Raw genomic sequence first — 70,578 nt, 5'->3', positions numbered from 1 at the left:
GAACACTTGAAAGACTGTTCACTCAAAGGATTTTGGATTGAAACTATGGATACTCACACATTCAGTTGGTCCACTATTGTCTGCCACACTTTTTTTCGTTGTTTTATTGCTCTGCCCGTGTTACTTTTTCTTTTATTTATAATTTTTCTTTACATGTCCTTTCATTCCACGTAAATGTACTTGCTGATGCTCATGTGCAAAGTATGTTATGTATAAATTATGAAACCTAATAACCACAAACTTCTATTTTAATGCAGGCTAATGAAAATATGCAAAACTCATACATAAGAAAATGGAATAACACGTTGGTTTCCAATCGGCGTGACCACAAACTGAATAGATAAGGGACCAGGGTTAACTAAGCCTGCCTGTTAGCCTGGTCTGGAGCAGGCTAGCTGCACAGAATAAATCGCCATGGTAATTTATGTGCTACTGCTTTCGTGAAACCGAATCAGGGCTTTATTCAGCCAGGATATCTGGAAAATCCTGGCTTAATCCGCTATCTTCGTATTGTGAAACAGCCCTCTGTTCAGGTAAGGTTAGTCATGTCATGGGGTGAGTTCAATCTCAAAACGTTTTGCACCAGTCTGCATTGTTTTCGGTTTGAACGACATATTTCCTCGCAACGTTGTGCAACAGGCTTTGAGGTATGTTTTCTTGTGTTTGGTGGGCGTGTCGCAGGTGTAACCCAATCAGCTGTGATAAGTTTGTAAACAAAGAGGTGTTAATAAGGCAGGAAAATGCAGCAAGCATACACAACAAGGTGTTCGAGGCACCACCGTATCTGTTGAAATAAACGTTTTGTCGCCACTGAACTCGCCCCTGGTGTTAGATCAAGCTCTGTCTCCTGTCGTTCCGATTGCCCATCTGTATCACCTATGCTTCACTCTAGCTGCCTGTATGTATGTAAGAGTGTGTGCGTGTGTGCTCCCGGTCTTGATTGCCTCATGTGTTGCTTGTAAAGCAGCTTCTCTTGTTAACTGATCAGTTTTTTTGAGTCCCAAGGTAGTTCTAAGAAAACCATATTTTCAAATATTTTTTAAAAAGTTGTTAGACAGGTTATATTGCCTCTTGAGCTGAGATAGTGTTTTCCTTTATTGTGTCAACAATAATAATATTCAGAGTCATAGGTATAGGTCTTATTTAAATGTGTTTCATTTGATAGTCCATAGTTTCATAGGCCGAAAACCATATTCAATGTATTAAAGCAGCATTGTCTGAGTTGTAATGGTTTTAGGAACGTTGGCACAACTTCTAACAAAATCATCCAGACTCTTATCTGAAAATTCAGATGTCATATCTGAAGCCTGCTCCTTACTTACAGTCAGCTCAGAACGAATGGATGTGTCCATGTAAACGTCCATATATGTGTGAATGAGATCATGTGTAAATTCTTTTGTATGCACACATGCATTTATGTATGATATGTTCCAGCCTGTTCTTCTGCAATGGCTCAATGGCACCTGACTGGAGATTTAGTGTCCACCAACTTTGTTTGTTTTTTAATGCCATGTTCTGTAATTGATTTTGCATCAATAGCTATATCCCATCCATGCAAATTAAACATGTCTTAACTTCCTGTATTTGTGTGTTAATAAATAGACATACTGAAGGAAGGAAGCTGGCTGACAACAAGTGACTGTTTAATGGTGAGTTAATATTAAACCTACAGGGGTGGACTGTACTATGACTTCACTGCCCACATCGGTGGGGTGATGATGTCCTGACTTCCAGTTATTACAGTAAGAAGTATAAGAGCACCCTCTATGTTTAAACATGTGTAATGGCAGCTTGATAGGCCTAATTTTAAACTCTTTCATCCAATATACAGAAATATGGTACTCTCATTCATACCAATTTCAAAAATTGTTGGTGTCCTTTCAAATCTTTGCAGTTTAAACTTTTTATAAAGACAAGAAAGATAAGGGACCTCTGAACAGAGAGCTTTTTTATTTTTATTGTTAATTAATTTGTGTGTTGCACAGTTGAAACCCTGTATATGTCTGATCACAGTTTTGATATTTTTTTCTGTCTGAATTGCAGTACAGTTTCCAACTTTTGTTCCTGTGGAGGTCAACTTATTGTAGTTTGCTTTAGACAAAACCTTTTGCCAAATAATAACTTTTATTTATATAGCACATTTTAAAACAAAGTTACAAAGTGCTTTGCAGTGATAAAATAACACATTTTAATAAAACACATAAATAAAATAAAATAACACATCAATTTTGATTCCCCCCCAAGCATTTTCCCCCCTCCCCTATGTTTTTTTTACCTACAATGTCAATAATGCGCCATCGTACTTAAATACATTTAATGAGGTAACATTTTGGCACAGTCATTAACACGTTTAAATAATCCATCACAATCTTTCAGCAGACAAAATAGTTATGTAAATGTCATCACATAATAACAGTTTTCAAGAAACAAATCAATGGTCTATGCATTGTAACACGCTGTCATTTTCAAATTTTAGAACTTAAATAGCTGGCAAAACATTCATTACATCGAGATACTACTCTCATTGTCTTTGTGTTTCCATTCTATACAATATTTTCTCCTTCTGCTTTCAGCCTAGAACAGCTGTTACCCTACATTTCTGTGGATCTGAGCAATTTTCACCTTATAGATAATCTCACTGAATCAGTTTGAATAGTTTAAAAACACTCAACAGTATCATTCACATTCATTAAACATTTTTTTTGTTCTTAACTTTCCCTGTGCAGCTAGGCAGTTAGTCTTCTCATTCTTGTTTTGCATGGCAAATTATTTGCGATCAAGTTTATGAATAGTTTAAATGCTAAGAGAAAGATCTCCTCCCTGTAAAAAACTTGATCTTTTGTTGCTCAGCTAGCTCCTCGATAATTCCATACTCATGACTTCCAGGATGTATTCCAGTTTTAAACTTTGGGTTTTTTTGAGTTTCCATTTTTGTCTGCTCCGTAACCGAACACGTGGACCTTGGAGGAAAAAAAAAAACATCTCTTAACAGAACAACATAATGTATGAAACATTGCTTTTCCCACAATGTTCAAGCTGTTAATTTTGCACATAAGCAGTACTGGCAGCTGGACTACTGAGTGGGCCACAGCATTCAAACTGAACTGTCTATCAAGCCAGTCAGGCCACGAGTCTGGGTTAGCCAATGCAGGTCTGATTAAACAGCAGAGCTCTTCGCTGAGGTGTAGGATTCAAAAGATGTTTAAAAAGAAGTTAGGTCTGGCTTAGAGAATGACTGACTGACATTAGGAATACTGACATAATGATAGGTCACAACATAATTTAACTCTAATGCTGGGCCTCCATAGGAATGTTCACCCAACTGTTTGCCAATATCACCATGTCATTACAGTTTTTCACAATTGCTGAGACACATTTCTTGAAACCTTCATCCATTTTCTCGTAACTTTAAACACAAAACCTAATCTTTAAACTACATTCACAAAACGCCTGATTCAAAAATCAAACAACTGTCTCAAATCCATGTGATCTATATGCTCAAAATAACAACAAGTAATGCTTTCAAAGCATAAACACAGCCAGTCAATAGGTAAAACACTACAGAGCGTTATTTAAACGCTACATCACAAATTAAGAACACAGCGTCCAGGGCATGTAGTTACAGAAAAATTGTTTTTTTTGCATGTAGAAAACACATTTTCCAATTTAAAAAAATGTATTGATCAGAACTTAGTACAGTAAATATATAGTATACTGTAAGTACAGTACTGAATATCTGTATATTCAGCACTTGCATAACAATACAGTACTGTAAGAAAACTTTAAATGAAAAGCCTACACATTTACACTCAAAAATGTTGTGCAGCCGCAAAATCAAAGTTTGTGCTGGGTCCGACCAGAGGATTTCATCTACATCACATGCAGCCTTACTGTAAGAACACTCCACACCTATGTCATCACAGGCCAATTCCATTGCATGCAAGAGATTTCCCTGGTAAATGAATTTCGGTCATATATCTTCCACCACCAGGCAAATAAATATTCCTTTATTGGATTGAAGTAAGGGCTGTATGGTTGAAGGTAAACATTTATGAATTACTGGTTGCTGGTTGATGTTGAGCCACTTGCTTAGCGGGACACCACCGTGAAAGCTGACATTGCCCCGAGGTTGAATGAAAGTAGAGAACCTGTCCCTTACATGTTGGTCAAAGTGTGACATTGCCACTATGCTGGCCAGGGACTGGACCACATATTGGTTTGATCACACCATTAGAAACAAGTGTGCAGTGTTGTGGAAATTATATTCCTGGTGAGGGGTTGAGCAAATAATTACAGAGTTACAACCAACCGTTGTCTTTGAAGAATTTATTCAACAAAATACATAGACAGCTGGCCCAGAGACCTGCCGCCTAGGGCAGCTTCGGGCGTTTGGCCCCGAGCAAAGGGATGCATCATCATTTACACAGTGTAGGTTTCTATGTTTTGGGGAACAGAGATCCTCTCTTTGCCTTGAATGAACATTCCAGGAGAGGAGAGGAACAACAAGAGAGGAAAACACCAGAACAATCTCACAGCTCTGACCTAAACGCTAGTAAATGTGGACGGACTAACATAAGGGGTATAGGAGTGGAAAGGTTGAGGATAAAAACACAATACATATATCTAATAAGCCATAAACAGAATAATGTTTAGCCCCATGGTGGAAGGAGGAGACATGGACTCAGGAGTTCAATTTATTTTTTCACCAGACACGTGGAAAGTGCAGTAGTGCAAGTGTGAATTATTGCAAAAATATATAGAAAATTAACAAATAACCAAACAATGAGGAAACTAAATACAAACTACTCAAATTATCATTGCAAACGGATATTAAACAACACACAAAAAAAACTGACTATTAGGCTCTAGCACATGTGCCCTCTCAGGCCAAAGCTGTTCTCCCGAGAGGAGCCTCTGCCTCCTTCTTTTATACCAGAAGCCCCTCCTACAAAACAAAGTTAATTGGAATCTGGCTACATCAATACACAATATATCAACTATGAAACCAGAAATGAAATGTTACATGGTGAACAAAGCCTCTCAAAAAAGTATATAAATTACTCCACGCTCTATCACATCCTGTTTGCCACTTCAGATCCCTGCTTGAGGATGAGAACAGGTGAATGCAACATACAAACATTTGGATGACCTTTGGATAAATCCAATAAGCTAAAATAAATGACTTGAAATGAACTGTGTTGTATTTATCTAATCTTGATTTTCAACTTCCCCTTTCACTGCCCATCCACTAAGTCATCTTCTAAACATTTTTTCTCCTAATTCTATCTCACATAGTTCATTTTTGTATAGTATTTGAGGAAATCCAAAGCAAAGCATTGGACGGAATGAATGGAAAATTGATTCTTACATTAGAACATTTATATGTGTAAATATACATAAATCATTTGATTATTTAAAACATAAGTATGACTTATCTACCCTTAGTTCTTGAGATACCTTCAACATCATCCATGTGTTGCAAGAATGTCAAACACTTAAGGGTAAGGCTCATATTCTTTTTTATTTTATGCTGTTGCTAAAGTTCCCCCCACTAGAGACAAAATATTCTGTAGCTGGACTGGTCGAGAGATGCAGTTAGTATTCTGTCCAACACTTTATATTTTAGGAGACTGTAAAGTGTTATATTGTTTCCAACTTTATCTTCAGTAAGTTTTTGATAAATGTGATCTTGAACATAAAAGATAAGCACAGGTCTACAGCATTGTAGATCAGAGTATTGCTTGGTTGATGTATTCTGGTTGCTGTCTTGGAACACTTCACATTTGGACCCACGATTTCATCTCAGTCACTACTTTGTTCCTTACAGTTAGAGTAGTAGTCCTTACAATGGTGTCCTGAACAGTTTCATGTTTCATGCTTACTTCTGTTTAAGATTCTTTCCTGTGATGTTGTCCTCCACAGCCCACTAGACAAGGCAAGGTAACTTTAATTGGATGGCACAATTCATCCACCAGGGCAGTTCAAAGTTCCTTACAGGGTTGGAAAACATATATACAGGGTATAAAAATGTACTATTTATAAGTATATACTACTATATATTTATACATTACAATACTAAAGTGTGGTCACAACCTTATTTATAATATTCAGCACACTCTCACCATTTTAATTATCTTCCAATAAATTTAGCTATGCTGACATTGCTGAGCCTCCTGGTGGAAGATACACAAATAGTTATTGGGAAGCCAGTAGGCGAGCTTACTCTGACATATCATGTTGGCTGAATGCAGTCAGTGTAACATAATAATTTAACGAGCGTGGATTTGTAGACATGCGATGGCAGGTTGTCAGGGTGCGGGAGAGTTCATGATTATGTTAAATAAACTGTTGGTTAGAGTGCATGAGTGCAGGCCACTGGGGTAAATGCCATCGTGAAGAAAGAAAGCTGTGTGATTCCAGAAGAGAACAAAGTTGTCCACAAAAGCTAAGCTGCGGGCAGCGCAGGTTAACTGCAGCCAGGTGTTAAGTGCGGCTAAAGCACCCATGCCACGGACCAGGGGACCAGAAACAAAAGATCTGTTTACTGTGGCCTAATAGAGAGTCAAGGAGTTTGGTGAAGTCATGTTTTAGCATTTAAGAGGAATGACTGGTATGACTGTCTAAGAGTTGGAGTTGTCACCCCATATACAGTATGTAGGGTTGGATAGGGACAAGCTATTCCATACATTAACTAAAGAATCTTTAGATGAAGTTGCAGGAGGTCAAATCAAAACACAGTTTACCCCACCATTATTTATTGTTAATAACACGATCAATACATCAACATTTGCATCTTTCTGCATGCTTTTTTCTTACAGTTATCAGACATCTGGCTTTGTGATTCTGCCATGTGATTCATATGTTTAATGTAACAGGAGTGGGTAGCTGGAGCATTAATCATTTGTTATGATAAAAGCACGATTACAGAGAAGTTTTTACTGATAAGGAATCAAAACCATTGAGATCAATCTGGTTACTATATAATAATGAACCATAAGAACTCCCCAAAGATCAAACTTGTGGGGTGTAGAAATGTTTATCCCATGTAAATTTCTGCATTTTCAGAAGATTTGTAAGCTCTTTCAAGACACTCTCTTGAGCCTTTTTCCTGTTCTCATCTGTGGCTGTTTTAGATTTTGGCTGTGCTTGCTCTCTCACTTCTGCCTCATATTTAAGCAAGTTGTTCACACTTTCAGCTTCGGCACAGTGGCCATAGGGCCACTCCCTATTTTCACTTGTTGTCAAACCAAACAAATTCCCACATGATCTGCAAGGAGGCATTTCTCTTAGATCACTTAAGCTAAACGCCTGACACCTGACCTGCTCTGGAAGTTTAATGGTTCCATCAAAATATGGCTTTTGTGTCTTCTTTGGATAGTAGGTCATCACTGCACCAGCTACGTAACTGTCCCAGGCACTAAGGCAGGACGCAGCAATCATGATTCGCCCAGGATCCCTGCCAGAAGTGGACATGGAGACTCCATAGTACCTGTCTGAATTTGGGTCCTTGTTTTTCTGGGAGACACAGATGGTGGAGGAGACCAGATCTTTTGCTTCATCCTCCTTCAGTTGACGGATGAGCTTCTGCAGCTCTTCTATTATTGTGTCTTCATTCTCTTGTCCCATCAGATTGACAATCTGCAAGCAATCACAAATATTAAGCTGCTGTTATCCCCACATGTGCAGTATCATTTACAGAATCATGCTTTGTATTGAGGTGAAGTAGTAATTCTACACTTAATATGTTTAATAAGGAAGAATTGGATAATCTTTTGACTAACTATAATCTCACCATGTCGAGCACACATGAAATTGGACTCCGCTTGGGTAGTTCAGAGGAAAAAAGTTTAAAAGGCTGAGGGTAGCGGCCCTTCAACAAATTTAGCACGTTGTCATCACTCACAATATCTTTTGGGGAATATTGAGGAGTCTTGATGTGTCCCAAAAAGAAAATGCTGTGAAGAATCTGTTAAGTCAAAACACAAGTATTCTTTATAGAAAATACACGATGACACACACCCATGCATTATGTCCAGAACCAGAAATTTTCAGTCCTCATCAGACAAACCTCATCCACTAACACTGAAGGATGCTTTGGACTCATTTTCACCATTTCACTGATAATCAAGAAAGCATTCCTTCTGAAATGGTCTTCCTGTATCAGAAACTCTTCTTCTCTAAAAGAATAAACAAATTGTGGGAATTGAAAAGCAGAAAGCAACAGTAACAACTTGTGGTTCAGTAAACCAGCTGACTCACCTCATCATCCTCCGTTCAGCCTCCAGATGCAAATGGAAATGATACAAGGTACAAGGTAGGTTTAACGGTCACATTAGAACAGGGTTGTAAAATAAAATGTGGTTTGTAACTCCCTTCTGCTACATAGCAGACAATATACAATATAGAAATACAATTATAGAAAGGAAAACTCTAAACTATATTCCATGGAGGATTCATTTGATTTGAAAGTCTCATAGCTTGGTGGGAAAACACTGCTCTGCAGTTTGGTGGTGCGGAAGTTATAGTAAAACACATTACAACAATTACACATTTCACTGACACCAGACATTAAATTAGCAATGTAGAATGAACCATAATTTAAAATATTTACAAAGGAAACCACATAAAAGCAGCTATTCAACATTGTAAGTAAGGAATAAGTGAAACCGAGAGAAAAGAAATGAAGCCCTTCCCTCTGAACTACCCCTCCTTAGATTTCTCCGATGATGTCACGTAGAATCAAACAGTGAAGCTGCTGCCTTCGAAAGAGTTATTCTGTTCTACTGGAAAATCACAGGTTAACTCACTACTGAACAGAGAAGAGTAGTAAATAAAGGCCAGCTTTGCGCGCTCCTGCTCCTTATGTTCCTCACAAACATTAAGGAGCCTATGAAATTCATGATATTATCTATATACAAATAAATTAATTAAAGTATAGCGTATTATAATCCTTGGCCTTATATACTTGAAAGCAGATTGTGCAGAGAGTCTTGCTTTCTTGGTGGTGAGTTGTTATTTGTGTGAGAGGTCAAGTGTTTTCTGGGGTAGAGGTATGTTGTTGATTATGCGTGACTTGTGTTGTTTTCTGGGGTTTATCTTTTCACATCGCCCGCCATTGCGGCCACAGCAGTGCAATCACATGTCTAGTTCTACGAAACACCTTAAGCATTATTAGTTGCTCAAAAGTTTCATGCGCCCAGTGCTATTTTCTAGGGTTTTTTATTTAACAAAGCCCACCATAGGGGCTACAGTACTACAACAACAAATCTGAGCCGACGTCACATCTCTATATCGACAGATTTATCTGAGTTTCCGAGAGTTTGTCCGCAGCGTATTCCCTAGTGTGACATGCCAAGCAGGCCTGTTTTTGTTTTGTTTTCCTCCACCACTAATTTCTCCTCAGGTGTTGAGTGGGTGACTGGGAGAAAGGATGACAAAGGAGGTTGGAGCTGGCCAACCAGGATGGAACATGCGAAATAAAAGGAGCACCCTAGAAGAGTTTGGTCTCTCACCCCATGCAATCAGCCTTGTTTGTAGCAGCAGTGTACCACAGCCCTTTGTTACACATTGTAGTTTGTTGAATAAACTTTCATCTGCTGAGTTCTTCGTATCGGCACTTCTTTTATGTTGCACACCTCGAGCCGGGGTCGTAACATATTGGGGGCTCGTCCGGGATCTATTTTCAACTGGATGATTTTGTTCTTTTTTTTCTGGATTTTGTAGCTAATCTTTAGTTGGTTTAAATTGTGGACTGCTGTGTTCCTTTTGTTCTTGGTGAGTAAACTGCAACTATAGTTTCTGAGTGCTGTTGACCTGAAGTTTCAGTGATAACCCTGGTGAGTTAGGGAGTGTTCCAGCTGGACAGAGTTGTCTGTCCTTCCACCGGTTGACTCATTTATTATTTTGCCTTTTTAATTTTCGAGATGACTCTGGGTGGAGACATGTTTCTCTGGTGGGGGTAAGCATTTCAGGTCCTCGGCTGCAAGGCTAAGGATCACTGAAGTTCAGCTTTTAAAGACGCCTCGGGCCCGGTATGTCTCAGAAGATACATAGGTTTTAGTTAAAGCTAGGCAGGTACCAGGGGGTTTGCTTTTGATTATCAGCGCACTCAGGTGCTTTCTTGCTGTACACAGCAGTGGGTGATTTGTCAAATTAGGTGACGGTGCACTGTTGTATTAAACTGTGGTAACGTGTCTGACACCTTGTAGTTGAAATGAGTTTTGATTTAGAAGACTTTACAAAAAATCCCACTCTTGACAAAATTGATTCTTGTCGGAAGGACAAGGCTGAAGTTTCGCCTAGCCCGCCTTCAGATGGAGGCGCAGGAAAAGGAGATTGTTCGTAAAGCAGATTATGAGCTTCGATTACAGCTGCGCAAGCTGAAGGTTGACAAAGAAATCCGATTACGGGAGCTTGATGTGGAAGCCATGAAAATTTCTGCTGGTCATACATTACCACATACATTTGAGAAATCAGTACCTTTGCAGACAGTGCCTGGAAAACAAAGTTTCAATGTCAGTAAAAACATTGTGTTAGTACCAACCTTTAGAGAGTCCGAAGTTGACTCTTATTTAACTGCCTTTGAAAGGATTGCTACTGCACTAAACTGGCCCAAAGACATGTGGCCTATTTTGCTTCAATGCAAGCTGGTGGATAAAGCGCAAGAGGTTGTCTCCTCTCTGTCAATAGCTGACAGCATGCAGTACGATGTGCTTAAAGAGTCAATTTTGCGTGCTTATGAACTTGTACCTGAAGCGTATCGTCAAAAATTCAGGAATCACAAAAAATCCAGTGGCCAAACATTTGTTGAGTTTGCATGTGAAAAGGGGGTTCTCTGGTGTGCTGCTAATGAAGTCAAGGATAATTTTGAGTCCCTTCGACAGTTAATGTTGTTGGAAGATTTTAAGAATGCTTTACCGGAGAAAATGGTGGTGTTCTTAAATGAGCAAAAGGTGACTTCTTTGTCTAAGGCAGCAGTCTTGGCTGATGAGTTTGTGTTAACTCACAAGAATGTGTTTGTGTCTTCCTTTCGTCCAGACAGAGGTTCAGGCCCGCGACATGAGAAGCTTAACCCTGGCCATCCTCCTTTTGAAAAGGCGAGGGGGCCACAGTCACCTCCACGTGGTGACCGAGAATGCTTCTACTGTTACAAGAAGGGTCATGTGATTGCTGATTGTTTATCTTTAAAGCATAAACGTACTCAGCCCAGCATTTCACAGTCAAAAGGCATGGGTTTAATTAATACTAAGCCACTGTCAGAAAAAGAGTCACCGGATGATATTGATCCCTGTTTTAAACCCTTCATTCTAGAAGGCTTTGTGTCACTAACTGGAGACCCAAAAGATTGTCTGCCGGTAACTATTCTTGGGACACAGGTGGGTCACAGTCCATTATTAGGGAGGGGATCTTACCTTTGTCATCTGAATCATCATGTCAGTCAGGTGCAGTTGTCCAGGGTGTGGGAATGAGATTTATCCCTGCTCCGTTGCATCATGTACATGTTGAGTCTCCTCTAGTTAGTGGACTGTTTAATGTTGCTGTCCTTCCTGCCTTGCCCATCAAAGGTGTTGACCTCATTCTGAGCAATGACCTCGCTGGGGGCAAGGTTATGCCAGTGCCTGAGGTACTAGATAACCCAGAAACAAACCTAGAGATGCCCTGACCTCTTCACAGGTGAGAATGAAGCGGCAGTATGACCGGAAAGCGGTCGTCCGCTTGTTCAATCCGGGTGATAAAGTTATGCTTCTTTCACCTATACCTGGTTCTGCTCTCTCCACTAAATTTTCTGGTCCATATGTTGTAGTGAAGAGACTCAGTAACACAAACTACCTCATTCAAACCCCTGACCGCAGGCGGCAGACCCGGTTGTGTCATGCCAATATGTTGAAGCTGTACCACGCCAAGGATGACCAGAACATGTCATCCACATCCAATGTTGTGAAGTCGGTCTCACCAGTGGCATCGTTCACAAAGGTGGGCTCTTCTGATAATGAGGATGGGCTAGTGATGGGTAATGCTAAGCCACAGGGGGTGAGGCTAGGTAACAAGGAGATCTTGTCTAATTTGCCCCACTACTTGTCTCATCTTTCTGATACCCAACATGGTGAGGTTGAAAAACTCATACAGGAGTTCCCATGTTTGTTTAATGATGTCCCCTCTCAGACCTCGGTCATAGTTCATGACATAGTTCTGACTAACCCGAAACCGATCAAGCAGCATGCGTATCGGGTCAGTCCAGCCAAGAGGGAAGTCATGAAGAAGGAGGCTGACTACCTTGTGAGAAATGGATTTGCAGTACTAAGCTCTGGTCCATGTGTAATGCCCCTACTACTTTTCAGAGACTGGTGACAAAGTACTGGGCGGTATTTCAAACTGCAGAGCATACTTAGATGACATCGTTGTATATTCTGATGACTGGGTCAGTCACGTGACAACCCTGAGGGAAGTTTTTGAACGCCTGTCCGCCGCATCCCTAACGCTTAACCTTGCCAAATGTGAGTTTGGGAAGGGTACTGTTCTCTATCTTGGTCAGCAGGTTGGTCGAGGACAGGTGTTTCCTGTTGATGCAAAGATCAAGGCCATTGCTGTATTTCCTGTACCATCTACCAGGAGAGAGCTGCGTCGTTTCCTTGGGATGGCTGGGTACTATCGCCGGTTCTGTAAAAACTTCTCCTCTGTGGCAGCCATATTGACTGCCTTAACCAGTCCTTCAAAACCCTTCATTTGGTCTGGTGAGTGCCAACGGTCTTTTGAAAATCTGAAAAGCATCCTGTGTTGTGCTCCTGTCCTGTCTGCCCCAGACTTCTCTGTGCCCTTCAGTCTGTGGTGCTGCTCAGGTGTTATGAGAGCCCAGGTTGCTCTGATCTTCTGCATTGTTGGGTCTGGCGTATCACATCTGGCTTTGCACATGTCATTGGTTGACGCCGCATGCCCTGCGATGTGACTACTGCGTAATTGTCTTTTTATATGCAGTATATGGTAATTGCACATCGCGATGACAATGCTGAATCAATCTATTTTGCATGCATTTTTTTTTGCATGCACTAGGGCATTCTCCCACACATCTCAAACATCAGCGTGTTCGATAATACGGGGTCATTCTGTACTCACACGATATTTATTGATCAGTTTACTGAACTAAACATAATCACCTTCATGATGGTAGGATTTATTTCAGGGCTCTTTGTTTTAGACTGCATTAGTTTAAACTAGTTTCTGATAAACTGGAAACTATTGTCATGCAGATATCTTCTCTGGTCTAAATTCTCTCTACACATTTAGAATTTAGACCAACCTCAAGAAAAAGTAGTTTGTTAGAGAATGAGTGGGTAAGGGACAATACTGTAAATGCACCCTCATATATGAGTGTGATGGTGATGTGGGTTAATTATCTGAGCATCTGTTTCACTTACAAACATGCTTTAATGCTTTACAGGGTGATTCAACAAAGCCTACATTAGATCAGAGATGAGCTGTCAAATAAGCATGACTCAGATTTTCCAGACATGAAACACCAAGGGCAACTTCAGTGAAAATATTACTAATGTCTAACTGCAACCATCTGTGTGTGTGCAAGCGAGTGTGACGCAGCATTCATCATCTGTGTACATACTGTACGTGTGTGTGCTCCCATAGCAAAGAATGTTTGAGAATCCTACCAAGGCTAGGTCCTTTCATCTCTGCAAGGCAGGAGGATTGCCTGTTTAAACAAAGATTAGAGCTGTGAATTACATAAGGTTTAAAGAAAAATTAACATTCTGTCTCCTGGACGTCACAAAGTGCCAGTGTTTTCATCGGGACAGGCTGAGAGTTCAGACAGGATTTCCCTCACTGGCAGCAGTTGGCTACACAAATATAGACCTGAAAACAAACATGTTATTGGAGAGAGGTCCACGGGAAAAGCTAGACAAAGCCTCTGTGACGTAGCAGCTGAAAATAAATCGCATTTCCCATCACTCACCAGACGTTTCCTGAAGAATGGCATTTTGTTTGGTTCTCAAGACTTCTGATTCTGAAATGACCTCCATGGCAACACACAAATCAACACACAAGTACAAACTGGCTACGTAATAATAAATTAGTTTAACAACATTTGGCTTTAATGTGGTGGAATTTGTCTTGATTAAGTTTCTTCCCCGAAACATAACAATCTGAACAAACCTGCAATGATATTTTGTTTTGTTTGCACAATTTTTCATCAGTGTTTTGGATTTATTTGAAGCCAGAAAGTGTATTTCTCCAAGAGCTGAATATGCCTAGATTAATAACTGATGACAGGTGAATGTGAATTATTTGCTCTTCTTGTTGCACTTTGATTCCTGTCTTTCCTTTAAAACACGGGAAGTTATTTTGTAAACCACCGCATGCTTCCTGTATTTGGTGTGAAAAAAGTGGTCTGGTCCATCAGATGTGAAGGATTCTGCTAGGAAGTGGATCACAACAAAACATCCAGGACAGTGTAGTGATAACTTACACTCCATTTCATAAAATCCAGTCCAGAGTAATGAGAAAATTGGATCTTGCTTGTACTGGCTTAAAGTCTATGTAATCAAGTGTCAACTGAACATGGTTGAGCTGCCACCTAGTGGTGCATCTTTGCCACTGAGACAAGCCCACCGGAGGAAAAAAAACATGAAATCACCTGTCAAAATCTCTCAAGGTTATGTTCAATTTATATAAGATGTGTAAACAGTTTGATATGTTCTAAACTGCTTTCTAGTTACAAAATATACTATACTCAAACTTGACTCCACCACAAATACACATAGTAAATATGACAGATTTCTGTGTGTCCTGTAGAAGCATGATATTCTCCCACAATGCCATGTACAAAGGAAGTGTCAGCACACAATTCATTAGCTCTCACACATCTTCACAGAAGAACAGTCCACGTAATCGAGACGAATTGTGTTCTGAAAATCAATTATTTGTTTTATTCTCTCCCATCAGAAATCCCCTTCAGGTATTTCAAGAGATCTGATAAGGGCTGAGAAAGCAGAAAAAATTCCTTTTGGGAATGGAAAACACGGGAGATTTAGAGCTTCCAAAATGTTTATTTTATTATTACGTGTATAGTTTGAGGAACATTGTTCATGGTCCCCCTGAGAGAGTCTCTCTCAGCTCCTCTCCCCGTCACATCCATTAAGTCATCTAAACATTTTTTCTCCTAATTCTATCTCACATTGAGAGTACACAGAGGAGAACTGTAAGGTTGTTCATTTTTGTATTGTATTTGAGGAAATCCAAAGCAAAGCATTGGAAGGAATGAATGGAAAATTGATTCTTACATTAGAACAATTATATGTGTAAATATACATAAATCATTTGATTATTTAAAACAAAAATATGACTTATCTACCCTTAGTTCTTGAGATACCTTCAACATCATCCATATGTTGCAAGAATGTCAAACACTTAAGGGTAAGGCTCATATTCTTTTTTATTTTACGCTGTTGCTAAAGTTCCCCCACTAGGTTATAGAGACTCAGTTCAAAATATTCTGTAGCTGGACTGGTCGAGAGATGCAGTTAGTATTCTGTCCAACACTTTATATTTTAGGAGACTGTAAAGTGTTATATTGTTTCCAACTTTATCTTCAGTAAGTTTTTGATAAATGTGATCTTGAACATAAAAGATAAGCACAGGTCTACAGCATTGTAGATCAGAGTATTGCTTGGTTGATGTATTCCGGTTGCTGTCTTGGAACACTTCACATTTGGACCCACGATTTCATCTCAGTCACTACTTTGTTCCTTACAGTTAGAGTAGTAGTCCTTACAATGGTGTCCTGAACAGTTTCATGTTTCATGCTTACTTCTGTTTAAGATTCTTTCCTGTGATGTTACTGATCTTCTCTCTCTGATGTCAATATCTGTAGCTGCTCAGGCTTGTCCTCCACAGCCCACTAGACAAGGCAAGGTAACTTTAATTGGATGGCACAATTCATCCACCAGGGCAGTTCAAAGTTCCTTACAGGGTAGGAAAACATATATACAGGGTATAAAAATGTACTATTTATAAGTATATACTACTATATATATATACATTACAATACTAAAGTGTGGCAACAAACTCATTTATAATATTCAGCCCACTCTCACCATTTTAATTATCTTTCAATAAATTTAGCTATGCTGACATTGCTGAGCCTCCTGGTGGAAGATACACAAATAGTTATTGAGAAGCCAGTAGGCGAGCTTACTCTGACATATCATGTTGGCTGAATGCAGTCAGTGTAACATAATAATTTAACGAGCTTGGATTTGTAGACATGCGATGGCAGGTTGTCAGGGTGCGGGAGAGTTCATGATTATGTTAAATAAACTGTTGGTTAGAGTGCATGAGTGCAGGCCACTGGGGTAAATGCCATCGTGAAGAAAGAAAGCTGTGTGATTCCAGAAGAGAACAAAGTTGTCCACAAAAGCTAAGCTGCGGGCAGCGCAGGTTAACTGCAGCCAGGTGTTAAGTGCGGGTAAAGCATCCATGCCACGGACCAGGGGACCAGAAACAAAAGATCTATTTACTGTGGCCTAATAGAGAGTCAAGGAGTTTGGTGAAGTCATGTTTTAGCATTTAAGAGGAATGACTAGTATGACTGTCTAAGAGTTGGAGTTGTCACCCCATATACAGTATGTAGGGTTGGATAGGGGCAAGCTATTCCATACATTAACTAAAGAATCTTTAGATGAAGTTGCAGGAGGTCAAATCAAAACACAGTTTACCCCACCATTATTTATTGTTAATAACACGATCAATACATCAACATTTGCATCTTTCTGCATGCTTTTTTCTTACAGTTATCAGACATCTGGCTTTGTGATTCTGCCATGTGATTCATATGTTTAATGTAACAGGAGTGGGTAGCTGGAGCATTAATCATTTGTTATGATAAAAGCACGATTTATTGACAGCTCTGGTCGTCACATCAATTTCACAATCACAAAAAACTTTGATTTAATTAGAGGGTTACAGAGAAGTTTTTACTGATAAGGAATCAAAACCATTGAGATCAATCTGGTTACTATATAATAATGAACCATAAGAACTCCCCAAAGATCAAACTTGTGGGGTGTAGAAATGTTTATCCCATGTAAATTTCTGCATTTTCAGAAGATTTGTAAGCTCTTTCAAGACACTCTCTTGAGCCTTTTTCCTGTTCTCATCTGTGGCTGTTTTAGATTTTGGCTGTGCTTGCTCTCTCACTTCTTTCTCATATTTAAGCAAGTTGCTCACACTTTCAGCTTCGGCACAGTGGCCATAGGGCCACTCCCTATTTTCACTTGTTGTCAAACCAAACAAATTCCCACATGATCTGCAAGGAGGCATTTCTCTTAGATCACTTAAGCTAAACGCCTGACACCTGACCTGCTCTGGAAGTTTAATGGTTCCATCAAAATATGGCTTTTGTGTCTTCTTTGGATAGTAGGTCATCACTGCACCAGCTACGTAACTGTCCCAGGCACTAAGGCAGGACGCAGCAATCATGATTCGCCCAGGATCCCTGCCAGAAGTGGACATGGAGACTCCATAGTACCTGTCTGAATTTGGGTCCTTGTTTTTCTGGGAGACACAGATGGTGGAGGAGACCAGATCTTTTGCTTCATCCTCCTTCAGTTGACGGATGAGCTTCTGCAGCTCTTCTATTATTGTGTCTTCATTCTCTTGTCCCATCAGATGGACAATCTGCAAGCAATCACAAATATTAAGCTGCTGTTATCCCCACATGTGCAGTATCATTTACAGAGTCATGCTTTGTATTGAGGTGAAGTAGTAATTCTACACTTAATATGTTTAATAAGGAAGAATTGGATAATCTTTTGACTAACTATAATCTCACCATGTCGAGCACACATGAAATTGGACTCCGCTTGGGTAGTTCAGAGGAAAAAAGTTTAAAAGGCTGAGGGTAGCGGCCCTTCAACAAATTTAGCATGTTGTCATCACTCACAATATCTTTTGGGGAATATTGAGGAGTCTTGATGTGTCCCAAAAAGAAAATGCTGTGAAGAATCTGTTAAGTCAAAACACAAGTATTCTTTATAGAAAATACACGATGACACACACCCATGCATTATGTCCAGAACCAGAAATTTTCAGTCCTCATCAGACAAACCTCATCCACTAACACTGAAGGATGCTTTGGACTCATTTTCACCATTTCACTGATAATCAAGAAAGCATTCCTTCTGAAATGGTCTTCCTGTATCAGAAACTCTTCTTCTCTAAAAGAATAAACAAATTGTTTTTAGGGAATTGAAAAGCAGAAAGCAACAGTAACAACTTGTGGTTCAGTAAACCAGCTGACTCACCTCATCATCCTCCGTTCAGCCTCCAGATGCAAATGGAAATGATACAAGGTACAAGGTAGGTTTAACGGTCACATTAGAACAGGGTTGTAAAATAAAATGTGGTTTGTAACTCCCTTCTGCTACATAGCAGATAATATACAATATAGAAATACAATTATAGAAAGGAAAACTCTAAACTATATTCCATGGAGGATTCATTTGATTTAAAAGTCTCATAGCTTGGTGGGAAAACACTGCGACAGTTATAGTAAAACACATTTCACATTACACATTTCACTGACACCAGACATTAAATTAGCAATGTAGAATGAACCATAATGTAATATTGGCAAAGGAAACCACATAAAAGCAGCTACTCACCATTGTCAGTAAGGAGTGAAACCGAAAGAAAAGAAATGAAGCCCTTCCCTCTGAACTACCCCTCCTTAGATTTCTCCGATGATGTCATGTAGAATCAATCAGTGAAGCTGCTGCCTTCGAAAGAGTTATTCTGTTCTACTGGAAAATCACAGGTTAACTCACTACTGAACAGAGAAGGAAAGCTTTGTAAATATGTTAATGACCAAGGAGTGCCATTGAAAAAATAATTGTCAGATGGCTAGATAAGGATATTTCTCTTCTGTACGTGACAGGATGTGGTGCTAAAAGTGCTGCCAATAAACAGCAGCATCCACTGAACTGAAAGCAGCAATGCTCACACAGTAACAACTGTTTTATTTATGCTTTACTGTACATGTTCATGATTGCAACTCAGCGTGGTGGCTGATGTTAAAGCTCCATTGAAAACCATGTTTTCTGCACGATTATGAATTAAATATGTAGATGTGACAAATTATGTTCCACATTTCTTCCTCACATTTCTTCAAGTTAGTGGATCCAAATATGTATTTTTATTTGTGGTGTCTGTGTATCTTTTCCACATGAACTCCTCTCAGTTATTCAAGCTAGTCACTGAAGTCAGTCTAAAACCAGCTTCCTCATTTGTCAGTGTTTATTTAAGCCTCCCTGAACACAACAGAAACCTTTTTTTTTAACAATTCAATGTACTACCCACAAAAAACTGTTACAGAGGAATAATATAATAATAATGTTCACACAGTGTTTTTTAAACACTAAAATTCACAAAAAGAGATCGCAAACAGATATATAGTATTACTATTTTAATAAGCAGTGAGTCTTTTTTTATTTTATTAATCATACATATCAATCAACAGATATATTACATCCCTTTATTGATAACAGAACACCATGCATTTTCTGTGTGGTTTAATAAAGTGTGCATTTCTATATTGACATGGACATAATCAACAACCAACAACATCACAAGAACAAAACCCAAAAGCATTAACTGCTGGATCCTGGAGAGAGAGAGAGAGAGAGAGAGGGAGAGAGAGAGAGAGAGAGAGAGAGAGAGAGAGAGAGAGGAAACCAATCAGTACAGAATAAATGAGTGCGACACAGAAACAAAGCAGGCAAAGTATGACCTTAATCCTTACCCTGCAGCAAAGATAAAATACTCACATTTGATTTTGAGATTCTGCAGGAATCTGGACTTTTGTGCTGTCACCAGTTTATGATGAGCTTGGTCCAAACTCTTCCCCACAGCACCCTCCCTCACTTTGACCCAGTCCTTCTCGGTCTACACACAACAAACAACATCAAACAAACATTGTCAGTGCCCACAGGTGATCAATAATCAAAGCTTGTACCCAGCAACTTCACTGTAACTTTTTACCATATCTTTGAAGGCCTCCCCGTTGTAATAGCTCGTGGATGCTGGATACTCTATTCTCTTTTCACCTAGCTGCTTTAGGCTTGAAGCCACCTCGTGCAGTTCCTCTCCATCGTAGGCATACAGCTTTCTGTCCTCACAGGTCATCAGGACGAGCTGGTCACACGGGCACGAGGTCTCCTCCACTACACCTACAACCTGCATGCTTACTTCTTTAGGAAGGTAGAATTTACCCCACCCATTGACTTCATTACGTTTGTCTCTGTAAATGGTGTCACTCAGGTCTCCTATTGTCAGTGTGGCACCAGCTGGACTCTCTAAGACCAAAGACTTGCCTTTATGTTTGGACACAAAGCCTGACACGGATCCAAGGTAATCTCGACCTGTAACACATGCCAGAGTTTGACTGAATATGGAAAATACTTTTCATAGCAAGGCTTTATGATGTGTGAGGCAAACATGTGTGTCGTCTACCTCTGTCTCTGTTGAACTGCAGGAGATGAAGTAGATCCCCTGGTGCCCTGAAAGGTACAAAAACAGAGCTAAAAGAAGAGCTGATAGGTTCATGACTCCACTCTGTTCTCATACACACATCTCTGATTCAGGTCTTCATCCTCAAGGAACAGTCAGTGTTTGCTCCGTCTTTGTAACTGATCTTACATCGTATGTTTTATCTACATTTACCTGCTTCATCCTGCTTCTTCTTGTCTCTACTTCCTCCCACCAAACCCTTTGACGCAACGTCTTGTTTCAGTTAAGTCAATGCAAGTCAATTTATCTTCAACATTTCCTCTGGATAATTTTGTCGTTGTTATTTGTGACACATTTGCTATTATTTGTGATGTTGGGAGCATCTACTTATTGCTTCACATTTAAACTCCTTTCAAGAATTCAAACTAAATGCACTCTAACAAGATACATGGGAATAAAGGTGTACTACTTGTACACTTCTCTTCTCTGGTACTTTGTTATATGTCATTGCTCATTTAAACCTCATTGAACAGAAAACGGGTTCTTACAAGCAGACGTTCACTGGACCGCCCGCCATTCGGGCTCTCTGTCACCTAGAAAACAAAATTTGTATTGTTAAAAGTAGTGATAGTAAAAACCTTTACTCAAGTACTGAAAGTACTATTACTACAATAGAATAATATTATAATGTTACCAGAGACCAACTGAGCTTTTAAAAAAACTAATCAATATACTGTATCAATAAAGAGCAACTGGTAATCTGTCAGATACATTTTAATAGAAATAAAACGAAATACAAAGGGGGGACCTGTTGGCCTATAGATAAAATGTGGGCCTTATAGTCCTTCAGAGGTCCCATAGGGACCTTTTTTGCATGTCACACCCTTTCTTATTTGGGTTTAAACTTACATACATTTTATCTCCAGGTTATTGATAAAAAATTAACACTAATAACCTTTGCTAATATAGTTGTGGCTAGCGGGCATACAAGATTTTATCATGGCTGCAACATCGGGGGCAGTTTTAACACTGTGTTACAATTACCCCCAAGTCACATGGCCCAATGTAAGCAGCTTGTTTGTCTGTGTTGACATACGTTTGTTAGAAAAATAACATTTCACAAAATTTTAATTTAAACCTACAAGCATAGTCTATATATTTTCACTTTCATTACCTCTAAATCCAGAATCGAAAGCTCCGGACCTTGTTCTAATTCTTTATAATTTTATCAAATGTCAAAATTGTAATAACATCCAAATTTGAAAACAATGGTAAGAGGAACAGAAACAGCGCATGCCTTCCATAATCACCATTAATATTAGAGAAAGCCTCCTCAAATCCTTCCTCACACGTTATTTAAACAAACTCAAATAATAAGTTACCACAGCTGAAGAACGGACTCCTTCCTGTCCTCGGTTAAAATATGACACTCCTGGAGCGTTTACGCCCTTGCTGCGGTGCGGTTGGGTTGGTAAACAGCCGCTCTCTGGTCCGCCTCGAAGGTGTGGTCTCGGATCGCTGCCAAGTGATCTCTGCAGCAGACCTTTTTTTAAGGTTTGAAACTGTGTGACAGCAGGAAGCCTAGGCTACCACTGTAGGCTTTGTGTCATTTTATTAGTTAAAAATCGTTTAGCGCTTTGCTACCAACATGTCGACAAGCAGGGGACAAACTGGAGTCACGACGAAGCCTCCTGAATATTTGGCTATGGCGGGATAACCTACGGAAGGAGACTGTTGTGTGACATCTATGTGTGGATAGGCTACTCCTTTGCCAATGTAGGCTACATCTTCATCAATAAGTTGCCACCTAGTCGCCACAAGTCGTCCGACGCCCCCCCCCCAAACTATATTGAGTAAATGTATTCAATACATGGCATAATAATAATAGCTTGGTGGGAAAACACTGCTCTGCAGTTTGGTGGTGCAGCAGTTATAGTAAAACACATTACAATAATTACACATTTCATTGACACCACACCAGTAGAATGAACCATAATTTAAAATATTGGCAAAGGAAACCACATAAAAGCAGCTACTCACCATTGTAAGTAAGGAGTAAGTGAAACCGAGAGAAAAGAAATGAAGCCCTTCCCTCTGAACTACCACTCATTAGATTTCTCCGATGATGTTGTAAAATCAGACAGTGAAGCTGCTGCCTTCGAAAGAGTTACTCTATTCTACTGGAAAATCACAGGTTAACTCACTACTGAACAGAGAAGGAAAGCTTTGTAAATATGTTAATGACCAAGGAGTGCCATTGAAAAGATAATTGTCAGATGGCTAGATAAGGATATTTCTCTTCTGTACGTGACAGGATGTGGTGCTAAAAGTGCTGCCAATAAACAGCAGCATCCACTGAACGGAAAGCAGCAATGCTCACACAGTAACAACTGTTTTATTTATGCTTTACTGTACATGTTTAATTTAGCTTTTATTTGTGGTGTCTGTGTATCTTTTCCACGTGAACTCCTCTCAGTTATTCAAGCTAGTCACTGAAGTCAGTCTAAACAATTCAATGTACTACCCACAAAAAACTGTTATTGTTAACAGAGGTAGAAGAAGAGCTAATCATATTCATACATTAAATGTTCAATACCACAGAGGAATAATATAATAATAATGTTCACACAGTGTTTTTTAAACACTAAAATTCACAAAAAGAGATCGCAAACAGATATATAGTATTACTATTTTAATAAGCAGTGAGTCTTTTTTTATTTTATTAATCATACATATCAATCAACAGATATATTACATCCCTTTATTGATAACAGAACACCATGCATTTTCTGTGTGGTTTAATAAAGTGTGCATTTCTATATTGACATGGACATAATCAACAACCAACAACATCACAAGAACAAAACCCAAAAGCATTAACTGCTGGATCCTGGAGAGAGAGAGAGAGAGAGAGGGAGAGAGAGAGAGAGAGAGAGAGAGAGAGAGAGCGAGAGAGAGGAAACCAATCAGTACAGAATAAATGAGTGCGACACAGAAACAAAGCAGGCAAAGTATGACCTTAATCCTTACCCTGCAGCAAAGATAAAATACTCACATTTGATTTTGAGATTCTGCAGGAATCTGGACTTTTGTGCTGTCACCAGTTTATGATGAGCTTGGTCCAAACTCTTCCCCACAGCACCCTCCCTCACTTTGACCCAGTCCTTCTCGGTCTACACACAACAAACAACATCAAACAAACATTGTCAGTGCCCACAGGTGATCAATAATCAAAGCTTGTACCCAGCAACTTCACTGTAACTTTTTACCATATCTTTGAAGGCCTCCCCGTTGTAATAGCTCGTGGATGCTGGATACTCTATTCTCTTTTCACCTAGCTGCTTTAGGCTTGAAGCCACCTCGTGCAGTTCCTCTCCATCGTAGGCATACAGCTTTCTGTCCTCACAGGTCATCAGGACGAGCTGGTCACACGGGCACGAGGTCTCCTCCACTACACCTACAACCTGCATGCTTACTTCTTTAGGAAGGTAGAATTTACCCCACCCATTGACTTCATTACGTTTGTCTCTGTAAATGGTGTCACTCAGGTCTCCTATTGTCAGTGTGGCACCAGCTGGACTCTCTAAGACCAAAGACTTGCCTTTATGTTTGGACACAAAGCCTGACACGGATCCAAGGTAATCTCGACCTGTAACACATGCCAGAGTTTGACTGAATATGGAAAATACTTTTCATAGCAAGGCTTTATGATGTGTGAGGCAAACATGTGTGTCGTCTACCTCTGTCTCTGTTGAACTGCAGGAGATGAAGTAGATCCCCTGGTGCCCTGAAAGGTACAAAAACAGAGCTAAAAGAAGAGCTGATAGGTTCATGACTCCACTCTGTTCTCATACACACATCTCTGATTCAGGTCTTCATCCTCAAGGAACAGTCAGTGTTTGCTCCGTCTTTGTAACTGATCTTACATCGTATGTTTTATCTACATTTACCTGCTTCATCCTGCTTCTTCTTGTCTCTACTTCCTCCCACCAAACCCTTTGACGCAACGTCTTGTTTCAGTTAAGTCAATGCAAGTCAATTTATCTTCAACATTTCCTCTGGATAATTTTGTCGTTGTTATTTGTGACACATTTGCTATTATTTGTGATGTTGGGAGCATCTACTTATTGCTTCACATTTAAACTCCTTTCAAGAATTCAAACTAAATGCACTCTAACAAGATACATGGGAATAAAGGTGTACTACTTGTACACTTCTCTTCTCTGGTACTTTGTTATATGTCATTGCTCATTTAAACCTCATTGAACAGAAAACGGGTTCTTACAAGCAGACGTTCACTGGACCGCCCGCCATTCGGGCTCTCTGTCACCTAGAAAACAAAATTTGTATTGTTAAAAGTAGTGATAGTAAAAACCTTTACTCAAGTACTGAAAGTACTATTACTACAATAGAATAATATTATAATGTTACCAGAGACCAACTGAGCTTTTAAAAAAACTAATCAATATACTGTATCAATAAAGAGCAACTGGTAATCTGTCAGATACATTTTAATAGAAATAAAACGAAATACAAAGGGGGGACCTGTTGGCCTATAGATAAAATGTGGGCCTTATAGTCCTTCAGAGGTCCCATAGGGACCTTTTTTGCATGTCACACCCTTTCTTATTTGGGTTTAAACTTACATACATTTTATCTCCAGGTTATTGATAAAAAATTAACACTAATAACCTTTGCTAATATAGTTGTGGCTAGCGGGCATACAAGATTTTATCATGGCTGCAACATCGGGGGCAGTTTTAACACTGTGTTACAATTACCCCCAAGTCACATGGCCCAATGTAAGCAGCTTGTTTGTCTGTGTTGACATACGTTTGTTAGAAAAATAACATTTCACACATCTCTGATTCAGGTCTTCATCCTCAAGGAACAGTCAGTGTTTGCTCCGTCTTTGTAACTGATCTTACATCGTATGTTTTATCTACATTTACCTGCTTCATCCTGCTTCTTCTTGTCTCTACTTCCTCCCACCAAACCCTTTGACGCAACGTCTTGTTTCAGTTAAGTCAATGCAAGTCAATTTATCTTCAACATTTCCTCTGGATCAATAAAGAGCAACTGGTAATCTGTCAGATACATTTTAATAGAAATAAAACGAAATACAAAGGGGGGACCTGTTGGCCTATAGATAAAATGTGGGCCTTATAGTCCTTCAGAGGTCCCATAGGGACCTTTTTTGCATGTCACACCCTTTCTCATGTGGGTCTGTCTCTACTGTGTCAATAAAAACAAATAACGACATTTCACAAAACAAAAGTTGAAGGCAATTGTAAAACATTCAGTTTCTCCAATCAGAAACAAGCAAGGGGGATGACACTTAATCTGCACATGCTCAGTAGGATTCTCTCTCTGCCTGTGGAAAAGGAGCAGGATCATTTCATCTCAGCAGAAGTTTTTAACAAAATACTGATTTTGAGATATGAAAGTTACTTTTGGGATTTTTCTTCTGGTGTCTAAAGTTTAGATGACTGCAAATTTAAACTTCCATACATTTTATCTCCAGGTTATTGATAAAAAATTAACACTAATAACCTTTGCTAATATAGTTGTGGCTAGCGGGCATACAAGATTTTACAATTACCCCCAAGTCACATGGCCCAATGTAAGCAGCTTGTTTGTCTGTGTTGACATACGTTTGTTAGAAAAATAACATTTCACACATCTCTGATTCAGGTCTTCATCCTCAAGGAACAGTCAGTGTTTGCTCCGTCTTTGTAACTGATCTTACATCGTATGTTTTATCTACATTTACCTGCTTCATCCTGCTTCTTCTTGTCTCTACTTCCTCCCACCAAACCCTTTGACGCAACGTCTTGTTTCAGTTAAGTCAATGCAAGTCAATTTATCTTCAACATTTCCTCATATATTTGCTAATATAGTTGTGGCTAGCGGGCATACAAGATGTTACAATTACCCCCAAGTCACATGGCCCAATGTAAGCAGCTTGTTTGTCTGTGTTGACATACGTTTGTTAGAAAAATAACATTTCACACATCTCTGATTCAGGTCTTCATCCTCAAGGAACAGTCAGTGTTTGCTCCGTCTTTGTAACTGATCTTACATCGTATGTTTTATCTACATTTACCTGCTTCATCCTGCTTCTTCTTGTCTCTACTTCCTCCCACCAAACCCTTTGACGCAACGTCTTGTTTCAGTTAAGTCAATGCAAGTCAATTTATCTTCAACATTTCCTCTGGATCAATAAAGAGCAACTGGTAATCTGTCAGATACATTTTAATAGAAATAAAACGAAATACAAAGGGGGGACCTGTTGGCCTATAGATAAAATGTGGGCCTTATAGTCCTTCAGAGGTCCCATAGGGACCTTTTTTGCATGTCACACCCTTTCTCATGTGGGTCTGTCTCTACTGTGTCAATAAAAACAAATAACGACATTTCACAAAACAAAAGTTGAAGGCAATTGTAAAACATTCAGTTTCTCCAATCAGAAACAAGCAAGGGGGATGACACTTAATCTGCACATGCTCAGTAGGATTCTCTCTCTGCCTGTGGAAAAGGAGCAGGATCATTTCATCTCAGCAGAAGTTTTTAACAAAATACTGATTTTGAGATATGAAAGTTACTTTTGGGATTTTTCTTCTGGTGTCTAAAGTTTAGATGACTGCAAATTTAAACTTCCATACATTTTATCTCCAGGTTATTGATAAAAAATTAACACTAATAACCTTTGCTAATATAGTTGTGGCTAGCGGGCATACAAGATTTTATCATGGCTGCAACATCGGGGGCAGTTTTAACACTGTGTTACAATTACCCCCAAGTCACATGGCCCAATGTAAGCAGCTTGTTTGTCTGTGTTGACATACGTTTGTTAGAAAAATAACATTTCTAAAAATTTAAATTTAAACCTACATTTAAAAAGGGTGTATTATAATAAAATTATTTGTTCTAGTATAAACAAATCATCAATTAACATAGTCCAACATTCGTTGTATTATATAATGTGTTTGACAGAAAGTGTGAATATTATATAGGCCTAAATCTGCAAAAGCAACGTTCCTTTCATTGTCAGTTTGTCTGTATAGTGAATTTAAAGCAGTTGATTGCATAAGACCCCGCAAAACCAAACAGAACAAGTTCACTTGTAAAAAGCAATTTTATGAAATCAGAACAGAAAACTTAGCAGAAGATGCCTGACATCTAAAATAATTTGAATCATATGAAAAAAAAAACTCTTAAGGAAAATTATTAGCAGTAAAGTCATTACTTTGAGGTAGGCTTTAACTTGAGATACAATGGGTCAATATGACTTATTTTTCAGTGTTACAATTGTTCCTGCAAAGTGGGCAATTGTAACTCTGATTTGTTGCATTTAATTAAATATTATAGTGTTGTCCTTATTAGTGAAAATATATCAACTGTATTATTAATAAGTGGACATTTATATGTTTATTGTATCAACAGATGACTAATGTATTTCAAGTAGTCTGTGAGTTATTAAGGAAAATGTAAAAAATGTTACAACTGCCCCAGGTCTCCCCTACTCAGCTAAGTGGAACTACAAATTGTAAGGCTTTCAGTGCACATATATTATGCATTATATGCGGCGTCAGTGTGCCAGCATACTGCACCATATGCTACAAGCATAGTCTATATATTTTCACTTTCATTACCTCTAAATCCAGAATCGAAAGCTCCGGACCTTGTTCTAATTCTTTATAATTTTATCAAATGTCAAAATTTAAATCGCATCCAAATTTGAAAACAATGGTTAATGGTAAAGTAAGCTACACGATGGGACCACGCGAAGTGCAAATCAAGTCTGAAAGTGTAGCCGTTTTTTAGTCTAAATTGCGCCCTCTAGTGGCCTAGTGCCTGTGTTGTCAGGGCCCTGGTGTATTTATGAATGAGCAAGGCAGGCTTGCGGAGTGGCTCGCTCTTGTGGTCAAACTGCGTAGTATGCACCAACACATTGTCATTTTGATTATCAATGTAGTATAGATGTTAAATTCATCCAATATATACCAAATGTTGATCACACTCACTCTTCACTTAGTTCCCTGATGTGGTGAATATAGAACATAGACCTTATCCCTTTGACTGTTTCTCATTATTCAATGTGTCTGTATACCATGTACCACTATTTACTGCAAGCACAAAGTTGATTTTATGTATCATTAAAGTGACAAACTTCTTTCATCAGTTTTTGTGATGTGTGGGGTTTGCCTCTCTGAAAGTGTAAGATGACAAATTCAATTATAATTCCATGTGAGAATTGAAATGTGAGGGTTGTCTTTAGACATATGTCTTTAATGATAGGAAATGATTTTCAGATAATATTTTATGATTACAGGGAGGGGCGAGAACGTAGTCCCCTACTGCCAGAAATTATGAAGTCGCAGTCAAGATTTGGGGGATTTGCAGGAGTCTACAAGAGGAGGAGTCCACTCACTTCATTCAAAGAAAATGTCGCAGAGACTGTTGATATCATCTGTACTATTCCATATGTGTGATATTAACCATTTCAGATTTGAATCGACTGTTTATTGTAATACCTCTTGAAGCCGTTGAAGAATGCAACATAATTCATGTAATTTATTCACGTTAATGGATATATTGTTTTCAAATAAATACAGATTATTATAAAATACAGATTATTATATCAAAAGTATACTAAGATCTGATATTGTTGTGCTATAGGCAAATGTCATTCATGCAAGTAATCTGGCGCTCTTTATCGATATCCCTATTTTTTTGATAAACAAATATACATATATATTAATATTTCACAACTCACTGTTACTGTAGCACTGACCACTTTATTAAATAAAGCGCATGAAATTGGAAACAGAAAAACAGCAACTAACATTACTTAGTTATGCTAACAGTGCAAAGGAAACTTAACTTCTAAATACAAAGAAAAACCTATATGTAATAAATGATTCTGTTATGTTGAAGTACTACAACATATAGACAAACAGATGAAATTATATTTGTCATAAAATATCTGTAAATGGAAGGTTTGACCTGCTAAATATACATGCAGCCAAACAGAGCGTTACCCCAGCGTGCTGAGTAAAGGCTGTCAAAATGCTGGATGCTGCGGTCGTGGAGGTCCAGCTTGTTCCAGGCTCTGATGACTCTCTGTCTTGTAGAGTCACTGAGAGCAAGGTTTCCCTCCTCCAAGGCAATCTCAACAAGTACCCTGCTCAGCTCCTCTACGTGTTGGTACCCGGAGAGATGATTTGGACCGCACACATCCTCTACACAGGGATCCAGCTCAGGAGCCACAACCTGGTCGGTAAGAAGCAGATTCCTCCTCAACGGAGTCAGATTGTCACTCTCGCTGTCAGAGTTGTAGCCCGCATCTTGCTCCAGGGATTCTCAGCAACCACCTCATCATCTTCATCCTCGGCTGCTCGAAGCATCTCTCTGGCCTGAGCGTAATGGTCAGGTGTACGGAAAGGTTCTGACGACTGGGAGAACAGATACTCCAAACCAATTCGCTCCTCACCAGCAGGAACAGGTGGTCGGTAATTTACCTCCTCCGCCTCGCCAAAAAACTCCTGGCACCTCTGGTTGAGGCGATTTATCAGGTTAGACACGTACACCATGTGCTTCCTTCCTTTGTGGCTTTGGCATTGGCAGACTCCCTGTCAGAGTTCCAGCGTGCGATGCCACTGAGAAGATAGACCTGGAAGGGGACAGCTGCACAGTGGGGCCCCGGTATCATGCTGGGCAGGAAGGAGTGGAAGCACTCCAGGCAGTTGCTGCCTCTTACGGTCCTGTAGTATGGCAGGCGCACGCCGTTGTGGGTGACATACTTGGTGATGGTGTGCATGTCTCTTCCTGGAGGATCCTGAATGCACTCCAGGTGTTTCTGCTGGTTCCCCCAGACCCGGTCAATGGCTGCTGCGTCCTTGAACAGATGGACCTGGTTCTCGTCCATTCCAGCCGCTCCCTTCAGGATGTTGATGGCACTGCGGACAAAGGTCTCCTGGGCTCCAACCGTCATCCTCCTGACGTAATGCTTCAGATCAGATTTGCCGACGTGCATTTCAATGATCTGAACATCAGACAGGGACGCATATTTGGTCGGGTGTCCTGCACGCGTGGCTTGAATAAGCAGCGCCATGTCGTCCTTGTTATACATGAACAGAAAAGACAAACTGACAAACAAAGTTTGATTGATTGTTTAGTAAAACATATTTAATGTATCCTACATCATTTTCCACCAGCCACTTGAAGCTTTTGCCATTGTACTTTCCAAAAGTATTAATTAGCTGACCAACAAACTGCTTCTCTGTCGGAGTTGCCGTGATTATCTGGCATCTCCTTTTAGCTGCAGATTTAAGACATCCGAAATGTTGTTATAACTATAAAATAACAATATAAGAATTCTATGTGACCGTGTGTTGGTTGTGCATCTATGACACTAATGCTGATATATTACCTTCCTCAATAGCCGTCTTGGGATCCCTCAGCCTGCTGTTATCATATGTTTGGGATGTTTTTGACGACTGGCATGCCCTGGCCTCCTTTGTTGCCTTGAGAATGCATTGTTGCCTATCCTGTGGCACACTTGTGTCCAGAATACACAAGACAGGCATCAACAGATCCATTCCAGGTCTCTTAGCTGAAAAACATTAAACTCTTAAAAGTGTTATGATTATGTAATGACACACGCTGGAAGAAAATTATTTAGAATTAGCATGAGGAACACAGGTGGTAATGATGAAGACGATGAAGATGAATATTCCCGTGTGACTCACCTGCTGAATAAGGAGCTGTCTTAAACTCCATCTTCTGTCCTCACTCTCTGTTAGGCCAGTTAAAGAAGGCTTACTTAAATGTGCTACTTTTTTCTAACTTATTAAGCCACACATACAGCCTGAGGGGTTCTGAAACTCTTTTACAAGGGTGAAAAAGACGTTTAGAAGCCAGGTGACACGTTTGGTCGTACAATGGAGTATGCTGCTGTTATCTACAGACTAAACCACTATTATTATTTGAAAAGACTTTTAAACATCATATGTTTACTCAAACACTATCCCAGCTGAAAAACGGGGGCAGGACATAACAAATAAATAGCTGGGTGGCTCCTCATCGCGACTGATCAATATGGCAAAGAGTATCTGCTCAGAGAGGGCCCTAGAAATGGTTTTAGAAGAGAGACAAGCTTTGGAAGATGATGAAGAGTTTCCCTCAAGTCTGGCAGGGAGTTTGAAGAAGAGGGGGGCTCTTATATGTTGCGCAGACCGGCATGAATATGTGTTCAATGGGGCTGATTTACCATAAATACTTATCCACGGTCTTGATTACAATGAAGTGAAACACAAACAAACAGACAAACAAAAACATGTCGGGACCTTGGGCATAACTTGCATTACGGCGCCCAACACCAACTGTTTAAAACATTATCAACGACATTATGCTAGTGCTTTCTATAGACTTTACTGGGCTTTGTCGCTATTATTAAAGGTAATTTCGGGATACTGTTTTACTATCAGAGCCTGTAAATGGACAAAGAATGAGCGGCGTTAACGCCGGTCAGGTTAGTATCAAAATTAGCATTAGGTTACTATGGGGGGACACAATAATAGCGAAAATAAACTTGATTGAGGTGAAACAGGTTATTCATATCACAATCCTTACCTTGAAGTAGGCTATGAAATGGAGGTATTTCTCTTAATCCACGGTAATCAGCCACAGGACGCCGGCGGCCGGGGCAGGTAGTTAGCTAGCTCCGAAAGCCGTAGTAGACTGCCATGCGTCAATCACCACGAGGATGCGGGAGCTCTGGCGCTAGACGAAGTCCGATTGGTTGAGAGTGCAGAGCTCAGCCGCACTGTAGACTCTCCGCCAATCATGTAGACCCTTTAGACTCGGGAACAATAGGCGGCCTCAGAGCCCTTTAAAGAGTTCCCTTTAAAAAAGACGTCCTTTAAAGAGTTCCCTTTAAAGCAGCTAACAGCAGCTTTATGGTCGGAGCAAGCTGGCTGCTGGGTGCTTGTCAACAACATTGACAAGCAAACTCATTTTTGTAGTTTGATGTTGCACTCTCAGGAACGACAGAGTCCAAAAAGAGTGTCTTTGCAACATTTATTTAAGGATCCCCAGTAGTGAACATTTGTAGTGTAGTTTGTAGATATTTTTGGAATAAAGTCTTGATAAGAGCATTAAAAAAAACACAGAAGCGTACCACAGAACAAGCAGTGTTTTCGTCCCCAGCTCACGCACAGCACACGCTCAACTTCAGCCCTGGCAAAATCACCCTAACGGCTACTCTGGGGGTTTAAACTACTTGCGCTAGATGGGGAATGCTGTCATGTGACAGGCAGCTATCCGGTTTCAATTAACTAATAAAAATCGTGAATAATGACAGAATAAAGTAATAGATATGGGCAGTGAAACCAATAAATGTGCCTAATACTGTACAAAAAACTAAAGTACTAAATTAGTTGTGCTGGCAACTTTGACCATGTCTTTTTCACAAGTAGCTATATCGTTACCTCCAGGGCATGTCTATCAAGTCAATTGAGGAAGAGGAGGCAGGACGGAGAGGACGAGGTGCAAGCTAAGCAGCACATGTATATGTATTTTTAATATTAGTCTATTGTCTCCCAGTGTACTTGTCTCAAAGTTTCTCTGGTGTTTCCCCCGAAGCCCTTTGGTTGTCAAAAAAAAAGTGCTATATATATGGTGCAAAATGTACCTTCATACTTATAGCTCCTCCAGCAAGCCCCCTCGATCCTCGCTCCTTGATGTGCATTTTAAGAATTGAGATGTCCTTCAAGATGGCATACTGAGATCGATTTCCGGGTCACACGATCGAGGATTGAGGAGACAGAAATTTGGGAAATGAGAAAGGCCCTCTGTCTCTCTCTCTAAATGCAGGCAGGCTGAGTAATGGTGGGGGGGTCACGTTATGTGAACTTCAAACAAAATTTAGCATTACTGCAAGTAGCCTCCGCTCTTTGAAGACCTGCGAGACAGGCTGCATCATGAAGATTATTGCATATTAACATGGAGAATAATTGTGTTGCTTTTGTTGAGTTACATTCGGGGCTACAGTCAAAAAATTCGAGGCTAAAGAGTTTTATACAGATTAGTTTAAACAGTGATTTGTGCAGAAGGCTAATGTAGCCCACAGTCAGTGTCTTCAGTGCAACTGTCACAGTGTTACACCTAAAGACAGACATATATTTTATTCTGTGCTGAGGATAAATCCACGATGTGCGGAGATCTGTCCTTACATCGATGACAGATTGTTCAAGATTATGTTTTGATGAAAAACTAGCATATCTAACCTGGATTTGAAAGTTTTTAAAGTTCGGATATGTGCTTCGATATCGACAACATGAATGAGGAAATGAAACGTTGTCAGACAGGAGGGGAGCAGTTGAAACTGACGGTTTTCCAACTTATCCTGTTTATTTGCACAATAAGAAAACATGCAATGCAATATAGTTTTCCCTCATATAAAAACAGACATTTCCACTGTAAATTGGAGCAGAAAATGTCTCCCGAATGGAGGAAATTACAATTTTAATGCTCACTTTTACTTGTTTAGATGCTAGTCCTCCTCAGTTAATTTTGTTGAAGATATTAAAGACTAAAATGTGTATTGACCTGTTGTAAAACAGGCCAGATTTTTTCATTTTGAGGAGTGCTTGGTGTTTATGCACATGAAGCCGGGAAAGAAGATGGTGAGCCACAAAACTGCGTTGGATACGGGTCTGTTTCCACAAGACCAACCACTCGCGGGATAAGGACACTGATTCGTTCTCCTGAATTGTGATAGAGCTGAAACTTTATTATTTTGCTGCAGTGCGCAGTGAAGCTCATCTGGACTTTTAAAGGACTTAACAAAAGGACTAATTTAGAGTTGTGAGATTAAGTTGTAGAACATATGCTGATCTGTGAAGTTGTGTTCCACATCTATATTTTGTGGTATTGTAATTTCCTTTTTTTTTTTGCCGAATTGGTGATGCAAATGTGTTGTTGTTGCTGTAAACTAAAAAAACTAAATTAAAAACTTTATGACTTATATACTAAAGAGACGGTGAAACAAAAACTCTTACTAAGATAAAATAAGAATTTAGAGCTGAGTTAACTCAACGAGAAAAATTAGGAACTAAATAACAACTTAAAGGATTCTAAGTTGGAAATGATTTCAAGATCAACTAGGTTTAACCCAAACCAAAGAGAGGTAAAAATAGTATTAACACCTTTCCAGAGACCTGGGCATTATTAATGTGAAGTTTTTCCAAATTAAGTGTAGGCCTCTATCTTTGTATGTATATGTTGTGTGTCTGGTGCCAAACTGTGTATGTCTACTACTAACTCTTTATAAATAAGACAGCAGTTCAAACTTACTTCTTGGTCTGTGGTCTGTTATTACAGAGGTCTAGTTATAAACTGCTCCTCCGAACCTAGACTCTGGTCCAAGTAATCTGCAATACAGCGTTACATCTTCATTTTATTCTGCCTGATCTTGTCTTCTATAGAAATCTCTCAAAGTCCAGAAAATGAAGACAATGTATTAAGGTTACTGTCTTGGAAAACTTCACATTTCGTCCCACAGTTTCATCTCAAACGCTACTTTGATCCTGTTAGAAACTGTTAAACTGCGGTCCTTGATGGTGTCCTGAACAGTTTCATGTTTCGTGCCTTCTTCTCTGATGTCCCTCTCAATAGCTGCTCAGTCTTGTCCACTACTCTTAGAATTGGAGCTGTCACCTCAGATATATAGGGTTGTATATATGGCCAAGCTATCCCATACATTAACTAAAGAATCTTTAGATGAGGCTGCAGGAGATAAAATCAAAATACAGTTTACACCACCATTATTTATTGTTAATAACATGATCAATACATCAACATTTGCATCTTCTGCATGCTTAATTCAAACAGTTAACAGACATCTGGCTTACAATGTTTTGCCATGTATTCCTTTCTTTATTGTTACAGGAGCGAGTAGCTGGAGCATTAACAATTTGTATATGACATGAAATTCAGATCCACAAAAAACAGATGCAGCGTTAACTGCCTAGAGGGTTACAGAGAAGTTTTTACTGATCAAAACCAGCACCATCGATCTGGTCACTTTATAATAATGGACCATAAGACCTCCCTGAAGATCAAACATCTGGGGTGTAGAAATTGTTATCCCATGTAAAGCCACGGTCTGTCAGAAAATTTGTAAGCATTTCCCTGACGCTAAGTTCAACCTGCTCCCTGTTCTCATCTGTCCATGTTTCAGCATGCTCCACTCTCACTGTCTCACTCTCATTTTTAAGCAAGTTGCTCAAACTTTCAACTTCAGCACAGTTTCCATAGGGAAAGTTTATATTGTTATTTGCTGTCAAACCAAACAAATCCTGACATGATCTGCAAGAAGGCATGAACGGGTTTTCACGCGGTTTTAAGCTAAACGCCTGGCACCTGATTTGCTCTGGAAGTCTGATGGTTCCATCAAAGTTTGTATTCATTTCATTATTTGGATAGTAAGTCATCACTGCACCAGCTACGTTACTGTCCCAGGTGCTAAGACAGGACGCTGCAATCATGATTTTCCCGGGAAGAGGGCCAGAAGTGGACATGGAGACTCCATAGTACCTGTCTGAAGTATTCTGGGAGACACAGATGGTGGAGGAGACCAGATGCTTTGAGCTACCCCTCAGTTGACCGGTGAGATTAAGCACACTATCAATTATTGCTCTTTCATTCTCTTGTCTGTTCAGAGCTACAGTCTGCAAGCAAGCACACATATAATCAAGCTGCTGTTATTCTCACAAATGTGGTATTATTTACAGAGTCATGCTTTGTGTTTGTTCATGTGAAGAAGCTATTCTTTATAAAAAGGAAGAATTGTATCATCTTTGACAAACTAAAATCTTACCATGTCGAGCACACATGACATTGGACATCGCCTGGGGACTTGAGAGGAATAGCGTTCAAAAGGCTGAGGGTAGCGGTGCCTCAAGGCATTGAGCATGTCTTGATCGGTCACAATTTCTGTAGGTGAAAATGATGGTGGAGCCTTGATGTTTCCCAAGAAGAAGATGCTGTGAAGAATCTGTTTAGACACATTCAAATAGCCAGTATTTAAGCATGTAGCCAATAAGTATTATGTGTACACAACACACTATGACAGCACCATGCATTATGTCCAAAAACAGAACATTTCTAACCTCATCCACTAACGCTGAAGGTTCTGGACTCCGATTCACCATGTAATCGATAATCAACCAAGCATTCCTTCTGAAATTGTTTTCTTGTACTAGGAAGTCTTCCTGTCTAAAATAATAAACAGATTTCTTTAGGTGAATTGAAAAGCAGAAAGCAACAGTAACAACTTGTGGTTCAGTAAACCAGCTGACTCACCTCGTCATCCTCCGTTCAGCCTCCAGATGCAATCGGAAATGATACAAGGTACAAGGTAGGTTTAACGGTCACATTAGAACAGGGTTGTAAAATAAAATGTGGTTTGTAACTCCTTTCTGCTACATAGCAGAAAATATACAGTATAGAAAAACAAACATAGATTGTAAAACAGAAGCAAACTCTAAACTATATTCCATGGAGGATTCATTTAATTTAAAAGTCCCGCGGCTCGTCAGTCGTGGCTGCAAGATTAGGAGACGCAAGTTAAAGTGGTTGGAGGAAGATCTGATCGTTCTGTTTAGTTCAAACTGTAGCCTACATCACGTCCTCCTCTCATTTGTGCAGGTCCAAATTATCTATAACTACAGGTTAAAAAAACTTTCTAAAGTGGGTCTTTCACCGTGATTTGTTTTCCTCCATATTTACCTCTCTTCAGCGGTGCGCCTGTGTATTTTTGCTTCTGAAGAAAACAAGATGATTAATTGTGCTTTTAAACTTTTCTTTATGGTCAGAACATGACAAACACTTGATGCCAAAAAGCAGCCTGGTATCAAACAGTGGATCACTTCACAGAACTGAGGTAGAACATTCAAAACAACAAATATGCATGAGAAAAATTAAGTACAATCTTATTTCAGTCCCTTTTCCTCAACAAAATAAATGTCTTAATAGAAAATAAAGTGCTAATTTGTTTGTGATTCAAATAATTTAAATCAAATATTTATTGAACATTTGTATATTTTTATTGAGTAAGATTGTATCACAATAATTAACATTATTGTTTTATTGCCCCCTAGTTCACGTTCATGGTGTCCCTGACCACCTCCAGAGATCGTTTTGCTGATCGGATCACAATCTGTCCTCAATGCGTCTCGGGGGGATTTACACATGTACTTTCATGTGGTACCCGATCACAATCTGATCACCCGAAATACATTTTAATTCTAGGTGTAAACAGCCTCTATGTTCCCCTATTTGGAATATGCAAAGTCATTCACCTATGTTGAAAATAAAATTGCCAAATATGGCATTGCATCGTTCAGAGATCAAACGCGCGTCTCTTTTCTATCAAAGAAATTGTTTCAAAATTTGAGGTCTTAAATTTATATTTGTTGAGGTCTTAAAAGTTCTTAAAAAGCATTAAATTTTACTTTTAAAATGGTGCAAAAACCCTGTTATAGCTTGGTGGGAAACACTGCTCTGCAGTCTAGTGGTGCGACAGTTATAGTAACACAACATGTTACAACAATTACACATTTCACTGACACCAGAAATGAAATTAGCAATGTACAAATAAATCATAATATAAAATATTGGCATAGGAAACCACATAAAAGCAGCTACTCACCATTGTAAGTAAGGAGTAAGTGATACTGAAAGAAAGGAAATGAAGCCCTTCCCTCTGAACTACCCCTCCTTAGATTTCTCCGATGATGTCATGTAAAACTGAAGCTGCTGCCTTCGTGAAGGTTACTCTGTTCTACTGGAAAACCACAGGTTAACTCACTACTGAACAGAGAAGGAAAGCTTTGTAAATATGTTAATGACCAAGGAGTGCCATTGAAAAGACAAATGTCAGATGGTTAGAAAAGAATGCTAGATAAGTGCCACCTACAAACAGCAGCAAAAAAAACTAAACTGAAAGCAGTAGCAGTCAATATATTTTTCAATATACACTTCTTCTTTGAGCAGTCATGTGCTATGAACTTACGTTGTTTAAAATGGTAGTGCCTGATGTGTATAGAATAAGATGATGGAAAAGCTTAACATGAGTCAGTGTCCAGCCACGATTTACATGTACATGCTCTAGTGAGGACTATCGATTCAGCAGCACGAGCTGAGTTCTGAGGAAGTAAGTGAGCCTCTAAAACCCAGTCTTATAGTAGCCAGACTGATCGGCATCACAACAGGAAGTGTCTTAGACAGATATGCATATAGGCCTACACCCTCTCTGATGTTCTTGTGCTGTTTGAGACATGTGTTCTATATTATTTGGATCTGTTTGAGTTTCTTCAAATTTGTTTTACTGAATTAGCTCTGGGATGATCCTTTACCAGATTAATGTGATTATGTCTGCTGTAGCATTTTAACAGTTTTAATCAAATCTTCTTCAGTCAATTCAGGAAACATTTTCAGAATAATGAGCCTGTTAAACACACAGTTTGAACAAAAGCAGCAGGATTTTTACTAGGATATTTTGCATCTTAACAAACGGCCAATAAATTATTGAAGCACAGTGGCATGGTCACAACATTTTCTCCGAGGATCATAAAAGGGTACCGCTTCCTCGAGTTTCCCTTTTTAATTCCTCCAACTGTATTTGTAGTCTTCTCCTTTTTTTCGCAAACGTACACTGTTTTTCTGCCGTCTCTTTTTCCAGCCCCCCGGCTCTATCTTGTATAGTCTGTGTGTGTGTAGCTACGTCATTCTACATGCAACGTCATCCTGATTTTTTCCCCCGGTAAACATATTCACAAAATTTACGTCAGCTAAATGTAATCCAAAGCGACTTTCAGTTTCTAAGTTTGTCTGGAGCAATATTGGTGTCTTACAGTGGATTCAAACCCAAGTTGCTTGTACCAAAGGCATGTGTCTTATCCACTGCACCATCACCACCTCATCAGGGTTCGGAAACGAGTGAGGTCCAGATTTTTTTTTTTTTAAATAGATCTTATTTGACTAAAAATGACACCTAAACACAACCAGATTTATACACTACAATCACGCCAACTAATGATCTACACTCACCTAAAGGATTATTAGGAACACCTGTTCAATTTCTCATTAATGCAATTATCTAACCAACCAATCACATGGCAGTTGCTTCAATGCATTTAGGGGTGTGGTCCTGGTCAAGACAATCTCCTGAACTCCAAACTGAATGTTAGAATGGGAAAGAAAGGTGATTTAAGCACCTAACCCTGACCAAGTCCATCCCTTTATGGCCACCATGTACCCATCCTCTGATGGCTACTTCCAGCAGGATAATGCACCATGTCACAAAGCTCGAATCATTTCAAATTGGTTTCTTGAACATGACAATGAGTTCACTGTACTAAAATGGCCCCCACAGTCACCAGATCTCAACCCAATAGAGCATCTTTGGGATGTGGTGGAACGGGAGCTTCGTGCCCTGGATGTGCATCCCACAAATCTCCATCAACTGCAAGATGCTATCCTATCAATATGGGCCAACATTTCTAAAGAATGCTTTCAGCACCTTGTTGAATCAATGCCACGTAGAATTAAGGCAGTTCTGAAGGCACACAGTATTAGTATGGTGTTCCTAATAATCCTTTAGGTGAGTGTATAGTGAAATACATTCAAAGGGACCTGTTGGCAAAAACTAGGCCTACTTTTAGTAAAGCTGAATCTTCTATGAGGTAAGATGTCATCTCGTAATGACTAGATAATGGTAAAGTTGGAAATAGCACAGATTCTAACTTCCGGGATCAATAACTCGTTAGCAAAATGTGTTTTAAAAACAAACGACGCCTCTTTATTATCATAGTTAAGTACACAACCAGCTACAAGTACATTTTCACATAAATGAGTCTTCCTAGGATCGGCACAAATAACACTGGTCTCTACCTACGTGCAGCCGGCTGTGAGACGAGTGTGCAGGGACCATCTACAAAGTGCAACACCGAAAACACATTCTGCAGAGATATTCAATAACTTCACACTTATACAATGTAGCGGCCCAAAATCATCAATTAATGATATACTGCTGGTTATACTACAACACTTAGTTTGGGGGAAAAAGACTTTTGCATACCTAGTATTAGGTAGGCCTATTTTTAATATTCATTAACTACACTGTTAAAGGCTGTAGTGTCTCAAAAATCACCCCAGGTATCAGTGATCTCATGTTGATGGTACTACAACATTCAGTTTGTAGAAATATTGTTTTGCATGCTTTTGGAAAAATGTTCTCTTCAATAACTTCACTTTTAAGAGTTTTAGTGTCTCAAAACCACCCCACAAATCATTGATATCCTGCTTGTGATACTTCAACACTTGTAGAAATATAGTTTTGCATAAGTTTGGAGAATTTCTATCTTCAATAACTTTACTGTTAAAGGCTGTATTGGAGTGATAGGCGGATCAGCTCTGACATGATGTGAATCCATATGTAGGTTTAACAGTTTTTCTCAGATTTAGAGACAGCACCCACATGGACATTTTACCCTGCCTCTCCCTGTAGATTTCCAGGTGATTTCTTTATTGTGTTGTATTTATACTGAACAAAATAAACGCAACACTTTTCTTTTTGCCCCCATTCATCATGACCTTAACTTAAAGATCTAAGACTTTCTCTATGTGCACAAAAGGCCTATTTCTAATGTTCACCTGTCAAAATCTGTTTTAGTGAGCCCTTCTCCTTTGCCAAGATAATCCATCCACCTCACAGGTGTGGCATCACTTCACCAAAGTAAACACAGTGAACTTTGTTCTAAAAATCAATTATATATTTAATCTTTCCTAGAAATCCCCTTTCAAGATAATTAAAAGGAATACATAGAAAACCTAAAGCAACCAGTTAAAGGAGGATGTTGAGGGATCAGCTCCTCTCCCTCTGTTACACTTACTACCCATTAAGTCATCTAAACATAGGATGTTTCACCTAATTTTATCTCAGAGTACATGGAGACATGGAAAATTGGAAGGTTGATCATTTTTGATCCTTATTTCAATGAAGAAATCTAAAGCTAAGCATTGATAAATAGCCTTTTATTTAGAAGGAATGAATGGAAAATGGTATTCTTACATTAGAACATTTATACGTGTAAATATACACTTTCATTACTTAAAACAACAATTTGACTTATCGACCCACAGTTCTTGAGATATTTTAAACTTCACCATACATTGCATGGATGGTGTTTAATCTGCAGCAGCTCGAGAAGAATGTCAAACACTTAGGGGTAAGGCTCATACATTTAAAAATTCCACGTTGTTGCTAAAGGCCCTCCTCTAAGTTATAGAGACTCAGTTTAAAAGATTCTGTAGCTGGACTGGTCAGGAGATGCAGTTAGTATTCTGTCCAACACTTTATATTTTAGGAGACTGTAAAGTGTTATATTGTTTCCAACTTTATCTTCAATAAGTTTTGATTAATGTGATCTTGAACATAAAAGATAAGCACAGGTCTACAGCATTGTAGATCAGTGTATTGCTTGGTTGATGTATTCCGGTTGCTGTCTTGGAACACTTCACATTTGGACCCACGATTTCATCTCAGTCACTACTTTGTTCCTTACAGTTAGAGTAGTAGTCCTTACAATGGTGTCCTGAACAGTTTCATGTTTCATGCTTACTTCTGTTTAAGATTCTTTCCTGTGATGTTACTGATCTCCTCTCTCTGATGTCAATATCTGTAGCTGCTCAGGCTTGTCCTCCACAGCCCACTAGACAAGGCAAGGTAACTTTAATTGGATGGCACAATTCATCCACCAGGGCAGTTCAAAGTTCCTTACAGGGTAGGAAAACATATATACAGGGTATAAAAATATACCATTTGTAAGTATATACTACTATATATATATACACTACAATACTAAAGTGTGGCAACAAACTCATTTATAATATTCAGTCCACTCTCACCATTTTAATTATCTTCCAATAAATTTAGCTAATTTAATAATACTTTAACGAGCGTGGATTTGTAGACATGCAATGGCAGGTTGTCAGGGTGCGGGAGAGTTCATGATTGTGTTAAATAAACTGTTGGTTAGAGTGCATGAGTGCAGGCCACTGGGGTAAATGCCATCAAGAAAGAAGAAAGCTGTGATTCCAGAAGAGAACAAAGTTGTCCACAAAAGCTAAGCTGCGGGCAGCGCAGGTTAACTGCAGCCAGGTGTTAAGTGCGGCTAAAGCACCCATGCCACGGACCAGGGGACCAGAAACAAAAGATCTGTTTACTGTGGCCTAATAGAGAGTCAAGGAATTTGGTGAAGTCATGTTTTAGCATTTAAGAGGAATGACTGGTATGACTGTCTAAGAGTTGGAGTTGTCACCCCATATACAGTATGTAGGGTTGGATAGGGGCAAGCTATTCCATACATTAACTAAAGAATCTTTAGATGAAGTTGCAGGAGGTCAAATCAAAACACAGTTTACCCCACCATTATTTATTGTTAATAACACGATCAATACATCAACATTTGCATCTTTCTGCATGCTTTTTTCTTACAGTTATCAGACATCTGGCTTTGTGATTCTGCCATGAATGCATTCATATGTTTAATGTAACAGGAGTGGGTAGCTGGAGCATTAATCATTTGTTATGATAAAAGCACGATTTATTGACAGCTCTGGTCGTCACATCAATTTCACAATCACAAAAAACTTTGATTTAATTAGAGGGTTACAGAGAAGTTTTTACTGATAAGGAATCAAAACCATTGAGATCAATCTGGTTACTATATAATAATGAACCATAAGAACTCCCCAAAGATCAAACTTGTGGGGTGTAGAAATGTTTATCCCATGTAAATTTCTGCATTTTCAGAAGATTTGTAAGCTCTTTCAAGACACTCTCTTTAGCCTTTTTCCTGTTCTCATCTGTGGCTGTTATAGATGTTGGCTGTGCTTGCTCTCTCACTTCTGCCTCATGTTTAAGCAAGTTGCTCACACTTTCAGCTTCGGCACAGTGGCCATAGGGCCACTCCCTATTTTCACTTGTTGTCAAACCAAACAAATTCCCACATGATCTGCAAGGAGGCATTTCTCTTAGATCACTTAAGCTAAACGCCTGACACCTGACCTGCTCTGGAAGTTTAATGGTTCCATCAAAATATGGCTTTTGTGTCTTCTTTGGATAGTAGGTCATCACTGCACCAGCTACGTAACTGTCCCAGGCACTAAGGCAGGACGCAGCAATCATGATTCGCCCAGGATCCCTGCCAGAAGTGGACATGGAGACTCCATAGTACCTGTCTGAATTTGGGTCCTTGTTTTTTTGTGAGACACAGATGGTGGAGGAGACCAGATCTTTTGCTTCATCCTCCTTCAGTTGACGGATGAGCTTCTGCAGCTCTTCTATTATTGTGTCTTCATTCTCTTGTCCCATCAGATTGACAATCTGCAAGCAATCACAAACATTATTAAGCTGCTGTTATCCCCACATGTGCAGTATCATTTACAGAGTCATGCTTTGTATTGAGGTGAAGTAGTAATTCTACACTTAATATGTTTAATAAGGAAGAATTGGATAATCTTTTGACTAACTATAATCTCACCATGTCGAGCACACATGAAATTGGACTCCGCTTGGGTAGTTCAGAGGAAAAAAGTTTAAAAGGCTGAGGGTAGCGGCCCTTCAACAAATTTAGCATGTTGTCATCACTCACAATATCTTTTGGGGAATATTGAGGAGTCTTGATGTGTCCCAAAAAGAAGATGCTGTGAAGAATCTGTTAAGTCAAAACACAAGTATTCTTTATAGAAAATACACGATGACACACACCCATGCATTATGTCCAGAACCAGAAATTTTCAGTCCTCATCAGACAAACCTCATCCACTAACACTGAAAGATGCTTTGGACTCATTTTCACCATTTCACTGATAATCAAGAAAGCATTCCTTCTGAAATGGTCTTCCTGTATCAGAAACTCTTCTTCTCTAAAATAATAAACAAATTGTTTTTAGGGAATTGAAAAGCAGAAAGCAACAGTAACATGTAACACTTGTGGTTCAGTAAACCAGCTGACTCACCTCATCATCCTCCGTTCAGCCTCCAGATGCAAATGGAAATGATACAAGGTACAAGGTAGGTTTAACGGTCACATTAGAACAGGGTTGTAAAATAAAATGTGGTTTCTAACTCCCAGACAATATACAATATAGAAAGGAAAACTCTAAACTATATTCCATGGAGGATTCATTTGATTTAAAAGTCTCATAGCTTGGTGGGAAAACACTGCGACAGTTATAGTAAAACACATTTCACATTACACATTTCACTGACACCAGACTTTAAATTAGCAATGTAGAATGAACCATAATGTAAAATATTGTCAAAGGAAACCACATAAAAGCAGCTACTCACCATTGTCAGTAAGGAGTGAAACCGAAAGAAAAGAAATGAAGCCCTTCCCTCTGAACTACCCCTCCTTAGATTTCTCCGATGATGTCATGTAGAATCAATCAGTGAAGCTGCTGCCTTCGAAAGAGTTATTCTGTTCTACTGGAAAATCACAGGTTAACTCACTACTGAACAGAGAAGGAAAGCTTTGTAAATATGTTAATGACCAAGGAGTGCCATTGAAAAGATAATTGTCAGATGGCTAGATAAGGATATTTCTCTTCTGTACATGACAGGATGTGGTGCTAAAAGTGCTGCCAATAAACAGCAGCATCCACTGCACTGAAAGCAGCAATGCTCACACAGTAACAACTGTTTTATTTATGCTTTACTGTACATGTTCATGATTGTAACTCAGCGTGGTGGCTGATGTTAAAGCTTCGTTGAAAACCATGTTTTCTGCATGATTATGAACTAAATATGTAGATGTGACAAATTATGTTCCACATTTCTTCCTGCATTTAATTAAGTTTGTGGATCCAAATATGTATTTTTATTTGTGGTGTCTGTGTATCTTTTCCACGTGAACTCCTCTCAGTTATTCAAGCTAGTCAATGAAGTCAGTCTAAAACCAGCTTCCTCATTTGTCAGTGTTTATTTAAGCCTCCCTGAACACAACAGAAACCTCTTTTTTAACAATTCAATGTACTACCCACAAAAAACTGTTACTGTTAACAGAGGTAGAAGAAGAAGAGCTAATCATATTCATACATTAAATGTTCAATACCACAGAGGAATAATATAATAATAATGTTCACACAGTGTTTTTTAAACACTAAAATTCAAAAGAACACAAAAAGATATCGCAAACAGATATAGTATTACTATTTTAATAAGCAGTGAGTCTTTTTTTATTTTATTAATCATACATATCAATCAACAGATATATTACATCCCTTTATTGATAACAGGACACCATGCATTTTCTGTGTGGTTTAATAAAGTGTGCATTTCTATATTGACATGGACATAATCAACAACCAACAACATCACAAGAACAAAACCCAAAAGCATTAGCTGCTGGATCCTGGAGAGAGAGAGAGAGAGAGAGAGAGAGAGAGGAAACCAATCAGTACAGAATAAATGAGTGCGACACAGAAACAAAACAGGCAAAGCGATCTTTCTTACAGTAAAATCAGATGTTTTGAAGTAGGATTTCAACACAAGCTTTCTTTGAAAAGTATGACCTTAATCCTTACCCTGCAGCAAAGATAAAATACTCACATTTGATTTTGAGATTCTGCAGGAATCTGGACTTTTGTGCTGTCACCAGTTTATGATGCGCTTGGTCCAAACTCTTCCCCACAGCACCCTCCCTCACTTTGGCCCAGTCCTTCTCGGTCTACACACAACAAACAACATCAAACAAACATTGTCAGTGCCCACAGGTGATCAATAATCAAAGCTTGTACCCAGCAACTTCACTGTAACTTTTTACCATATCTTTGAAGGCCTCCCCGTTGTAATAGCTCGTGGATGCTGGATACTCTATTCTCTTTTCACCTAGCTGCTTTAGGCTTGAAGCCACCTCGTGCAGTTCCTCTCCATCGTAGGCATACAGCTTTCTGTCCTCACAGGTCATCAGGACGAGCTGGTCACACGGGCACGAGGTCTCCTCCACTACACCTACAACCTGCATGCTTACTTCTTTAGGAAGGTAGAATTTACCCCACCCATTGACTTCATAAGGTTTGTCTCTGTAAATGGTGTCACTCAGGTCTCCTATTGTCAGTGTGGCACCAGCTGGACTCTCTAAGACCAAAGACTTGCCTTTATGTTTGGACACAAAGCCTGACACGGATCCAAGGTAATCTCGACCTGTAACACATGCCAGAGTTTGACTGAATATGGAAAATACTTTTCATAGCAAGGCTTTATGATGTGTGAGGCAAACATGTGTGTCGTCTACCTCTGTCTCTGTTGAACTGCAGGAGATGAAGTAGATCCCCTGGTGCCCTGAAAGGTACAAAAACAGAGCTAAAAGAAGAGCTGATAGTCACAGCAGTATTTACTGGACCAATGTAATAAGAAGATGTTTAAGTGATGACCTCAATGCCAAAGTAATTACATTTCACATCATGAGAAGTCTCCTTCACTTTCTGAAAATCACAACACCACTCTAGCCTCCTGTTTTTGTGTTCAACAACCATGAGCACACGAGCTGAATGCCTCTGTCTCTGCTAAACTTTGGTTCATGACTCCACTCTGTTCTCATACACACATCTCTGATTCAGGTCTTCATCCTCAAGGAACAGTCAGTGTTTGCTCCGTCTTTGTAACTGATCTTACATCGTATGTTTTATCTACATTTACCTGCTTCATCCTGCTTCTTCTTCTTGTCTCTACTTCCTCCCACCAAACCCTTTGACGCAACGTCTTGTTTCAGTTAAGTCAATGCAAGTCAATTTATCTTCAACATTTCCTCTGGATAATTTTGTTGTTGTTATTTGTGACACATTTGCTATTATTTGTGATGTTGGGAGCATCTACTTATTGCTTCACATTTAAACTCCTTTCAAGAATTCAAACTAAATGCACTCTAACAAGATACATGGGAATAAAGGTGTACTACTTGTACACTTCTCTTCTCTGGTACTTTGTTATATGTCATTGCTCATTTAAAGCTCATTGAACAGAAAACGGGTTCTTACAAGCAGACGTTCACTGGACCGTCCGCCATTCGGGCTCTCTGTCACCTAGAAAACAAAATTTGTATTGTTAAAAGTAGTGATAGTAAAAACCTTTACTCAAGTACTGAAAGTACTATTACTACAATAGAATAATATTATAATGTTACCAGAGACCAACTGAGCTTTTAAAAAAACTAATCAATATACTGTATCAATAAAGAGCAACTGGTAATCTGTCAGATACATTTTAATAGAAATAAAACGAAATACAAAGGGGGGACCTGTTGGCCTATAGTTAAAATGTGGGCCTTATAGTCCTTCAGAGGTCCCATAGGGACCTTTTTTGCATGTCACACCCTTTCTTATGTGGGTTTAAACTTACATACATTTTATCTCCAGGTTATTGATAAAAAATTAACACTAATAACCTTTGCTAATATAGTTGTGGCTAGCGGGCATACAAGATTTTATCATGGCTGCAACATCGGGGGCAGTTTTAACACTGTGTTACAATTACCCCCAAGTCACATGGCCCAATGTAAGCAGCTTGTTTGTCTGTGTTGACATACGTTTGTTAGAAAATTAACATTTCACAAAATTTTAATTTAAACCTACATTTAAAAAGGTGAGTTATAATAAAATTATTTGTTCTAGTATAAACAAATCATCAATTAACATAGTCCAACATTCGTTGTATTATATAATGTGTTTGACAGAAAGTGTGAATATTATATAGGCCTAAATATGCAAAAGAAACGTTCCTTTCATTGTCAGTTTGTCTGTATAGTGAATTTAAAGCAGTTGATTGCATAAGACCCAGCAAAACCAAACAGAACAAGTTCACTTATAAAAAGCAATTTTATGAAATCAGAACAGAAAACTTAGCAGAAGATGCCTGACATCTAAAATAATTTGAATCATATGCAAAAAAACCTCTTAAGGAAAATTATTAGCAGTAAAGTCATTACTTTGAGGTAGGCTTTAACTTGAGATACAATGGGTCAATATGACTTATTTTTCAGTGTTACAATTGTTCCTGCAAAGTGGGCAATTGTAACTCTGATTTGTTGCATTTAATTAAATATTATAGTGCTGTCCTTATTAGTGAAAATATATCAATTGTATTATTAATAAGTGGACATTTATATGTTTCTTGTATCAACAGATGATAATGTATTTCAAGTAGTCTGTGAGTTATTAAGGAAAATGTAAAAAAAGTTACAACTGCCCCAGGTCTCCCCTACTCAGCCAAGTGGAACTACAAATTGTAAGGCTTTCAGTGCACATATATTATGCATTATATGTGGCGTCAGTGTGCCAGCATACTGCACCATATGCTACAAGCATAGTCTATATATTTTCACTTTCATTACCTCTAAATCCAGAATCGAAAGCTCCGGACCTTGTTCTAATTCTTTATAATTTTATCAAATGTCAAAATTGTAATAACATCCAAATTTGAAAACAATGGTAAGAGGAACAGAAACAGCGCATGCCTTCCATATTCACCATTAATATTAGAGAAAGCCTCCTCAAATCCTTCCTCACACGTTATTTAAACAAACTCAAATAATAATAGTTACCACAGCTGAAGAACGGACTCCTTGCTGTCCTCGGTTAAAATATGACACTCCTGGAGCGTTTACGCCCTTGCTGCGGTGCGTTTGGGTTGGTAAACAGCCGCTCTCTGGTCCGCCTCGAAGGTGTGGTCTCGGATCGCTGCCAAGTGATCTCTGCAGCAGACCTTTTTTAAGGTTTGAAACTGTGTGACAGCAGGAAGCCTAGGCTACCACTGTAGGCTTTGTGTCATTTTATTAGTTAAAAATCGTTTAGCGCTTTGCTACCAACATGTCGACAAGCAGGGGACAAACTGGAGTCACGACGAAGCCTCCTGAATATTTGGCTATGGCGGGATAACCTACGGAAGGAGACTGTTGTGTGACATCTATGTGTGGATAGGCTACTCCTTTGCCAATGTAGGCTACATCTTCATCAATAAGTTGCCACCTAGTCGCCACAAGTCGTCCGACGGCCCCCCCCCCCAAACTATATTGAGTAAATGTATTCAATACATGGCATAATATGTTACCGAACACTCATTTCATTCTAAACTGTGTTGTAAAAATGAATAAATGAAATTGTAGGCCTACACCAAATAAAAAAGTAGGGAAAGTAAAGAGGAATCAACAAAAACCTGCAACTGGAGTAGCCAAAACCTTAGTTTGGAGGTCAAATCAAAACACAGGTTACACCACCACAATTTTTTGTGAATAACATGATCAATACATCAACATTTTCATGTTTTTGCATGCTTTATTCATACAGTTAATAGACGACATCTGGTTTACAAGATACAAGGTTACAAGCTAAATGGTTGATTTAGTCGTCAGAATACAACAGGTTATATAGTGAAATTGAGTTTGAAACTCCCTTCTCTTATGTGGAAGACAATAAACATTAATATCAAAGCAATAATAAAAATGGTAAACAGAAATAAACTATAATCAATGGAGCAGTGCTGAGGATGAATTTGAGTTTAAAAGTCTGATAGCTGGGGGAAAGCTGCTCTGCTGTCTGGTGGTGTGGCAGCTGAAACTTCTGTATCTCTTCCGAGAAGGCAGCGGGGTGAACAGGCTGTGGCTGGGGTTGGTACTGTCTTTCAGTATATTTTGGTATACAATTGTTTGCAATGAGTGCATTCATATCTTGTTACAGGAGAGAGTAGCTGGAGCATTAATTATTTGTTATGATAAAAGCACGATTTATTGACAGCTCTGGTCACATGAATTTCACATCCACAAAAAACAGATGGTTACAGAGAAGTTTTTACATGATAAGGAATCAAAACCATTGAAATCACTTTTTAATAATGGACCGTAAGAATTCTCCAAAGATCAAACTTGCGGGGTGTAGAAATGTCTATCCCATTTAAATTCATTTCCTTTTTTTGAAAGGTTTACCAGAATAGCTGTAAGCTCTTTCAAAACACTCTCTTGAGCCTTTTTCCTGTTCTCATCTGTGGCTGTTATAGATTTTGGCTGTGCTTGCTCTCTCACTTCTTTCTCATATTCAAGCAAGTTGCTCACACTTTCAGCTTCGGCACAGTGGCCATAGGGCCACTCCCTATTTTCACTTGTTGTCAAACCAAACAAATTCCCACATGATCTGCAAGGAGGCATTTCTCTTAGATCACTTAAGCTAAACGCCTGACACCTGACCTGCTCTGGAAGTTTAATGGTTCCATCAAAATATGGCTTTTGTGTCTTCTTTGGATAGTAGGTCATCACTGCACCAGCTACGTAACTGTCCCAGGCACTAAGGCAGGACGCAGCAATCATGATTCACCCATGATCCCTGCCAGAAGTGGACATGGAGACTCCATAGTACCTGTCTGAATTTATGTCTTTTCTTTTCTGGGAGACACAGATGGTGGAGGAGACCAGATCTTTTGCTTCATCCTCCTTCAGTTGACTGATGAGCTCTCGCAGCCCTTTTATTAATGTGCCTTCATTCCTTTGTCCCATCAGATGGACAATCTGCAAGCAATCACAAATATTATTAAGCTGCTGTTAGCATGCAGTCATGCTTTGTATTGAGATGAAGTAGCACTTCTATACTTGAGTATACTTAACCCCTTCATGCTTATTGTTGCAAATTCGCAACACACTGCTTCCTTTCAGACTGCAGCCGAGATAGCGTATGTCTTCCTCCAATGCCAGTTTGTGAATATTCGATACATACTTAGGAACCTTTTGCAAGCACTGGTTTATGCCTGTTGTCGTTAATTTGCATCATATCTAAATTTATATCTATTCTATTTTCTATAGAAAAATTAATAATCTCCTCTTAATTTAGCATCAGCTTGAAAGCAAAAACACAAATAATACATTTCTTTTATATAATTGTAAATATAATTGTAAATACATTCAGGCATCAAGGGGTTAAGTTTACTTAATAAGGAATTGTTGTAACTATAATCTTACCATGTCAAGCACACATGAAATAGGACTCCACTCGGGTAGTTGAGACAAATAGAGTTCGAAAGGCCGAGGGTAGCGGCCCTTTAAAACATTGCACATGTCAGTATCAGTCACAATGCGCTGTGGGGAAAATTCTGGATTGTTGATTTTTCCCTAAAAGAAGATGCTGTGAAGAATCTGTTACATCAAAACACATTCAAAGAGATTAATTTTCTGTGTGTAGCCAAGAAGTATTATTTGTACAAAATACACTATGACGCACAGCCATGCATTATGTCCAAAACCAGAAATTTTCTATTTAAAGTTCATAACAGTCCCCATCAGACAAACCTCATCCACTAATGCTGAAGGATGCTTTGGACTCATTTTCACCATTTCACTGATAATCAAGAAAGCATTCCTTCAGAAATGGTCTTCCTGTATCAGAAACTCTTCTTCTCTAAAATAATAAACAAATTGTTTTTAGCGAATTGAAAAGCAGAAAGCAACAGTAACAACTTGTGGTTCAGTAAACCAGCTGACTCACCTCGTCATCCTCCGTTCAGCCTCCAGATGCAAATGGAAATGATACAAGGTACAAGGTAGGTTTAACGGTCACATTAGAACAGGGTTGTAAAATAAAATTCTAACTCCTTTCTGCTACATAGCAGACAATATACAATATAGAAATACAATTATAGAAAGGAAAACTCTAAACTATATTCCATGGAGGATTCATTTGATTTTTAAGTCTGAAAACACTGCGACAGTTATAGTAAAACACATTTCACTGATGGTTAATGGTAAAGTAAGCTACACGATGGGACCACGCGAAGTGCAAATCAAGTCTGAAAGTGTAGCCGTTTTTTAGTCTAAATTGCGCCCTCTAGTGGCCTAGTGCCTGTGTTGTCAGGGCCCTGGTGTATTTATGAATGAGCAAGGCATGCTTGCGGAGTGGCTCGCTCTTGTGGTCAAACTGCGTAGTATGCACCAACACATTGTCATTTTGATTATCAATGTAGTATAGATGTTAAATTCATCCAATATATACCAAATGTTGATCACACTCACTCTTCACTTAGTTCCCTGATGTGGTGAATATAGAACATAGACCTTATCCCTTTGACTGTTTCTCATTATTCAATGTGTCTGTATACCATGTACCACTATTTACTGCAAGCACAAAGGTGATTTTATGTATCATTAAAGTGACAAACTTCTTTCATCAGTTTTTGTGATGTGTGGGGTTTGCCTCTCTGAAAGTGTAAGATGACAAATTCAATTATAATTCCACGTGAGAATTGAAATGTGAGGGTTGTCTTTAGACATATGTCTTTAATGATAGGAAATGATTTTCAGATAATATTTTATGATTACAGGGAGGGGCGAGAACGTAGTCCCCTACTGCCAGAAATTATGAAGTCGCAGTCAAGATTTGGGGGATTTGCAGGAGTCTACAAGAGGAGTCCACTCACTTCATTCAAAGAAAATGTCGCAGAGACTGTTGATATCATCTGTACTATTCCATATGTGTGATATTAACCATTTCAGATTTGAATCGACTGTTTATTGTAATACCTCTTGAAGCCGTTGAAGAATGCAACATAATTCATGTCATTTATTCACGTTAATGGATATATTGTTTTCAAATAAATACAGATTATTATATCAAAAGTATACTAAGATCTGATATTGTTGTGCTATAGGCAAATGTCATTCATGCAAGTAATCTGGCGCTCTTTATCAATATCCCTATTTTTTTGATAAACAAATACACCCCATTCATCAATTAATATTTCACAACTCACTGTTACTGTAGCACTGACCACTTTATTAAATAAAGCGCATGAAATTGGAAACAGAAAAACAGCAACTAACATTACTTAGTTATGCTAACAGTGCAAAGGAAACTTAACTTCTAAATACAAAAAAACCCCTATATGTAATAAATGATTCTGTTATGTTGAAGTACTACAACATATAGACAAACAGATGAAATTATATTTGTCATAAAATATCTGTAAATGGAAGGTTTGACCTGCTAAATATACATTCGGCCGAACAGAGCGTTACCCCAGCGTGCTGAGTAAAGGCTGTCAAACTCCTGGATGCTGCGGTCGTGGAGGTCCAGCTTGTTCCAGGCTCTGATGACTCTCTGTCTTGTAGAGTCACTGAGAGCAAGGTTTCCCTCCTCCAAGGCAATCTCAACAAGTACCCTGCTCAGCTCCTCTACGTGTTGGTACCCGGGGAGATGATTTGGACCGCACACATCCTCTACACAGGGATCCAGCTCAGGAGCCACAACCTGGTCGGTAAGACGCAGATTCCTCCTCAGCGGAGTCAGATTGTCACTCTCGCTGTCAGAGTTGTAGCCCGCATCTTGCTCCAGGGATTCTCAGCAACCACCTCATCATCTTCATCCTCGGCTGCTCGAAGCATCTCTCTGGCCTGAGTGTAATGGTCAGGTGTACGGAAAGGTTCTGACGACTGGGAGAACAGATACTCCAAACCAATTCGCTCGTCACCAGCAGGAACAGGTGGTGGGTAATTTACCTCCTCCGCCTCGCCAAAAAACTCCTGGCACCTCTGGTTGAGGCGATGTATCATAGGAGACATGTACACCATGTGCTTCCTTCCTTTGTGGCTTTGGCATTGGCAGACTCCCTGTCAGAGTTCCAGCGTGCGATGCCACTGAGAAGATAGACCTGGAAGGGGACAGCTGCACAGTGGGGCCCCGGTATCATGCTGGGCAGGAAGGAGTGGAAGCTCTCCAGGCAGTTGCTGCCTCTCACGGTCCTGTAGTATGGCAGGCGCACGCCGTTGTGGGTGACATACTTGGTGATGGTGTACATGTCTCTTCCTGGAGGATCCTAAATGCACTCCAGGTGTTTCTGCTGGTTCCCCCAGACCCGGTCAATGGCTGCTGCGTCCTTGAACAGATGGACCTGGTTCTCGTCCATTCCAGCCGCTCCCTTCAGGATGTTGATGGCACTGCGGACAAAGGTCTCCTGGGCTCCAACCGTCATCCTCCTGACGTAATGCTTCAGATCAGATTTGCCGACGAAGCTTTTGCCATTGTACTTTCCAAAAGTAATAATTAGCTGACCAACAAACTGCTTCTCTGTCGGAGTTGCCGTGATTATCTGGCATCTCCTTTTAGCTGCAGATTTAAGACATCCGAAATGTTGTTATAACTATAAAATAACAATATAAGAATTCTATGTGACCGTATGTTGGTTGTGCGTCTATGACACTAATGCTGATATATTACCTTCCTCAATAGCCGTCTTGGGATCCCTCAGCCTCCTGTTATCATATGTTTGGGATGTTTTTGACGACTGGCATGCCCTGACCTCCTTTGTTGCCTTGAGAATGCATTGTTGCCTATCCTGTGGCACACTTGTGTCCAGAATACACAAGACAGGCATCAACAGATCCATTCCAGGTCTCTTAGCTGAAAAACATTAAACTCTTAAAAGTGTTATGATTATGTAATGACACACGCTGGAAGAAAATTATTTAGAATTAGCATGAGGAACACAGGTGGTAATGATGAAGACGATGAAGATGAATATTCCCCTGTGACTCACCTGCTGAATAAGGAGCTGTCTTAAACTCCATCTTCTGTCCTCACTCTCTGTTAGGCCAGTTAAAGAAGGCTTACTTAAATGTGCATACTTTTTTCTAACTTATTAAGCCACACATACAGCCTGAGGGGTTCTGAAACTCTTTTACAAGGGTGAGAAAGATGTTTAGAAGCCAGGTGACACGTTTGGTCGTACAATGGAGTATGCTGCTGTCTACAGACTACATCCTCTATTATTATTTGAAAACACTTTTAAACATAATATGTTTACTCAAACACTATCCCAGCTGAAATATGGGGGCAGGACATAATAAATAAATAGCTGTGTGGCTCCTCATCGCGACTGATCAATATGGAAAAGAGTATCTGCTCAGAGAGGGCCCTAGAAATGGTTTTAGAAGAGAGACAAGCTTTGGAAGATGCTGAAGAGTTTCCCTCAAGTCTGGCAGGGAGTTTGAAGAAGAGGGGGGCTCTTATATGTTGCGCAGATCGGTATGAATATGTGTTCAATGGGGCTGATTTACCATAAATACTTATCCACGGTCTTGATTACAATGAAGTGAAACACAAACAAACAGACAAACAAAAACATGTCGGGACCTTGGGCATAACTTGCATTACGGCGCCCAACACCAACTGTTTAAAACATTATCAACGACATTGAAGTAGGCTATGAAATGGAGGTATTTCTCTTAATCCACGGTAATCAGCCACAGGACGCCGGCGGCAGGGGCAGGTTAGTTAGCTAGCTCCGAAAGCCGTAGTAGACTGCCATCCGTCAATCACCACGAGCTCTGGCGCTAGACGAAGTCCGATTGGTTGAGACTGCAGAGCTCAGCCGCACTGTAGACTCTCTGCCAATCATGTAAACCCTTTAGACTCGGGGACCATAGGCGGCCTCAGAGCCCTTTAAAGAGTTCCCTTTAAAAAAGACGCCCTTTAAAGAGTTCCCTTTAAAGCTTCACTGCACCACCAGCGTAGTTGTTTTCAATGTCCGCTGATCAGCTGGCTGACTTCGATCCGCACGCGTGCACACACAGATCGCTCTGCAGACACAGAGGAGCGGAGAGGCTGCAGGTCGGACAGTTGTTGTGCCTTGATTGGCGGTGATCGGTACAGCCCATGTGAAACTCAACCATGATGATAAGAAACCATATAGCTACTTCCATTCACTATACATTATTATTATTACATTATGTGCTGGGCTACATGGAGGTTGCTTCCAGCGGGTGTTTTCGTTCAGCGGTTGCGGTGTTTGTTGTCCTTTCTCACGTTCGGCCGCGCGCAGCAGATGCTACGTGTTACGTAGGCAGGTTATAAGTAACAGAGGGAGGGAATAACGGCAAGCTCATCAGAAATTTCCGAAAAAATAAACATTGTTCACACGTTCCACTTCAGGCCATACGTCCTCCTCGTGGATGGAGCTCTGGAGCTGAGCAGTCTCGAACGCTCCCGCCGTCAGGCCCACCTCAAGGAACTGCGCCCCCTCAGGGGCCAGACCCACAGCCTCCACAGGGCGGATCAAAGGTTAAAGACTCGGCCCTCCGCCTGAGACAGCAGGTCCCTCCTCAGAAGGACCTGCCACGGCGGGCCCTCCAGGAGCGAGATTATGTCCAAGAACCACACTCGGGCCGGCCAAAACAGGGCTACTGTTTTGGCCGGGTCAGTCAGGACACCGTCCTGGACCCGCTCCAGAACCCCTGGGAGCAGAGGGACTGGGGGAAACGCATACAGACGCGGCCTCGGCCACATCTGCACCACGGCATCCAGCGAGTTGTTGGGGCTAGAGGGAGAACCACAGTGGACAGTGTGTAGTCTCTCGAGACGCAAACAGGTCCACGTCTATTGGGCAGAACCTTTCGCACAATAACTCCACCACCTCGGGGTGGAGTCTCCATTCCCCGGGCTCAGCCCCTGTCTCGACAGCAGGTCACCAGACAGGGAACGAAGGCACCTGCTCGTAACCCGTATCAGACGGAACGGGTTCCCCCCTCGGGGGAGAACCCCTTGCAGCACACCTGGACACACCACCGCTCACTGAACAGATCTCTGCTCCCAGCGCTGTTCCAAAGACTTCTATTCCTGTCATCATCACGCATAGACCAGTAAACCGAAACGTGCACATCCCACACAGAAATATTAGTAATCTCTTAAGGATTCAGGACAACTGTACCCACTTCAGCACCCAGAACAAACTCATTTAAAATGGCTCTCTTCAATGTGAGATCACTTTCAAGTAAGACTTTCATCTTAAATGATTTTATCTTGTCTTCAAATCTAGATTTTATGTTTTTAACTGAATCCTGGTTGCAAATGAATGACTATAGCCAGCTAGCTGAACTGTGTCCGCCTCAATATGATTGTTTTAGTCAACCGAGGGTCAGTGGTCGTGGTGGTGGGCTAGTGAGCGTGTATGTCATCAAGTACGCTGTGATGAATTTAACTCCTTTGAAGTTCTCACTCTTAAAGTTGGAGGGCTGCAACCTATCGTATTTGTCATAATTTATCGCCCCCCAAAACCGCCTGGAGGATTTTTATCAGAACTTCCTGAATTTTTATCTACTCTGGTTTTAAATTATGACAGAATTGTTCTTTGTGGCGATTTTAATATTCATGTTGATGACCCCAACAATTTTAATGCAACTAACTTTTTAAATATGGCCACTTCTTTTAACTTCAAACAACATGTCAAAGGGCAAACACATAACCGTGGTCATACACTGGACTTGGTATCAGCGTCTCCTCTGTGGAATTAGTGGACATGACCATATCTGATCACAGATGTATTGTTTTTAGCTGCGATTCGCCTGTTACTCATGCCGCCTCACCAAGCCCTGTGTGTTTCAAAGTTTTGCGCATTCTTTCAGAGCCAAAGCCAACACCTGTCTGATTCCAACACCAACAATCTGGTCGATCACTTCAATCATATCTGCTTGTCGTCACTAAATATTACTGCTCCTCTAAAGGTTAGGCCTACGTTTACAGCTAGTAAGCAACCCTGGATAAATGACAGCATTCGCAGCCTAAAAAGGGAATGCAGGAAAGCAGAGCGCAGATGGAAAAAATGGACTTGGAGACTGCTCCAAGTCCATTACCTCAGTCTGAAGGATTTATTAATTAACTACAATAAAATGGTTAAGGATGCGAGAACAGACTATTTTTCTGAACTCATTACTACACATAATCACAATCCCAGGTTTCTGTTTAAGACTGTGGATCAGCTGGTAAACACAACCCCTCCTTGTGCCTCAGCTGGAAGTAATGATGACTGTGAATTGTTTTTATCTTATTTTACCAATAAGGTGGTGTCAATCAGAGCCTCTATTACCCCCGCGGCCTCTTACTCAGAGGTTCCTCACCAGCAACAAGAGAGTTTTAACCAGTTTTATCCCATCGACTTGTCTGAGCTTTTAAAAACAGTATCACAAATGAGATGTGTCCTCCAGCCCACTTGATGTAATACCTACAAAATTTTTACTGAAAGTAATATATTCTGTTGGGCCCCATTTGATCTCTGTTTTCAACAGCTCCCTATCTACTGGTTGTGTCCCTGATTATTTTAAAACGGCTTGTGTGAACCCACTTTTAAAGAAACCTGGTTTAGATCCCTCCCTCCCACATAATTTTAGACCAATTTCAAAACTGCCTTTTATTGCAAAGATTCTAGAAAGAATTCTGTCCAAACAGCTGCTCACTGGAAAATAACAAATTATTTGAAAAGTTTCAGTCTGGTTTTAGGAAGTACCACAGCACTGAGACTGCCCTGCTTAAATTCACCTGATGAAGTCAGGTGATGAAGGCATGTGCTCAGTCCTGGTACTCCTGGACCTTAGCTCTGCTTTTGACACCATTGATCACAACATCATGTTAGACAGACTGAGGCACTGGGTGGGGATCTCTGGTACGGCCCTAGAATGGTTTTCATCCTACCTGTCAAATAGGAAGTTTTGTGTGTCTGTAAATAACTATGTCTCCTCGTTCTGTCCAGTTAAATATGGTGTGCCTCAGGGGTCGGTCTTAGGACCCATTTTGTTTTCCTTGTATCTGCTTCCCCTTGGACATCCATAAACATGGCATTTCTTTTCATATTTATGCTGATGACACACAAATTTGCCCGTCAGATCCACAGACCCTGGAATGCTGAGTTCACTTAACAACTGCCTTTGTGAAGTTAAAAAATGGATGTCAAATAATTTCCTCCAGCTGAACTCAGACAAAACAGAAATCCTGGTCATCGGGTCCCAGCAGATGGCAAATCAAATACTGCCATCTGCTGGTTCCCTAGTAAATCACATTAAGCCTGTGGCAAAGAACCTTGGTGTTTGGTTTGATAGTAATTTAAATTTCGAGCAGTACACCACAAAGCTTGTTCAATCATGTTTTTATCAACTTAGAAATATAGCTAAAATTCGATCTATGTTAACTTTTAAGGACACCGAGACCATTTTACACGTCTTCATCTCATCACGCCTGGATTATTGCAACAGCTTTTTCACCTGTTTAACCCAAAAATCTATTGATCGACTCCAGACTGTCCAGAACTCAGCTGCCAGGCTTTTAACCAGAACAAGGAAATATGACCACATTACTCCTATTTTAGCTTCATTACACTGGCTCCCAGTATGTTTTAGAATTGACTTTAAAATTCTATTGATCACTTTTAAAGCTCTTCATGGCCTCTCGCCTTGTAGGTCTGTTGTCTGTTCCAGAGTCTCGACTGAAAACTAAAGGGGACAGAGCGTTTGCTGTCAGGGCCCCAAGGCTCTGGAACAGCCTGCCCGAGGAAATCAGGTCGGCTGAGTTAGTGAACTCTTTTAAGTCCCTTCTTAAAACATACTTTTATAGGATCTGATCTTATTTGACTTTATTTTATCCCTTTTATTTTATTGTATTTACAAATTTCATAGTAATCGGTATTTTAGTCTTTTCAATGTTTTCATGCTCTTATCTTGTTTTTTTGTATTATTCTTTACACTTGTTAAAGCACTTTATAACTTGTTTTTGAAAAGTGCTCTACAAATAAGGATTATTATTATTATTATTGGTCTTCAACCACCACTGCAGGGCTCTCATATGTGGCAGGCCAGAAGGTATTACGCTGGATGCAGCTGCCATGAGGCCCAACACCCTCTGAAAGTGTTTCACTGTGATGGTGCGGCCTAGCTTCACTCCGGTTACCGCGGACAAAATGGACTCGACGCGTGCAGGAGATAGTTGGGCCCGCATCAAGGTTGAGTCCCATACCACCCCTAGGAACGTAGTCCGTTGGGCGGGTGTCAGCATGCTCTTCTTCGCGTTGAGCCGCAGCCCCAAATGCTGAAGGTGGCCAAGGACAACATCTCAATGCCGAACAGCCAAATCCCAAGACCGGGCCAGAATGAGCCAGTCGTCGATGTAGTTCAGCACACGGATGCCCTGGAGCCTCAGCGGGGCCAGAGCTGCATCCATACACTTCGTGAACGTGCGAGGGGAGAGTGCTAGGCCGAATGGAAGAACCCAATACTGGTACGCCGCGCCCCCAAAGGCGAACCTCGGGAACTTCCTGTGAGAGGGACGGATGGAGATATGGAAATATGCGTCTCGTAGATCTCTTGTGACAAACCAACCCTGGAATGGATGTGACACACGATGGCGGGGATGGTGAACATCTTGAACCTGAATCTCCTCAGAGACTGGTTCAGGCGCCGCAGATCCAAAATCGGACGCAACCCTCCGTCCTTCTTGGGAACTACGAAGTACCGGCTGTGAAACCCGGACTCCCTGGCTGGCGGGGGAACGAGCTCCACGGCCCACTTCTCCAGCAGCGAGCAAAGGGGGAGGGCTTGAAGCCCGCTAGAAGCCTCAGGACCTGAAGAACGGTCCTCAGATCCGTTTTCTCGGGGGACTGTGAGAAAGAGCGCCGCCTCGCCGCCTCCCGGGTGTGCTAAGGGGGACCCCGAGAAGCAACACACTGCCTCTGGCTCTCGCGGTAGGAGCTGGACGACAGCTGGGACCGTCTTCCTGCAGCCGTTGCCGTCCAGACCGGCTTGCTTCCTGGCATGCTGTAACCTTCTGACGACGGTGTCCACCGCCTCGCCGAACAGGCCAGAGGTCGCGACCGGTGCATCGAGCAGGAAGGTCTTCTCCCTCTCCTGGGTGCCCGAAAGGTTGAGCCACAGGTGCCGCTCCGTGGCCACCTGCGCTGACATGGAGTGGCCAATGGCGTGGAGTGGAGTGAGTAGCTGGAGCATTAAACATTTGTGATTATAAAAGCATGATATATTGACCCTATTCACATAAATTCCAGGTCAAAACCAAAACCAAATAACTTAACATTTGACATTTTCAGAGAAGAACAGACGCAGACAACTTAAGAGATTAACGTGATGAAAGAATTTGGACATATATATAATAATATAATGTACTTATATATAATTGTGGAAACACAGACTTGATTTTTACAGCATCACCTTGAGATCAGAGAGTGTCATTGTATAGACCTGTCTACTGGGTGAAATGTTCAACCCACCTGCGACATTTTTTTTCCAAGATTTAAAGTTTAAGCTGCACACTTTTAAGCAGAGAAAAATAAGAAGAAAGTGTCACAGGATCCAAATAAAATAGAGAACCGCTATGATCTGAACACCCTCATTGTCTGACTCGGTCAACTAGGGTTTGAACGCTGGACCTGCAGATCTCCAGAGTAGGTTACTTACTGCCTGAGCTACAGGTGAGAGGCTGTTGCTATACACATCACAAGTTTAGGTAGTCATGTCACATGTGCCAGAGCCCCAGGTAGTTTTGTCAGTTTAAACTTAAAATGCTTACAACTGTCAAGATGTAGGTGAGAAAATTCTGACAAAAATCACACATCATTCTGCTGGTTTTTGGGTGTGTTGTGAATTAGTTTGGTGGCATTTGATCCAAAACTGAGCAAAAAAGAAAATGTTGCCACTCAATGTAATGGCCAATTTTTTTTTCCCACATTTTCCAGGTCCCACCCCCTCATTCTGTTCCTTTTATGATGCATAGCAACTGTGAGAAGATTCATTCAGATATATTAATATTTACTGGTAGCTCAATGGTTCTCTACCAAAGTAAATTAATCCTAAGTATCGAGTAAGTATTGTTATAATTTTTTATATAATTTATTCATATTCTGATTTGTGTTATTATTTGGTTTAAATACTATGTAATCAGAATAATATTTTTTGGTTAGCACTATTGCAGCCGTAGTCAGTAGTATTGTTAACTCTGTGCAGGGCCGCGAAGGAGCTGGAGCCAGTCCCAGCTGTCGTCGGTGAACCCCGGACAGGTTGCCCGTTCATCACAGGGCTAACTCATAGAGACAAACAAGTCATACACACGTTCACACCTAAGGGCAAAGAGTCACCAATTAACCTATATATGTCTTTGGACAGTGGGAGGAAGCAGGAGAACATGAAGAGAACCCACACAGACACGGGGAGAACACGCAAACTCCACAAAGAAAGGCCTGGGCCTCGAGCCACAGAACCTCTTGCTGTGAGGTGCTAACCACTGCACCACCATGTCACATCTGTGTGTCATGTTAATCTTAATTATTCTCATTTTTAGCACCACCCACCAGTTATTTTCTGGTACAGTATAGAAGGACACTTCAAGAGAGGTCACTTGACAATAGCTTCTTCTGCAGCTGTCGCTTCTATTTGTTGGAGCGCAGTGCGGAGGTACACATTTAGGCTCTCAGAGCTTTCCACCGGGCTCGGTTATCGACAGTCTTAACATTTTCCGGTTTCGCCCCCAATTCCGAATGAACTGTCACATATATATACACGTAAATGAGCTGTATTTGTATAGCACCTTTCTAGTCTTTTCGACCACACAAAGTGCTTTTCACTACATCATATTCACCCACCTATGAGCAGAGATCCACCTGCTCATCAGAAACAGAAATTAACTCATTCACACACTGATGGCACAGCCACCAGGAGCTATTTCGGGTTCCCAACCTTCCTTTAAGGGGACGACCGTTCTACCCTGAGTCAAAGCCGCCCACTTATGCCACTTAAACACTTCCATAATTAAGGTCTATCTGAAAGTCTATCTGCTTTACATGTGCATGTGTTTCGTCCACTTCATAGAAATCTGCAGCTACTCTGTGAGCTGGAGCGCTAGCCTACAACAAAACACATGTAGCTGTTTTTTAAGCTGCAATAAAGTCATTCTCTGGACACTTATGAATACTTAAGTGTTTATTATTAACTTATGAAGTAACTGTTAGCAGCTATGTGTCTTCTTTTTGAGTAGTTTTACATTATTCAAACTTGTGATAGTAAAGTTAATATTACATGATAAAATCGGAAAATGTTGAATATCATAAAACTTTGTCAGTGTTGAGCTACCAGTAAAAATTATTAGAAAACGTTAAAATGTTGTCAACTTAGTTTTTGTCACATTATTAACACATTTGGGGGGTGGGAAGATGAAACTTAGAAACTTTATTCTTGAGTGGCACCCTACTGTACACGTTATAGCAAGATACTGAATATCACTGCAGACTCACCGTTTGACCGATCTGAAAACCCTTTGAAACACTTGATATTGGCCATGTGGAGAACGACTCTGTCGAGTTTGGTAGCGTTTGAAGAAAGACTTGTGGAGATACAGATGTTAATTGAACTAGCATATTCTGAAAAATACAGAGTGACTGACTTCTGAATTGATCATAAGTTGCAGTGAGGTAAACGTTGGTCACATTTCAGTGGATGTGCTGAAAAAATTTTGATGATATTTTCTCTATAGCTGCTCAGCCTCGTCTACAACTGAATTGAGTTGGAGCTGTCACCGCAGATATGTAGGGTTGTATATATGGCTGAAAAAATTTCAGCTCTCTAGGTGATTTTCTTAGATTTATACCTTTATACTTCTGCGTCAAATCATCAACCATATCTAAAAAAAAAAAAAAAAAAAGGACAGTATGATTATAATAACTAGTAAACAAAACCAGACGTATGAAACTGGGGCTATAATTTTCACAATTATCTGATTATATTGAGCAAAATCTGGAATATATGGACTACATATCGTTTTGACCTGTTGATGGAAAGGAATTCAGTTGGATTGAGATTTGTTGACTGTGAAAGCCACAGCATATTATTCACATAATTTTATAAAACCATTCACTGACCCTTTTTTCCAAGTATGAACACATCTGCATCCATCATGTTTGTCTACTGATTTTTTTTAGGTGTTTCCTTCAATCTGTCAGCGTCTGTATGATTTCCATAAAAACACTGAAAACTTTGTGCTAAGAGTGATAACCACTGAGTCTTTATTTTATCCATCATATTAAAACAGATATTAGATCACTTTATTAATAAAATGACCCCATACATTTTACCTGTGGTTAAAAGTGTGCAATTTTTAATTAATACAATTTTTGAGATACACATTTTATATAAGAGAACTAACAACACAAACAGAACAAAAACCAAAATCATCAGCTGCTGAATCCTAGAGAGAGCGAGAGAGAGAGAGAGAGAGAGAGAGTGAGAGAGAGAAACCAATTAGATGTCTCAATACAGAATAAATGACACAGAAGCTAAGCGTTTGTGCATAACCAGGCAAACGGATCTTTCTAACAGTAAATTTAGATGCATTGATGTAGGATATCAATACAACCTTTCTTTGAAAATTATGACCTTAATCCTAACAATGCAGCAAAGAAAAAAAACTCACATTTGATTTTGAGTTTATCCAGGAATCGGAACTTTTCTGCTGTCACCAGTTTATGATGCGTATCGTCCAAACTCTTCCCTACAGGGTCTTCCCTCACCTTGTCCCAGTCCTCCTCAGTCTACACACAGCAGACAATATTAAACAAACATTGTCAGTGCCCACAGGTGATCAATAATCAAAGCCCTGCTTGTTCCCAGCAACTTAATTGTAACTTCTCACCATTTCTTTGAAGGCCTCCCTGTAGTAATAGCTTATGGATGATGGATACTCTATTTCCCCCTTCTGCAATAGAGTATCCATGCTTGAAGCCACCTGGTGCAGCTCCTCTCCATCGTAGGCATACAACTTTTTGTCCTCACAGGTCATCAGAACGAGCTGGTCACACGGGCATGAGGTCCCCTCCACTACACCTACAACCTGCATGCTTACTATGTCAGGAAGGTAGAATTTCCCCCACCCATTCACCTCGTCGGGTCTGTCTCTGTAAATGGTGTCATTCAGGCCTCCTTCTATAAATGTGGCACCAGCTGGTTTTTTTAAGATGAAATGAGTGTCATCGCTTGATGTATAGCCGGATGACTCTGCAACACATGACAAGAGGAGTTTGATGGAATAAGGTAAATACTTATCATAGCAAGGTTTTATGATGTGGGCTACATCTTCATTGATAAGTTGCCAGCTACGTCGCCACAAGTCGTCCGACGGCCCCCCACCCCCAAACTATATTGAGTAAATTTATTCAATAGCCTACATGTCATAATTATGTTCCGGACATTCATTTCATTCTAAACTATGTTGTAAAAATTAATTAATGAAATTGTAGGCCTACACCAAATTGAAAAGTAAAAAAGAATCCACAAAAACCTGTAACTGGAGTAAATGTATAGGCTAGTTCTAGTAATAGCCTCCCACCCCCTACTCCCTACATAAATAAACAATTAAGTCAAATTTGTCTCTGTTATCTAGTTTTAACCGTGGCCCTATCAAGTAATGTATTCATCAATTTTCTTCCCTTTAGAGTTTTTTCTATTTCTTGCTGTTTGTTTGTAAGTATTTTTACAATGTGATATAATTACTTTGACTCTGTGTAGCCTACACCTTCCAATGTTCCCACTTTAGAACATGGGGGAGATGCAGTTTGTATTCTGTTCAACACTTAATATTAGGAGACTGTGAAGTGTTGTATATATTGTTTCCAATTTTATAGTGAACATGTTTTTGATGAATGTGTCAAAGATCTTAACCCCTTGACGTCGATTGTCGCGAATTCGCATCATACCTCTTCCTTGCAGACTGCAAGCCAAGATAGCACATGGATTCCCTCAATGCCTGTTGGTGCATATTCGATATGTACCTAGGAACCTTTTGCAAGCCCTGGTTTCTCGTTTATGCCTGTTGTCGCTAATTTGCATTGTACTTACACATACCTGAATTTATATCTTTTCTATTTTCTAAAGACAAATTAACAATCTTCATTTAATTTAACATCAGATTGAAAGCAAATGAAAACGCAAATATTGTTAAAAAAAATTTTATTGTAAAAAAATTCAGGCATTAAGGGGTTAAACATGAAAGATAAGCACAGATCTACAGCTCTGTAGATCAGAGTATAGCTTGCTTTAAAATAAATCTTGCACGTATTCAGGTTGCTGTCTTAAAATACTTCACATTTAGTCCCAAAATTTAAACTCGATTACACTTTGTTCCTTACAGGTAGTAACTGTTATACTGTGATCCTTGATGGTGTCCCAAAAAAGTTTCATGTTTCATGCTTTCTTATATTGAAGATACTTTCCTGTGATTTTAATGATGCGCTCTCTGATGTCCCTCTCTATAGCTGCTCAGCCTCTTTCCCCACAGTCCACTATTGACTTGTCTAAGAGTTGGAGCTGTCACCCCATATATGTAGGGTTTTATAGGGGGAAGCTATTCCATACATTAACTAAAGAATCTCTACATGAGGTTGCAGGAGATTAAATCAAAACACAGTTTACACCACCATAATTTATTGTGAATAACATGATCAATACATCAACATTTGCATCTTCTGCCTGCTTCATTCAAACAGTTAACAGACATCTGGCTTTGTGATTCTGCCATGAATGCATTCATATCTTAAATGTTACAATGAGTAATGAGTAGCTGGAGCATTAACAATTTGATGATAATGATAAAAGCACAATATATTGACAGCTCTGCTTACATGAATTTCAGGTCCACAAAAAAAGTTTCGGTTTCACTGCCTAGAGGGTTACAGAGACGTTTTTACTGATAGGGAATCAAAACCACTAAGAATGATTTTGTCACTTTATAATAATGGACCGTAAGAACTCCCCAAAGATCAAACTTGTAGGGTGTAGAAATGTCTATCCCATTTAAATTTCTGCATATTCAGAAGTTTTATAAGTTCTTTCAAGACACTCTCTGTAGCCATTTTCCTGTTCTCATCTGATTCTGGCTGTGGTTGCTCTCTCTCTTCGTCCTTCTTTTTAAACAAGTTGCTCAAACTTTCAGCTTCGGCACAGTGGCCATAGGGCCACTCCCTATTTTCACTTGTTGTCAAACCAAACAAATTCCCACATGATCTGCAAGGAGGCATTTCTTTTCGATCACTTAAGCTAAACGCCTGACACCTGACCTCCTCTGGAAGTTTAATGGTTCCATCAAAATATGTCTTCTTTGTCTTCTCTTTATTCTCTGGATAGTAGGTCATCACTGCACCAGCGACATTACTGTCCCAGGTGCTAAGACAAGACGCAGCAATCATGATTCGCCCAGGAATAGGCCCAGAAGTGGACATGGAGACTCCATAGTACCTGTCTGAATTTTTCTGGGAGACACAGACGGTGGAGGAGACCAGATGCTTTGTTTCACCCGGCTTCAGTTTAATGGTCAACTCACGCAGCCTTTTTATTATTGTGTCTTCATTCTCTTGTCCCATCAGATTGACAATCTGCAAGCAATCACAAATATTATCAAACTGCTCTTATCCCCACAAATGTGGTATCATGCTTTGTGTTGGGAAAATGCAATGACGAACTTTAATTACAAACGTAAAATAAAAGTATTATTTGAGGATGTTAATATGATTCTGTACAATTTAATAGGGAAGTATTGTATCATCGTTTGACAAACTATAATATTACCATGTTGAGCACATATGACATTGGACTCCGCTTGGGAACTTGAGAAGAACAGAGAACAAAAGGCTGAGGGTACTTGTCCTTCAACTCCTTCAACAGTATGTCGTCATCATCCAGAATACATTCTGGGGAAAATTCTGGATTGTTGATTTTTCCCAAAAAGAAGATGCTGTGAAGAAACTGTAAAGATATAACACATTCAAAGAGATTATCTTCTCTGTGTGTAGCCAAGAATCAATATGTGTACACAAAATACTATGACACAGCCGTGCATTATGTCCAAAACCAGAAAACTTCAAACCTCATCCACTAAAGGAGATGCTGGAGAAGGAGCTTCTGTCCCCTCTATTTCCTCTTTACGCATTTTCACCATTTCATTGATAATCAAGACAGCATTTGTTCTGAAAAATTCTTGCTGTTTCAGAAACTCTTCTTTTCTGAAATAATAAACAAATTCTTTTTTTAGCGAATTAAAAAGGAACATTAACAACATGTGGTTCATTATACCAGTTGACTCACCTCTGCTTCTGCCGTTCAGTCTCCTGATGCAATCAGAAATGATACATAACATGTTACAACAATCACACATTTCACTGACACCAGAAATGAAATTAGCAATGTAGAATGAATCATGATATAATATACTGGCAAAGGGAATCGTGTAAAAACAGCTACTCACCATTGTAAGTAAGGAGTAAGTGAAACCGAAAGAAAAGAAATGAAGCCCTTCCCCTGATTCAAACTACCACTCCTTAGATTTCTTCGATGATGTCATGTAAAACCAAACAGTGAAGCTGCTGCCTTTGTGAAGGTCAGTTTGTTCAACTGGAACACCACAGTAAGGGTTTGCTCACTACTCAACAGAGAAAGAAGCACATACTGTGTGTGTTAATGATCAAGGAGTGCCAGTGAAAAGACAATTGTCATGTGACTAGATGAGGATGTTTTTCTTGTGTACGTGACAGGATGTGATGCTGCAAGTGCTGCCAGTAAACAGCACCAAAAAAACCACTGAACTGAAAGCAGAAATACTCACACAGTAACAACTATTTTAGTTCTGCTTTACTGTACAGGTTCATAACTGTAACTGATGTTAAAGCTTTTCCGAAACCCATGTTTTCTCACTTATGTTTTTTTGTATTTTGAGAACTGAATGGTGCACGATTATGAACTAAATCTGTAGATGTGACAGACAAATTATGTTCCACATTTCTTTCAGCATTTACCTGAGTTTGTGCCTCCAAATTTGTTTAGGTGTATCTTTTCCATGTGAACTCCTTTCGGTTATTCAAGCTAGTCACTAAATTCAGTCTAAAACCAGCTTCCTAATTTTTCGTGTTAAGCCTCCCTGAACACAACAGAATTTTTTTTTAACACTTCGATGTTCTACCCACAAAAACAAAGTGACTTTGAACATAGCATGGTTGTTGGTGCCATAATATTTTAGAAACTGCTGCTCTACTGGGATTTTCACGCACTACCATCTCTAGGGTTTACAGAGAATGGTCCGAAAAGAGAAAATATCCAGTGAGCGACAGTTGTGTGGACAAAAATGCCTTGTTGATGTCAGAGGTCAGAGGAGAATGGGCAGATGACAAGATGACAGAAAGGCAACAGTAACTCAAATAACCACTTGTTACAACCAAGGTATGCAGAATACCATCTCTGAACGTACAACACGACAAACCTTGAAACAGATGGGCTACAGCACCCATACTGGGTGCCACACCTGTCAGTTTGAGTAACCTGCTGTAAATAGTGAGAAATATACAAATAAGGGAATAAATTGACATTTTTGATGGTGTTCTCCAACAGGAGTTCAGTTGGATGGAGATCTAGTGACTGCGATATTCATGCAATCTTCATAAAGCCATTAAGTGACCATTTCTTCCATGCATGAAACCATCTACATTCATCATGTGTCATCCGATTTATTCAGGCGTTTCCTTTAATCCGTCACCATCTGTAAGATTCCATAAAGTCCATAAAAAAAAAGACAACTTTGCTTAGAGTGATAACCAGTGAGTCTTTATTTGATTAATCATATTAAAATGTGTATATTAGATCACTTTATTAATAAAAGGACAAACATTTTACCAGTGGTTAAAAAAAAAGTGTGTATTTATACATTGTTTTAGACACATTAAAGAACCAACAACAAAACCAAGTATTAGCTGCTGGATCCTGAAGAGGGGACAGGAAGTGAAAAAGAGAAAGAAGAAACCAATTAGATTGCTCAACACTCAATAAATGAGTGCGGCACAGAAATGAAGCCAAAACTATCTTTCTTAAAGTAAAATCAGATGTACGATGTAGGATATCATACAACCTTTCTTTGAAATAAATTACCATAATTCCTTACCCTGCAGCAAAGATAAAGATACCCACCTATGATTTTGAGATTCTCCAGCAAGCCGGGCTTTAGTTCTGTCACCAGTTTATGATGTGCTTTATCCAAACTCTTCCCTACAGGGCCTTCCCTCACCTTGTCCCAGTCCTCCTCAGTCTACACACAGCAGACAATATTAAACAAACATTGTCAGTGCCCACAGGTGATCAATAATCAAAGCCCTGCTTGTTCCCAGCA

General features: G+C 39.8%; 6 protein-coding genes across 19 annotated transcripts in view; all 6 read right to left on the bottom strand.

Annotated features, from left to right (window-relative positions):
- Positions 1-6,738: 6,738 nt before the first annotated feature.
- Positions 6,739-8,593, bottom strand: LOC119906745. Its single transcript, XM_038724081.1, has 4 exons — positions 8,260-8,593; positions 8,069-8,177; positions 7,793-7,966; positions 6,739-7,638 (listed from the first exon to the last, which is right to left on the bottom strand). The coding sequence occupies exons 1-4, from the start codon at positions 8,265-8,267 to the stop codon at positions 7,012-7,014; spliced, it is 918 nt and encodes a 305-aa protein (XP_038580009.1). The 5' UTR covers positions 8,268-8,593; the 3' UTR covers positions 6,739-7,011.
- Positions 8,594-16,716: 8,123 nt separating this feature from the next.
- Positions 16,717-22,782, bottom strand: LOC119906759. 9 transcript variants are annotated; one of them, XM_038724096.1, is made up of 11 exons: positions 22,552-22,776; positions 21,894-22,054; positions 21,060-21,104; positions 20,515-20,561; positions 20,044-20,423; positions 19,830-19,947; positions 18,669-19,666; positions 18,309-18,328; positions 18,113-18,221; positions 17,837-18,010; positions 16,717-17,682 (listed from the first exon to the last, which is right to left on the bottom strand). In XM_038724096.1, exons 7-11 carry the CDS (start codon positions 18,669-18,671, stop codon positions 17,056-17,058), a joined length of 933 nt encoding a protein of 310 aa, XP_038580024.1. In that variant the 5' UTR covers positions 18,672-19,666; positions 19,830-19,947; positions 20,044-20,423; positions 20,515-20,561; positions 21,060-21,104; positions 21,894-22,054; positions 22,552-22,776; the 3' UTR covers positions 16,717-17,055. The 9 variants fall into 9 exon arrangements, 6 of the variants coding, with proteins under 6 accessions (XP_038580024.1, XP_038580023.1, XP_038580025.1 ...); XM_038724095.1 differs by having other exon boundaries at positions 21,894-22,043; XM_038724097.1 differs by having other exon boundaries at positions 21,822-22,782.
- Positions 22,783-23,188: 406 nt separating this feature from the next.
- On the bottom strand, positions 23,189-25,340 carry LOC119906763. Of its 2 annotated transcripts, XM_038724107.1 has the most exons (5): positions 24,797-25,340; positions 24,252-24,298; positions 23,781-24,160; positions 23,567-23,684; positions 23,189-23,401 (listed from the first exon to the last, which is right to left on the bottom strand). In XM_038724107.1, coding segments are annotated over exons 1-5 (576 nt in total). In that variant the 5' UTR covers positions 24,826-25,340; the 3' UTR covers positions 23,189-23,399. The 2 variants fall into 2 exon arrangements, with proteins under 2 accessions (XP_038580035.1, XP_038580034.1); XM_038724106.1 differs by lacking the exon at positions 24,797-25,340 and having other exon boundaries at positions 24,252-24,775.
- Positions 25,341-35,325: 9,985 nt separating this feature from the next.
- LOC119906761 lies at positions 35,326-38,713 on the bottom strand. 4 transcript variants are annotated; one of them, XM_038724101.1, is made up of 6 exons: positions 38,594-38,713; positions 38,231-38,365; positions 36,883-36,902; positions 36,690-36,795; positions 36,398-36,574; positions 35,326-36,248 (listed from the first exon to the last, which is right to left on the bottom strand). In XM_038724101.1, the coding sequence occupies exons 2-6, from the start codon at positions 38,231-38,233 to the stop codon at positions 35,637-35,639; spliced, it is 918 nt and encodes a 305-aa protein (XP_038580029.1). In that variant the 5' UTR covers positions 38,234-38,365; positions 38,594-38,713; the 3' UTR covers positions 35,326-35,636. The 4 variants fall into 4 exon arrangements, with proteins under 4 accessions (XP_038580029.1, XP_038580031.1, XP_038580028.1 ...); XM_038724103.1 differs by having other exon boundaries at positions 38,231-38,362; positions 38,594-38,700; XM_038724100.1 differs by having other exon boundaries at positions 38,231-38,698.
- Positions 38,714-43,000: 4,287 nt separating this feature from the next.
- Positions 43,001-45,179, bottom strand: LOC119906762. The gene is made up of 4 exons (XM_038724105.1): positions 44,605-45,179; positions 44,403-44,511; positions 44,127-44,300; positions 43,001-43,969 (listed from the first exon to the last, which is right to left on the bottom strand). Exons 1-4 carry the CDS (start codon positions 44,610-44,612, stop codon positions 43,343-43,345), a joined length of 918 nt encoding a protein of 305 aa, XP_038580033.1. The 5' UTR covers positions 44,613-45,179; the 3' UTR covers positions 43,001-43,342.
- Positions 45,180-66,837: 21,658 nt separating this feature from the next.
- Positions 66,838-70,578, bottom strand: part of LOC119906758 — a 5,412-nt gene continuing 1,671 nt past the window's right edge. Inside the window, exons 1-6 of one of the 2 annotated variants that reach the window (XM_038724092.1) lie at positions 70,380-70,497; positions 68,671-69,954; positions 68,511-68,533; positions 68,293-68,428; positions 67,995-68,171; positions 66,838-67,801 (exon numbers count right to left, since the gene is read on the bottom strand). In XM_038724092.1, the coding sequence (XP_038580020.1) occupies positions 67,190-67,801; positions 67,995-68,171; positions 68,293-68,428; positions 68,511-68,533; positions 68,671-68,673 (951 nt within the window). In that variant the 5' untranslated portion in view covers positions 68,674-69,954; positions 70,380-70,497 and the 3' untranslated portion in view covers positions 66,838-67,189. Of the gene's footprint in view, positions 67,802-67,994; positions 68,172-68,292; positions 68,429-68,510; positions 68,534-68,670; positions 69,955-69,997; positions 70,176-70,379; positions 70,498-70,578 lie in introns of those variants that run through there. The other variant, XM_038724093.1, reaches the window with a different exon arrangement.

The sequence above is a fragment of the Micropterus salmoides genome, unplaced genomic scaffold, assembly GCF_014851395.1.
Source record: "Micropterus salmoides isolate LMB-PRFRI ecotype aquatic unplaced genomic scaffold, ASM1485139v1 Ms_hic_scaffold_17, whole genome shotgun sequence".
NCBI lineage: Eukaryota > Metazoa > Chordata > Actinopteri > Centrarchiformes > Centrarchidae > Micropterus > Micropterus salmoides.
This window is presented reverse-complemented; position numbering and strand designations above follow the sequence as displayed.

Bases quoted from the DNA above. Each gene is read 5' to 3' on its own strand.
- LOC119906745 (XM_038724081.1), bottom strand. The intron at 7,967-8,068 runs GTTTGTCTGATG...TTGACTTAACAG, and splicing joins CTTCAGTGTTAGTGGATGAG to ATTCTTCACAGCATTTTCTT. The intron at 7,639-7,792 runs GTGAGATTATAG...GATTGCTTGCAG, and splicing joins TTTCATGTGTGCTCGACATG to ATTGTCAATCTGATGGGACA.
- LOC119906761 (XM_038724101.1), bottom strand. The intron at 36,796-36,882 runs GTGAGTCAGCTG...TTATTATTTTAG, and splicing joins GCTGAACGGAGGATGACGAG to ACAGGAAGACTTCCTAGTAC. The intron at 36,249-36,397 runs GTAAGATTTTAG...GCTTGCTTGCAG, and splicing joins TGTCATGTGTGCTCGACATG to ACTGTAGCTCTGAACAGACA.
- LOC119906759 (XM_038724097.1), bottom strand. The intron at 18,222-18,308 runs GTGAGTCAGCTG...TTATTCTTTTAG, and splicing joins GCTGAACGGAGGATGATGAG to AGAAGAAGAGTTTCTGATAC. The intron at 17,683-17,836 runs GTGAGATTATAG...GATTGCTTGCAG, and splicing joins TTTCATGTGTGCTCGACATG to ATTGTCCATCTGATGGGACA.
- LOC119906763 (XM_038724106.1), bottom strand. From the start codon at position 24,363: ATGAGAACAGAGTGGAGTCATGAACCTATCAGCTCTTCTTTTAGCTCT. The intron at 24,161-24,251 runs GTAGACGACACA...CATGTGTTACAG, and splicing joins GCAGTTCAACAGAGACAGAG to GTCGAGATTACCTTGGATCC. The intron at 23,685-23,780 runs GTAAAAAGTTAC...TGTTGTGTGTAG, and splicing joins GGGAGGCCTTCAAAGATATG to ACCGAGAAGGACTGGGTCAA.
- LOC119906762 (XM_038724105.1), bottom strand. The intron at 44,301-44,402 runs GTTTGTCTGATG...TTGACTTAACAG, and splicing joins TTTCAGTGTTAGTGGATGAG to ATTCTTCACAGCATCTTCTT. The intron at 43,970-44,126 runs GTGAGATTATAG...GATTGCTTGCAG, and splicing joins TTTCATGTGTGCTCGACATG to ATTGTCAATCTGATGGGACA.